The following is a 72089-nucleotide window of genomic DNA, read 5'->3' on the forward strand; positions in this document are numbered from 1 at the left end:
ACAATCTTGTATGATATAGACATTATTATATATATTGAATATATAACTAATTCACAAGAACACTTCTAATTCTTAAATCAAATAAGTATATAAGAATTAACAATTAAATTAGGAGAAGGATTTGAGAAAAAAAACATAGATTGGATTTAATCTCAAGTCCCGAAAACTGTCTCCTTAAAACAGTTTCGCCCCGCACCATGCATGTTTAGTGACCTGCTTCCCAGGATAAAACGAGATATTAGTATAATCGATAAATCGAAAATACTCTCAGCGAACTTGAACTGAGCCCGAGAACTATCACCGGAATATTTGGAAAATTTAAGACTAAAGAGACCGAGAATTAAAGAGTTGATTCTTATTTTTTCGACTTAATAAAACTGGTGCCCTAAGACTCTATATATAAAGAAAGGCTTGAAAGGACTTGTATTTATTTTCGATGTGGTATATGGTATTTATAAGAAAAACCAAGGAATAGGTTTGTGCTACTCTCGATGTGGTACAAAATTCACTTTTCACATTAAAATGTCACATTTTGGAACATCAGTTCTCATTCACCTTTTACTCATTTTGAGCGTGTAAATATGCGTTGGAATCCCCTCGAATTGGAGAATACGTTCCAATAAATACACACCACTAACACATAATGTGTCTCACTCATATAACTCATATAGAGTCTCAAAATGTATCATAATTTAGTGTAAATTACTAAGTTTGTCCAACAATTGTAAAACAGGAACATTGACAAAACAGAAAGTCATATGTCAAGAAAAGATTTTATTAGATGTAAGGTGAAGCGACTTACTCTGCTTGTGTAGTCCTTGGCCTGCAGATGATTCTCCATTCCTCCCAATAACTATTCTTATCTTTGTTGGGAGTCTATTTCAATCAGGGAACAAGTTCTTGTAAGTTATGCTCCTAAAATCAAGCAAATATAATAGGAAGAATTCGCTCTCAATATCTCCTGCAGCTAATTTTTTCTGAAACACAACCTTAACAAATAGCATGTGTTACCATGTGGCTCTAGGGAACAAGGTCTAATTTAGATGTATGGTAAACCATTTGGCCTAGTGCATGTCCTTTTAACAAGGCTTCTCTAGTTTGTTAAGCAACTAGCATGATATTATAAAATTCAGACAGAGAACAAACCAAGTGCAGCAGGACTTAATGCTGATAGTATTTGTCCTCTATGTGAAATCAATCATGAATCTACACTTCATCTCTCCTGTAAATGCTCTATTTCCCTACTTTCAAACTGAGTCTTCACCATAAAGTGAATGTAGACCACCAATGTCAAGGTAAGCATGAATACGGTGTAGAGGCAACTTCACATCAATATCGTATATTAAACTCCAGGATGCCTGAATTCCACCACCACGAAGACATGCCTTATCATCCAACGCCCACAAGTTAAGCTTGTATTCTCTATGTTTATGAATAGGAATACGATCACTACTATTATATCCAATCTTGTTAGATAATAACAGCAGTAGAATGTTAAAATTGGTTACTTTAGAATGAGCATCATCAATACCAAGGTACTAACAGATTGAAGAAAGAGAAGCTGAAATATTAATGATACTGTGATGCTTTTATTACACTTTACAACAGTGTTTTCCTATTGTATTTATACAAGTTTACAAACCTTAAGTTAAAGATAATTACAAAACTAAAACCAAGTAAATCTGATGAAAGACTTATCCACATCTGGTAGAGTTTTGATAATGTTGGTCGACACAACAAATGGGACAATGCTTCTGAGCTCATTAACAGCTAACTGATCTGTTACGCCCCGCAAGATGGAGGCGCCATTCGTGACTCCCAGCTTGGATCGGAGAAAAATATAACTCTGTTTTGGCAGCGGCTTGGTCAAGACATCAGCCCACTGATCCTTTTTGTGCACATGATGAACTTTGAATGTGCCATCAGCTACACGCTCACGTACAAAATGATAATCTAATGAGATGTGTTTCATTCTTGAGTGAAACACGGGATTTGATCTGAGACATTGAGCTCCAGTATTGTCACAATAAATGGCTGGAATTGAGGATAAAGGAATAGATAACTCATGCAACAGATTTTTAATCCACAACAATTCAGATGTTGCATTTGCCACAGCTTTGTATTCGGCTTCTGAGGAGGACCTGGAGACTGATTTTTGCTTGCTGGACTTCCAATATATAGGATTTGAACCAAGGTAGATGATGTAGCCAGTAGTTGAGCCGCCGGTGTCATGACCACCCCAATCAGAATCATTGAAGACAGAGAGATTGAACTTGACATTTCGTTTAAGAAACAGACCATGATGAATTGTACCTTTTAAATAGCGTAGCACTCGCTTAAAAGCAGACCAATGATTCTCTGATGGTGCGTGCATATACTGGGACAATCGATTAACAACGTAACATATATCAGGCCTGGTGATACAAAGATATTGAAGGCCACCAACGAGTTGTCTATATGGAGTTGGATCAATCTTCTTGCTGCCATCTTCTAAAATAAGTGATGTTGATGATGATAGAGGAGTTACAGTCTCTTTGGCACCATCTAATTTATGTTGAATGAGTAAATCAGAGATATGTTTTGCTTAGATAAAAAAAGACCAGAAGCTAAAGAAATCACTTCAACACCCAAAAAATGATACAGGCCCCCCAAGTCTTTCAGGGAGAAAGTTTTCCCTAGCTGAGATACAAATGTATTTATATATGACATAGAGTTTCCGTTTAGGACTATATCATCAACATAAACAAGAAATAGCATGATCACACCTTGGTGGTTGTAAATAAATAAAGAAGTATCTGCAGTAGAGTTTTTGAAACCAAATTGCAATAAGAATTTTTTGAGAGCCAAGTACCACGCTCGTGGAGCCTGTTTTAACCCATAAATGGCTTTCCGGAGCTTGCAAATATAGTCTGGATGGTTAGGATGTAAAAATCCTGGAGGTTGAACCATATAAACTTCGTCATCTAAGCTTCCATTTAGGAACGCATTATTTATGTCCAGTTGTCTTAGAGGCCAACCATGTGTGAGCACAAGACTTAAAATGATACGAATTGTGGCTGGTTTAGTTACAGGACTAAAGGATTCAAGAAAAGTCAATCTCGGGTCTTTGTTGAAAGCCTTTCGTAACAAGCCGGGCTTTATATTTATGGATGGAACCATCATGATTTCTTTTAATTCTAAAAACCCATTTACATGAGAGAACATTCTGATTAGTTTTTGGAACAAGATCCCATGTACCATTCCAAACTAAGGCATCAAATTCAGAGGACATAGCTTGCCTCCATTGAGGTTCTTTTAGGGCTTGAGTAACACAAGTGGGTTTAAGAGAAAAAGTTACAGGGTGTAAAGTTGTGTGATTTACAAACGAAGGATTATAATACTTGGGGTTGGGAAAACGGGTGCGAGTAGGACGATGATTTTTGGATATTTTGGGACTCAGGTGATGTGGAAGAAATTGTGTCAGCAGAAGATGCAGGCACAGGTGGACTAGTTGAGGTGGGGGAACTTGTGTTGGCTGATGATGCAGTCAACTGAGATGTTGAATCTGTAGCGGACGAATCTGGAGCAAGAGGTGAGTGATACGGAGATTGAACAAGTGAGTCACTATTATTTGTTGGAGATAAATGACTGTGGGGAGTGAGAGGAGTCAAAGCCGGTGCCTGAGACAAAATTGACATTTTAAAAGGTGAAGAAAACAATAAAGAGGGAGCATGATTACCTGGAGGATCCACATTTACAGGAGACGGGGAGTACTGCAGGGGGGAACCTGAATTGGAAATTGATTTTCCACAAAACGCACATTACGGGAGTAATATAATCGATTGGCAGAAAGGTCAAGACATCTATAGGCTGATTTTGAAATAGAATAACCCAAGAATATACATGGAGTAGAATTAGGATGTAATTTGGAGGTTGAGTACAGTCTTAGCCATGGATAGCAAGTACATCCAAAGATGTTAAGTTTATAATAATTGGGCTTTTTACGAAAAGGAAGTTCAAGTGGAGAGACCGGTGCCAATTTTGAGGGCATTCTATTTATTAAGTACACTGCTGTTTCAAAAGCACATGACCAATATTTTAAAGGAATATTTACATGATGTAAGAGTGTACAAGCAATTTGCACTATATGTCCGTGCCTTCTTTCAGCAAAACTATTATGCTCCGGAGTATGCGGAGGAGATGTGAAATGAGAAATTCCATTATCTCTTAGGATTGATTTTAAGGCAATATATTCGCATCCATTATCTGAATACAAAGAGCTGATTGGTAACTGGAAATACTTTTCAACAACGTTCTTGAATTGAATGAATGTAATTTTCACATCAGATTTATGTTTAATCGGATAGAGCCAAATATATCAAGTAAAGTAATCAATAAATATTACATAAAAGCGATACCCGTCAAAAGAAGTAATTGTTGGTCCCCAAACATCTGAAAAAATTAACTTAAGTGGTTTGGAACTTGACATAGATGAAATTCCAAAAGGGAGTTTTTTGCTTTTATTACAAAGACAAGAATTACAACTAAAGGAAAGTTGTGAAGGAACACTAGCAACAAGATTATTTGAATCTAAAATGAACCTAAGAGTCTTGCTATGAGGATGACTGAGACGGTGATGCCATGAAATAAGACTAGAGCATTTGGTAGCATGAATTTGGGAAATGGGCTGATGTGGTGCGTAGTACACATCATTTTTGTTCTCCCCGTGAAGTAGAGTCGCCCCCGTAGTGAGATCCTTGACCAGGAACTGAGATGGAAAGAATTCAACAGAAACATGATTAGTTTGACAAAATTTCGCTACAGAGACAAGATTTGTATTTAGAGAGGGAACACAAAACACATTAGAAAGACTGAGTGATTTTCCAAATGCATTTAAATGTGATGTACCTGTGTGTGTAATTGGCAAACCTGAACCATTTCCAAGAACAATTTCTTCTGGACCCCCGTAATCTGAGTATGTAGTCAAATTAGATGGATCATTGGTGATGTGATGAGAAGCTCCAGTGTCAAATAACCATTTCTGAGGATGAGAAGTGTGAGCCAGCGCATCATTAACTGTTGGCGAGGCATTTGATGCTTGTGATGCAGTCTGGATGCCATTGTCTCGAAGAAAATGAGATAGCTGCCGACACACTTTTGTATCACGTCCTGGGCGTTGACAGAAACGACAATAAGATCAATTTCCAGAGGCAACACCTTGTGAGGTCCCATGTTGGCGTTGAGAGGGCGCTTGTTGGTACCGATTTGAGAAACTGTGATGATATTTGCCTCGTCCTCGTTGCACAAAAGTTGTATTGCGATTAAAGGTTGAGGCTTTTTGAGTGTAATTAGCCGTGACAATAACTGGTTCTGGAGATTTTAATGTGATCCCCCTTTCATAATCTATCAATTGTTCATGCAAGGTATTAAATGTCATTGGGGTCTCACGAACAGATAAAACATCTTTAATATTTCGGAATTCATCTCCCAGACGAGATAAGTAAGGATAACAAGGTCATCATTAGGTACATGTTGTCCAGCTATTGCCAATTTATCCGTTGTAATGCGGATATCACGGAGGTAATCAGAAATGGTTCGAGAGTTGCACGGATTATTCATGAGATGAGTTTTGAGTGGCATAATGCGGGAACGAGACTTGTTTGCAAATAGAGTGACCAGTTGATCCCACATTTGTTTAGTTGTGTTAGCAGATTTAGAAATCAAGGGCTGTATAGTCTCATGACAGCTTCCCAGTAGAGCACTAAGTATGTATTTGTCCTGTCGATTCCAGGTTTTAAAGGCTGGATTTGGTTTGTCATCTTGCAGAGACGGTGGAGGTGCATATATGGTGCTATCAATATAATATAGAAGACCCAGACCGGTGAGAGACGAAATAACCTGTGTGCGCCATACCGCAAAGTTTTTTTGTGATAAGGTCGTCGGAAAATGTGTCGGGGCATTCACCAGAATAATTTCAGAAGAGGTTGTGACAATCACTGGAGTTTCATCAGTACGAGCCATAATTGTGAATGAGACAAGGAGAGAGGCAGAAAAATAAGAATAGTAATAAAAAAGAGAGAGAGAAAAAAAAGGAGAGAGGATCGACTGTAATTAAGTTTTACAGCTATGATACCATAACAGATTAAAGAAAGAGAAGTTGAAATATTAATGATAATGTGATGCTTTTGTTACACTTTACAACCGTGTTTTCCTGTTGTATTTATACTAGTTTACAAACCTTAAGTTAAAGATAATTACAAAACTAAAATCAAGTAAATATGATGAAAGACTTATCCACTTATGGTAGAGTTTTGATAACCCTGGTCGACACAACAAATGGGATAATGCTTCTGAGCGCATTGGCAGATCTGTTAGGTACATAGCAAGAATATTACAAAACACTTGTCAACTTTTTTTTTATAACTCAAATTAATTTTTAACGGCAATCCGAGAGAGTTTGAGTAAACTAAAAATTATGTACATTTTTTATTTATAATTTAGCGGGAAACAAACTGCGAGATAAACAAGTAAAGCATTTTTTTCCTTCTGTGTAAGTTTCAACTCTCAAGCATGGTGTTCTCAGATTCTAGTCAAATAATTTAAACAGGAGGCTGTGTGACTAATCAAATTGACAGGAGCAGCTACATTAGAAGTTCTGTTAACTGAGCTGATCAAAACAGCCCCCACCATAGGGTCTACCAATTTACAATAATCAGCATTCAGCATTGTTTTATGTCTGTAGAAGAAGAAAAATAAACAACATGGTATTTCGAAAAAAATGAAACACCAAATAATCCAAAAGAGGATGTGTTTAAAGGGATTACTAAATGTGTTTCATAAGCCTAGATTAATGGATTGTTGTGTCCTTGCGAAGACGCATTGCTTGCTGAAAAACTATAAGGATCACCAAACGGATTCGAAGATCCCATAAATGGTTGCATTTGTTGTTGCTGTTGAGGAAATTGAGATTGGAAAGGAACCATCATCATGTTGTTTTGTTGCTGCTGTTGTTGTTGAAGTATCATCTGTTGTTGTTGCAGCATTGCCATTTGAACATTTGTAGGTGGCGCGATACTGTTTGACATGGCGAATGGATCGTCTTGTTGCTCAAATGGATTATGTCCATTTGTCGCCATTCCATATCCGTGTGTGTTGTACCCTGCTTGTTGCATGTGTATTTGTCGTCTGGCAGCATCATCCTCGTACAAACTATCTAGTAATAGCTTGTCAAATCCACCACCCTTAAATGAATGACAAACCAAACTTAATTAATAATAGAATCAATTACAAACCAAGGAAACCAGATTATTAGTTTTAACTGGCTCTGTGTGAAAATATTTACTTGAATAGTTTTATCCCCACAGTGAGCCTTCCACAGAAAACCAAGGAAAACATACAGTGGGAAAAAGTACAAACCAGATTATAATTTTGGGTTGTGTTGCTGTTGGTGGTGTTGCTTGGTGTCGTAACTAGAGCAAGTTCCCAACCTGATGTATTACCAATTTCACTCAATGCATTACTTGTTGACTGAGGTTCACTACCTGCATGATATTATAATGTTTCAGACTGATATTTAATAATCTTTCAACTAGAAATTAACTGGAATTTTTCCACAGCATAATAAGACAATCTACAGAAGAGGAGATAAAAGTGTTCAATACAAGATTAATGCTCCAAAGGGAAAAATAACACTGATATTTTTCAGACCGAGAATTCTGGTTAGAATGATATAAAGATTAGATGGCCAAACTTCATATTACCAGCTACAAATGACAAAACAGTAAAATCTCTATATCCATTACCAGGTTGGATAATTGCAAGAGCTAATGCATTGCTTTCTTCTAGTTCTGCAACTCTTGGATTTACTTCTTCATTCAAGCCCTGCATATAAACACAATGAGATGGCATGATACCAATGTGTTGCTAAGTGAGACTCAGTAGTAGAACAATTTTAAAATCTTTCAAGTACCAGCAGGTCTCCCATTGCATCATGCGGTGGTGGAGCTTCTTCCTCTTCCTTTGTTTCAGGTTCATCTTGAGTCTCTTCCACTTCTTGTTCCTCTTCAACTTGCTCTTCCTCTTCCTCTGGTTCAGGTTCTTCAGGCTGCTCAGGTTCCGGCTCATACTCCTATTTTCAAAGTAATAGATTCAGTTCAAATAAGATCATTTAACAAGATCATGTGGAGTTACTTGGCATTTCAGTGCCTCTGCTATGACTCCGAGCAACCTAGATATTAACTTTTGAAACGTAATAACTATGAAAAACCTAGGCACAAATATGATCCTTGGAAATGTACAGAGCCCTAGATATGTCCTTCAGGAGTCCCAAAGCCAACCTAGAAACTCTAATTTACAAGAAATGCTGTATACTCACTTTGGTATATTTATAAAGCATACATGTGAATGTATGTGAAATTTTGTAAAAACTTTGCTTCTTCAAATGTTCATTGTACCGACTTATCAATCACATCACTAAAGAACATTTACCAAACACTTGCAACAACAACAATATTTTCTCCCCCGTTAGTTGGATCAGTCATTTGCAATCCTTCAGTTGATTTACCTGATGCAAAATGCAACTGACGGATGGATCATCCCGTAGGGAATTTAGTTACTTTTATGTTTTAGTTCCTTGGTGATTTTTTGAGGTTAGTGGATAATGGGCATATTCGAGTTATCTGTTATGTACTCTAAAAAAATGAAAACAAAATCAGGAAACTTGACACAAATAATTTACTAGTTGTGACCTGTGCTGTTATAAACTAGGCTCCATAATAGAGTATGAACTTTAATGCAAGAGGCATAAATAGTTTGCTTTTAGGCTTCAGATACCAAATGGACGTGAACGATTGCATGTTATTGATGTTTTACAAACTAAAATTACTAGCGGTGTTTACTGCTAAACTGTTGTACTTACTTACTCAAACAGTATACTTAAAAGCGATTTGTTGCAGGTTAGATATGCACAACGGCAGCATCACAATACCAGCACCTATCTAACAAATGTTCACGATGAGATAAATAGATTTTCTCACCAGTCTCTTGATTGAGTCATTACTGTTCCTGGGAGCTTCATTTATGTATTCCTCCATTGTTGCAAGGAAGGAAGAAGGTGGCTGTTGATATCATAAAGAACCATGTGTAAGAAACTGTTCTGAAGCTACAGGCCTACAGTACTTAAAAGACAAAAAATGGCCGAATAGGAGAACCTGTCTCAGAGTAGGGAACTGGAAATTTCTGGCAAGATGCAGACCTTTGCTTATGTCATAAAAGTCAGCAAGACTTTCCGCCTATATTAACGAAATTTATTATCAAACTTTTCTATAATCATAAGCTAATTAGAAAATAATTAAAAAAACCAAACATGTTAATCTAAAGCAACTAATAATATAGATGTAGACCTGCTGTGCAGCCTTTTTGTAAATATCAAGTGCTTTAACTGCCTCATATTTGTTCATTTCAAAGAACTGAATACAAAAATGTGTAGAAATCAGCCTAGCAGAAATAGAGCTAGAACTAGAATTTGATTTTAATATAGGCGAAGTACATGCATACCTGGTCCACGAGATTGATAATCCCATCATTGACAGCACAATATATTTTAAAACTCTCCTTTAGCACCTATCATCAGTCAAATAGAAAGTTTGGGTTAAAGTATAAAGAGAGAGATAGAGCAGTCACTGAAGTATAATATATGAGATCATTGAAAGAATTTTACATTGTCAGAATTAGGCCTGTAATATACTTCAGTGACTGCTCTAATTCATAGAATAAGGCCTTATATATGAGATCATAGAAGGTGATAATAATATAAGGCCTGTAAAATCGAAATGTGAGAAGGAACAATTATTTTCTGTTTTTCTTCTGACAGTTGAGGTAAATTGTGCATACCAAAGCCAAGGCATATTGTACTAGGTAATTGTGGTAAGCTGCTCCTTCGGGCTGTAAAAGTTGGAGCATATTACTTGGAGAATAATTTGTAGATTGACTAAGATAAAGAAATACCACAAGACACAGTTTTGTAAAGGAGCCAAGTACAGCTGTTGAAAGACAATAAAAATGAGGATTTTGTACTCCTGACAGACCATTACCTGGCAACAAACTAGGCGATGCAAAAGTTGCTGTAATGCTGGTAGTTGCTCCAATAGTTCTTCACCGTTTAAAAGCCGTGTTCTACTATGCGCCTATAATAACAATTATTACTTGGTTGCATGCTTATTGTTACATAAAAACTGATAATCTACTCAAAAAATAATTGTCCTCTTCAAATGCACAAATCACACACCTTGGATGTTCCTGGCATTGATTTAGTCAAACGTTCAGATTCAATGTCATATTTCAAAGTTCTGAAACACTCAAGCCGTTCTTCAAGAAATTGGGCATATGTTCGGACCCAGGCAGAACAATCCCAAGCTGTTCCATGTTAATAAATAAAATAAATATCATATCACATTATCAATTTCTATTTTCATGCTGGAAATGTAGCACATGAGATTATGAAGAGGTTTTGAAAGGTATATCTTACCAAGAGGGCTCGAATCATCCTTAAAATTGTATATCTGGAGAATCTGTCCCTTGTTTGAATAATGTAGTAATTCCTCACGGAAGGTAGGATCACCCTCCCTCAATGTCCTATGAATAACTATCAATGCCTTTATTGCAACCTGTTCATAATCACAATGTCTACTCAAAACTATGATTCGATTGCTAAGTTATACAGATAGAAATCTGAGAACAAGTTTATAACTATATAGGGGAAAACAAGTACGAAGACATTACAATCCAGTTACGAGTCTTTGACAATCTCCTAGAAAGTGCATGAATGCAGTATGCTACATCTGCACGAGGGCGAACCGCAGAAGTTGCCCAAAAGATTCCTACAACCATCCACAGGAAGAATGATAAAACATGTTAATGTCATCAATGCATGAACACCCCCTTCCCCTCTTCCTAAAAAAATTTTGCACACTTAATTAAAAACATTTATAGAATGCATAGTCTATCTAACATAATATAAACTCACTTCTAATATGACGTTCCTTTGGGGGACACTCTACATGATTTGTAGCCTTCACAATGGCGATATCCAAATCCTAAAATCCGAATGCAAACTCACAATCAGATTGTTAACATGATAATTTCATGCACATTCACAAATGTGTAGAAAATATTCATCCATGCATGTGATAGAAACATGCATTTCTACATAATTACGACAAACATGAGTACAGAAAATGTGCAGAAGACCTTAAAATCGCTGTTGAGCTTCACGAGTTGCACGGTGGTGGAATCCTTAATTGCACCAACAGCTTTTCGGAAACTATCGAAAGAACCCATAATAATCCCTTAATCCTAAATTACAAAAAGGATTATGTATTTAATCTAAATGTTTCAGAAACTAATAATCTTAATACATGTGCATAACAATGTGTACGTAGGATTGGAGCTTCTGATCATTGAAGAAGAGAGAGAAAGTGGTAGAGGAGAAAGAAGAAGTTGTGTAATCTTCTCCCCTGTTTATTCTTCTCTCCCTCAATTTTTTTAAAATTTCCTTTTTTAATGTTTCAGGATTATTTAAAATTGTCATTTTCGTTATGTCCCTTTAAATATAAGCAACTGATATTGAACAAACATAGGAAAGGCTTTCGGTCCATTCGTTTAGCAGTTATACAAGGTTTATTACTGATTTGCCCATGGTTAGTTTGTAAAGGGTTATTACTTATTTGCATTTCAAGATTGCATTTCGAGGATGATTTTGTCACTTAAATTAAGGTGCCGCCAAAACTTGTAGCTATGCTATTTCAAAGAAGAACAAAAATAAATATAATACTCTCTTATACGCCAAATTCGTTTTCAAAATATTTTGGGAATGATATGATACGGAAATTATCATATTTAATTTTTAAATGAGTTTGTCAACTCTGTAAGCATGGATACATGTTAAGCACTAAAATTAGGGGTAGTCATTAAACCGCATAAACCGACCGCACCACTCCACACCGCACCGTAAAATGCGGTTTTTAATTTTTGTGATGCGGTTGCGGTTTGAGTTTTTGACAAATCATGTGGTGCGGTGTGGTTTGCGGTTTGACATTTTAACAATGCAGTTCAAACCGCACTGCACCTCAATTTCATATGTATATAAATTTATTTATGATTTATTATATATAATATACATATAAATATATTTATATATTATATATTCAATTCTCGTTTACTATAGTTTTATGTAGCATATACTAGCTTACACATCGCAAATTATCAACATATTATTATTTTTAATCAAAAATATATTATGTTTTAATTTGTTATTAGCTAAACTTTAATTATATTTGTATATAAATATTAATTTTTTAAAATAAATAAACCGCACAAACCTCACCACACCGCACAGCATTTTCGTAGTGTGGTTTGTGTGGTTTTTGAATTTAAGTGGTGCATGGGCGGTTTGGTTTGCGGTTTGAGCGAAAAATCGCACCGCCCGCACCGCGATTAGCCCTAATTAAAACTTATAAAGTTTTGAGTGTTTTGATTTGTGGAGTTGTTGTAAATGTAAGGGGTCCATCATTATTAGGAAGTGTTGATCAATCAAAACAAGGTAAATTATAAAAAATTGTGCTTAGCGTGTACATATGGACACACCACATAAAAACCGTATATTTATATAAACTATTCACTAGAGTTAAACAAAAATATACCATTTTTCCGGTATTAAACAAAATTAAAACCAAACTCCAAATCTCTTTGTAGTAATAATTGGATTTCTGTCGGTATAATAAATCTTGAGATAAAAAAAAATAAAATTAAATTAAATGTGATTCGTATAATATTGACCCGGTTTAAAACTTATCGTATAAATTTAAAAATAGTTTTTTCATAAGCACACATAAAAATATCAATATTAATGTATATTTCAATTAATAATACTATTATTTTCATATGTAAATACCTCTAAATAAAAATATCAAATATATCTGTATTTGTATAATTATTATCAAATCATGTCATATAAAATTTTTGAATGAAAATCACATCTTAAAAAATCCAATTCAATTTATATTTTAAAAATTATATATGTTAGAAAATAACCGTACATGTTAGGTTTCAAGAGCATCTCGAATGGGTAAAAACCCTGCACTAAAAAATGTGTAAAAAGATATCATAAATAATTATTATAGAGATTGTGTAAAAAAATAAAAATTAATCCACTCCAACATTCCTATTAGCTAAAATTTATCAAACATTTACAGAGTTGTAATTAAATTACACATCATTTACTTATCATATCAAAATAATGCACTTTATTTATAACAACTTAAAATATTAAAAATATTCTATTTTTAAGATATATCTAATTATTATTATCAACTCTCTCTATCGGAATAAATCAGCTAACTTATTTAACAAATTTTACATAATCACTATTTTATATGATTTAAAATCAACTATTTTAGCGAGATACTCTAAGCTGGTATATAAAATAGTCAGAGGGCATCCCAACAATATCATATACCAACAATGACATTGAGAGCCTAGAGGAATCCAATTAAAAGAAAAACAATTCCGTATAACTGGCCAAAATGTTACACAACTAAATCAAAGGCCGAATCTTGTTAAAATTGTTTAATAATAACATAAAGCCTTGCCACACACATAAATCTCAATCATTATTCAAAAAAAAGTGCAATCCTTCAACTCTTATATCAAAACTCCAGTAATTTTACTTACTGGCTCATCTATACAATATACAGTGTAACCTCTTTTGATAACTGTAGCCTGTTGCACACATCAGCCATAGCTGAGAGAGTTCGACTGGGAGAAACCAACTATAAGATCGAAACAAGACAATCAAAACGTGTGAGTATTTCTCGCATCCTCGTCAGGGTCATCCGCATCCAGATTCTTACTACAATCCAGTTTACGCTTTCTAGCAGCTAGCCGAGGCTTCAACTGCATCATATTATAAGATGATTCAGTTTCATATAAAGTGAATATGTGCAGAAAGGTCTCATATCTGAGAGAATATGTCATTGTAAAATTATATATTTATGTATTTTTGCCATCTATAATCATTAACAAATGCTTAAAAAAGGATTAAAGGCAAAATTGCTGATCTCTAAAAATGCACTTAGCTTATGCTGATTTTCACGAAATATAATGGAAAGACGTACCATTTCTAAATACTTTAAATCTTTGAGAACTCGATCTGTATCCACCTCCTGAAATGGAAAACAGACTGAATAATGAACAGAAGATGAAGACTTGCAGGCATAGTGGGTTATCAATCAATTACAATCAATTAAACAATATGTTCAAGAATTTAAAGTAAACCAAAAATTATATACATTGCCAAGAAAGATTGGGGAAATTTCGACAAAGGGAAAAAAGAGAAATAATGTAAAATCAAGCATAGTCGAGCTGCTTCTATCAAATCAAAGGTATGTGATGTTATCACTGTCCAGGATCAGCTAGCTCGAGGGAATGGAACCGCAAAGTAATGACATGAAAAATTGTGAAGAAACTTAAGAAAAGAGAAAGGGTGCAAGAGGGAAAAACAAAGAGATGAAATTATGCAAATATTCTATACGATGAGGTCTGTGAAAAAACTGTGTAGAGGTAGGAATGAGGCATTCATCCCCAAATTTATAGGAATAAGCTTTAGTTTAATTCTATGTGAATGGAAAAAAGGGAGGAATGAAATTATTACTATTTACCCCACATAGTGCAAATTTCATTCCATTCCTACTTAATTTTATCCGTTCCTACCTATTTTCATTCCTTCCGACCAAACAAAGTGCAATGGTAAAGCTAGAATGCACTCCAAAACCCTTTACAGGGTTTTCTAATGACAGTCCCCTCTAAAAGTATTATTTTAATTTAGGCCCAGGTCCTCGCAGAAGCTTAGTCCAGTTCTATCCTCTAAATTATACTCTTCTAATTGTACAACCTCAAGAGGATAATTAAAATATGTGCAGCTTGTGGAGTGCAGCTAGACTGAACTATATTATAACCTTTTCCTTGTTTGATTGTCTTCTAATTTATTTGATTTCATTATCTTCATGACATTACTTTTGATATCCAAGACATCAAGCATTTTCTTAAAGCTTATTCTACTGAAATAAGAAGCCATACAAGCAAAGGAAGTTAGGTCCTCTTTTGACGCAAGTTAAAACAAGAAAACCCCTGCTATAATTAGAGTAGTTCATCTCTCTAGTCTAGGCATCCTGCACCATATACTAGAAACCCTCCATGGCAATGGACTAACTAAAAACTATAAAACCTAATAAAATATTTTCTCCAGGGACCCGATAACAACGTAGAATGGCATCCTTTGACTCTAATGAATTATTTAATGGTGCATAAGTGTTTAAATATTCTTTACTCTGAAGAATGACATGCACACATAACATATTATAGATCACAAACAGATAAAAATGTTGGATGAATCTACTGCATTTATATTATACAGGAACACCAATTAGTACCTGTGGCACTGCACAATCAGCATGAGCTGGATCCCATAGCACAGAGTGAAAACACTCCCACTTCTTACTTTGAACTTCAAAAAGAGGTGCCCTGTCATGTAACAGATATTAACTTCTTGAGGCATCGAATAGGATTTTAGAATTATTCTAGAGGCTGAAACCACATTAAGGCACATACTTCCTATTCTTTGTCCTCATTGCAGAATTTGAAATATATTTCCTAAAGATCATTATTTTCTGTAAGAACTTATTGTCACCTCTTTCAGATACATGAACAGCATGCCCTATTCATATAAAAGGATTCTATAGGGCAGAGAGTCTAAAGAGCTCATTCTATAGATACTTCAATACTTAAACTTTAATACTTAGCTTGCATCTGGTTTATCCTATAGGACCTAATTCTATAGCTCATTCTATGTAGGATAGAGTGCTATTATATGAAACTTAATGCACCCTTCTCCGTTCCAGTTCATATGCTTGAATTTGTTCCCCTACTATTAGTAAGTAAACGAATACCAGAAATCTACTTGATACAAGTAAAAAAGATAGGGTAAAAAACTTCGTAGATTTATGGTCAAGTAAAGAGGTGCAGAGAGTACGGTAGTTAACTGTTTAGTTAGCCTAAATTTTTTTATGTAATATATGTAATGCAGTTCTAATTTACATTGTTCATTTTCCAACCGATTGTTAATAAACAGTGGTTTAGCTACCATATTGTCCAGAAAACCCCCAATCTTTTTACACTAAAAGTCGGTTAGCCAATCTGGCCAGTCTGACTGCCTATCTTATAGACTTATACCCTTTGTTAAATATAACGATGTTTCATTCACATTTTTTTCCACCAAGAAGTTCATTTTTAAGTTATCTGAGAGAAACAATACTCTTAACAATCTAAGAAATTAAAGTGAAAAAGGAAGTCTTGCCATCTCCAATGGTTTCTTTATGTATTAAAAAAAGGACCATGCTTAAACACAGATCTAAGGAATAAAAACTAAAAAGATAAGCTTGGAATATCCAAAAAACTAAATTAATAAGCTTGACTGAATTAACAGCAGAGATAAATTTGTATGGGTCGCTTCTATCAGCTTCTCAGATATGTAGGGGGGATACATTACTTGAATAAAAAAAGAACTAACTTATCTTAAATTAAGAGAACTAAATATACCCTAGACTATTTAGCAAAAAAAAATATACCCTAGACTAATCCTCAAATAATAAATCATATTTAAACCACATAATACTTTCCTAAATTCCCACAATTGCTGAAAATCAACTATTTTCTTATATCTTCCTCATAATAAAAAAATCTTTCTTGAGTTCTGTTTGTGTTTTCGATGAAGACACTTCGTGCTAGCAAATACCGAGACCAGTATAACACTCTAATTTATTTGCAATCCTAATTTAGCTGGAACTTTAAATGTAGAAATTACAGACCAAAACCAAGAATTGTACATTACAAAACTGGCTGTCCAATGTGGGAAATTTAGTTGGTTATATTATATACTTTGTTGGTGATGTCAGTTCAATTTATGTAAAAGAAAATGCTTAGCTTTCGTATGTATTATATCAGCAAAAATCCATGCCCATCGTATGTACTGTGTACAGTCATGATATCTCTATGTTACATGTATAACAGACAAACGCCAAATATTACGTAATAAGACCAGTTTATCACATAAAATACATCTCAGTCTTTATTTTAATGGAACTATTAAGTTGGCATGTAACACAGAGATGCCATGCTGCATTACAAATTGGAAAAGAGAAGAGGTTGCATACCTGCGCCACTTTCCACAAACAGTCCCATCAACGCCCTCCCCAGTACCAGATATGATACCACGGCATTGAAGCCAATTACAGACGGAACTGACTTTAGAGGGCTTCCATAAATTTCCTTCCTAACAAATTTAAAACAGGATTTATCTTCATCATAACTATCTAAGCTGCAAAAAGTGAACAAAGTCTTTCTACTGTACAAAAAAATTGGTTACCTGAAAGCTATCAGTAAGACTCATTTCAAGTGGTTCATTGAAATTATCATCCTCCCTGAACCAAAATAACGAAATGACAAAAGAATGATCTTCACAAGTAATTTTAATGCTTGTATGACGTGCATAAAGTAAATTGAGGATACAGCAATCTTGCTTGCAAATGTAAAGGAAATATTGATTAAAACAGTAGCAAATCTTCAGGTAAATTTATAGTTTAAAGGAATGAATTTTATGAACAAAAAGGACACAAGGCAAGTTTGAAGTGGTTAAACATGTACTAGCAGGCAGCAGCAAAAGGACAGTAAGGATAACAGGAGAAGTGTTTAGGCTGAACTATTGATATCAAGTATCCAAACAGTAATTTGAAATCGTTCAGGGACTTAAATATAGGTACATATACTAAACTATTTAGCTACAAGTATAATTCAGAGTAGATGATCAAACAGATAATTGATCATTCAAACAATACTCATGTCTCACGTATAAAAGAACATGTCATTACTACTTCGCACACCGCAAATGGAAGTTCATCAAAATATCCTAAAATAAAAAGAGTTTGAAGCTACTGATTGGACATACTTGGCGAGTGGACCAGACCACTTGGGAACCTCTGCTTGAAATTCCAGGCCGATTCGCACACTGGTGGTGTAAGGTCCCGTGTCTTCCAACATAGCTGCTATAGGGCCTAAGGCATTTCTGGAAATTGCAGTTCTACCTTTTCCCACCTCACTGCTATTACTCAGTGATCCTTTGGCAGGCAAATCGGGTTTTTTATGCTTCTTTTTTAAACAAGAGTGACAAAACCACTCGCTCCGAGGTAATTTTCTCCGCCGAAGGTAACAGCAAGAGATATGATATGCCTCTTCGCACTGATCACAAATTAGCATCTTCAGTGTTGTTTCTTGCTGATCACAAACTTTGCATGGCCGCATACAACTGCACTCGCTATTAGAACCTGGAACTTTAGGAGAAACACTAGTCCCAATACAGCAAACTCCTTTATGTAGCCCCAAGTTTTTAATAACAAGATTGCGTATATCATTTTCAGATAAATCTTCAAACAAGGATTTCTTAATAAATGCTTCAGATGACGAGCACTCGCCAGTGTCATCTCCTTCAGTCTTCATGGTAGGTGCACAGAGATCCCTATATGATTTTGATGAGGAACAGCTCTCGTTTACAAGGCAGTCATCTACGTTTCTGACCATAGCACATGTTAAGTCTACTACCAAATCAAGTTCTTTACTGAGATAACATCCACTAGATGCTAACCCTTTTGTGCATTTAGAAAGATGAATTACAGGATTTCTGGCAGAATCGGCATCAACATCCTCCTTGTTAGAGGTAGCCAATGATGATGCTTCGGAACTGATGACCAAAACAGAGCCACTACTTCGACTTGTGCTCGCAGATGTTTGGAAAGGGAATACAGTATCAGCATGTCTTGGATATTTCCTTCGCTGGAACGAACTAGTTGGTGTAGAATTCTTGTGCATATTACCCACGATTGAATGTTGGGAAGCATTGGCGAAATTCATTGGGCATGTGTTATAGTCATTTTTCCTCTCCATGCCTAGAAAGGCTCGAAGAATTCCTTTGCGGATTTCTAATCACTCGTATCTGTACTCAGCCACTGACAGATAAAATCGAGTCAGCAGCTTGAATGGAAGCTAGGAAAAATCTGTCTTTCAAAATAATTAACACATCCAAGTTAACTTCCTTTACACTTGGATCAAAACAACAAAGAAAATAAGCTCAAGACTTTCAACTTCCAAGTGCAACCGCATAACCAAAAGATCATCACGTGAAGATCCATCTCTAAGAAACAAACCTTAAGTTGCTCTATATTAACTAAACGGAAAATCCTATAATTTATCACTAAAGCTAAAAAGAATCTCTTACCCAGTGACCATCACCTCTTCACACTTCTATAACTCATGATATTTTGATGTTCGTTTTGATTTCCATAGGGTCGAATTTAATGTGTAAAGCTACCTTAAACCTGTAACCTAATACTTAAAAGAAATACCGACAAATTAATCTAATAAAACATGCTTAACTTTGTGTACATAATCTACTTAAAACTACAGCTATCACGAAGAATCACGAAGAAGGCCCAAGCCCAATAAATAAATGGTCATTAGTCCGGTAAGCATATAGTGGTCAACTAAAGAAGGGTAAAAGAGTATTTTCTGAAACAAAAGTATGTAGATTGTTTGTCGAGGTAAGATGGATGGGTACATGAAAATTATTACATGTTTATATTGAGAATTGTTTTGTCTCCATGTAGAGGGAGAGACTCACTTCTCGAAGAGTGATGAGTTGTAATCACAACTATCATTCTTAATTAAAAAATCAAATCTTATTTTGGCATCTGTTTTCAATAATATAGAGGTCTTGCTTTAATTTCTAACAAGTTGGTATCAGAGCGGTGAAATATACAAAAAGAACAAGTGCACCTCCTTCAAATCAACATTGTATAGAGATGTTTGAGATGGTTGTTTGAGCATGGTTTGGGCGATCTTTGTGCTACGGTGGTTGGATATATCGCACTGGTAGTCCCTGCTATTACTCGAAACATGCAAAACACTTTAGTAGAGTATCTCTTTGGTTTGATGGATCAAACAATGCGGCGACTTGAAGCCCGAATTTCTATGCAAAGGACCAACAAGAAACAATGGTTAAAAAGTGGAGGAGCAAAGGTGTTCTATAAGATGTGATCATCCATTTCAACCCTCAAGGTCAAGGTCGCGAAGGCGAGCCTAGGAGAGGTGTTAAACTAGTCTACAGAAATGACGAGGGGAATACAGTTTGAGTATCGGGTAAAGAGGAGATCTGGACCGACCTGAGGGTTCATGTTTTGCTTCCGTCAAATTGGGCGAAATGAAGGAGGATTCAACAAATCTAGGTAAGGGTTGATAATTGAAGGATGTAGAAGTTGAACTTGCTGGTGTTTGAACGGAACCAACCCAAATGGTTGGATACTCTATTACAGTTCAACATGAATCATCATCATCCCCTCCTAAGCTTTTTCAATAAAAACTCGGATCAATTATCAATTGCCAGACCATTGGGAGGTCACGAAGTTGAGTAATAAGGAGTTACAATCAGAAGAGGCAAAGGATGAATGTTTCATTGTGACTAGAAATGGTCATAGTGAATTGAGTGTAATATTCATGAATGGGGAAGTTGGGAGGAGGATGAATATGGACAACTATAGTCAAACTCGAACTCGAGTAACAATGTCAACTTCTTAAACTGTTGTCCATTTGGAGATATCATTAAAATCGGTAGCAAGAATTATGAGTCCATGAACCCTGAAGTTGTTGTTGGTAGAAGTATTGGGTGAGGAGGTGATTTTGGTGATTGATCCAAGCACAACACATAATTTCATATCAACGGAGACAATACAAACATTAGGGTCATTGATGACCGATACAAAAAAAAATTCGACATATCCTTGGCGACCGTGGAGATGGTGCAAGGGCAAGGGGAATGTAAGACGGTGATGTTAAACCTGCGAATGGTAACAAAAGTAGAAGATTTTTTGCCCTTGTCATTGGATACCTCTAGATTATTAAGAAAAGTAGCCAAAATAAGGCTCAATTCTTTAATTAAGAATGATATTTGTGATTACAGCTCATCACTCTTCCATAGGCGATTCTCTCCTTCTCACGAACTATTCTCACTAACTAGAGACAAAACAATTCTCGGCATATATCCGAAATCATTTTCTTGTACCTATTTATCCTTATTCATAATAACATTTTACACCCTTCTATTTTGGAAAAGACTCTTTAAACTTTATCTAAATAACAATTATATGCTTACTGGACTAATGAACATTACTGTTGTGGAATAAAACTAGGGTTCGTTAGTATTTATGTTAGGGTTTGTGAGTTTCGAGCTTTAATGGTTGTTCACGCGGTGGGGACCGACTGTCCTCGCAAGATGCCTACGTATCTCTGTATTGTAGATAATCAAGCCAAAAACGTAGTTCTAGGTTGAGGGGTAGATCCCTTTATATAGAGGTAAGTCTAGGGTTAGACTTGTGTTGGGAGACTTGGTGGACAAGTCTCCAGCTTAGATGGTAATTAGGACTCCAGTAAGACAAGGGATTCTAGATCCTTCCTTCTAGGAGTTAGTGTTCATGTTGGACGTCATGACTCTGTTCTTTCAGCCGTATTGGGCCAAGTCCGTGAACAGCTTTTGTTCGTGGACCTTGACGACCTTGGCTCGTGGGACTTGACGATTTGGACCGTCTTTAGTCTGTAACAGGCCTTGATCAACCTGGTTTATATTGGGATTTGGACAAGAATTCCAAGCGTAATTAATGCGACATTTAATGTGTCTTTAGGTTGTATCTTATATCCATATCAATTACTTTATTGGGTCTTCTAGCGTAAGTCGTGTAGTTTTTAAGTGGGTTCCTTGCACAAAGTTAGGCAGTTTTTATTAGATTAATTTGTCAATTTTTTTCTTTACAATTTATTAGATATCAATTTAAAAGGTGAGGGACCTGGCGGCACTGCAACAAAGTGTAGTGGAGGTAAAGAAGGATGAGAGTGATCATTGAAGAAGGTGAGGTGGAGAGATGAGGCAGGCCCGAAGGTGACAATAGGCGGTGGAGGAGAAGCGGTAAGGAGAGGAGAGGGGTAGAATTTATGTGGTTATTATTAGCTCCATTAGTGGCCTCCAATCTCCAAATAACCACCAGCGATGTACTCCTTCATCATCTATGATCTCCAACTTCATCATGACCTCCAACCTCTTCCCACCGATGATGTCCTCCTTCATCAGCTCTGATCTTCAGCTACATAATCTCCAACTTCTTCCCACCGATCTACTCCTTCATAAGCTCCAATCGTCGACACTTATCATTGTCTCTGATCTCTTTCTTTATAACTTTTGCATCATTCTTCTCTATCTTCCCATAGTAATTTTCCCTTATCTCCATCATCACAACCCTCCCAATACTACCACCACTTGCCATCATCACAACCCTCCCAATACTACCACCACTTGCAATCATCACAATGGTGTATCCAAGTATTTACATATTTGTTCAAATTATTAACTATTTTAGTTTTGGACTCTTGTTTGTAAAATATTTATAGTTTGGTGTAATTTTTTGGTGAAATTTCATTTTAATTTTTGATACTTTTGGAATTTTTCTAACATGATATTTGTTCATTCCGTTCTAACTTCTCATCCAAACATTTTCATTAGAGTAAGCCTTTATGTTAAACGATCAATATCCTGCAAAATTCACCATGTCATTCAATTCTTAAAAGGTCTTTAACATTAGGACGTGATGTTTGAATAGATAATTTAGATCTTAATTGAATACAAACGGTTCATAGCAAAAGCATAAATCCTAATTGAATACTACTAGATTTTAAATGACCTTTTATTATGATCAAATACCTATTGACTTTTAAAATTTAGAACAATCGAGGCAAAACTTCTTCTCCGGTTGCCAAGACAACCCATCTGCCTATGTGTTTTGAATTTCTCATCAACTATTCATCTTACCAGCTTATTAAACATGATCATGTATCTAATCAAGATCCTCGACTAATCTTAACACAATTAACAAAGGCCTAGATATCATATTTCAAATCTAGATCAACAATCAAGTACAGAAATATCAACATATATAATTCTATGTATGAACCGAAAACATTAAATAATCAAAAAAATATACACACACAGATATACATATATACAAACAAACAGAGAAAGATATAATACCTGAGCGATGTTGCAAGAAGGTAGAATCTGGGTGTTGAAGAAAAATGAAGAGTTGTGACCCTTAAAGCCTACTTTGAAGCCTGACAAGGCAAACACAACACAAGCAATGAACCTCTTATGTTAAAGCCCAAAACAACATAAATCTTATTTATATTTTTCTTTTAACTCTTGGAAAATCTATCATCATGTATCATTTTTGTTAACAACAATCTTGGTTCCTGCGACCTTTGAGAAAAGTTGTGCATAAAATTTGGAGATGCGGAGAATTTATAATATTAATTGTATAGGGTTAAGTTGTACGAACAATTTTTTTTTAAGACCACTTATGTTCCGTAAGTTAAATATTGCATAAAAACATTACAAAACATATTATTTGTGAATCATGCTCTAGAAAGATCTTTATTTTATTTAAAATCTTGAATATCATATATGTACTGCATGTAAAACATTACAAAAATATTTTATTCTGCAAAATATGTTAAGTTTGCAGAATATTTGTTCAGCTTGCAGAACATACACATTCTACTTATTAAACTTAAATGATCTTCAATAATTTTAATGAATTAGTAATACTCGTAGAACATACTTCACAAAATAATATATTTTATAGTGTTTTAATTGCAGAACATATGTGGCCTACAAGATCTCCGATAAAAAAATGGTCTTCATATAATTTTTCTCTAATTGTATATAGTGTACTCAAAATAAATGTGTATGTACTTGACAAAAATATGTATATTTATTTTATCTATAATATTAACTTGCCTATAGTGTACTCAAAAGAAATATGTATATACTTAACAAAAATATGTATATTTGCTTTATCTATTTTGCAAGATGTGCATAATAAGATTAATATATATTTAGTTGTTTGTTATATTTAGAATATCTACCGAATAATTATTAGACGGGGTTTCCTAAATATTGCAAATATATTAAAAATAATAATATATGTCAGTATTTCTAATAGGGATGCTTGTAAAGATGTGTAACATATAGATGGCAGATATCTAATAGGGTTTCCTAAATATTGCAAATATATTAAAATAATAATATATGCCAGCATTTTAATAGGGATGCTTATAAAGGTATGTAACACATAAATAACAGGTATCTTCAGTGTCATCGTCAAAGAGATGAGAATACTCAAAAATGTCAAAAAAGTTGTCAATTTTTGACATCATCCTTAAATAATAAACTTGTATTATGTGTATATATTATATTTTTCTTTTTTATTGTATCATATTCATTTATTTATAGAATATGGGAATAACTTAAAAAGGTGTTAAATATTATAGATTAAAATTGTTATAATTGACAAGGAAAGAAGAGAATAAAAAATAATTATTTTTAGCTAGTTAACAAATTTTGATGTCCCTAAAAGTTACCTACCGAAGATGCTACGAAACCCTCTTAACATTGGGAACGAGGTGTTTATGAGAAAAAACATTACAAACATTACAAACAAGGTACTTAAACGATCACTACATAAATAAATTCAATGCTAACATTACAAACAAGATACTTAAATTATCTTCACATAAATTAAATTATATTTACACTATTACTAACTTACTAATATGTGACAAATTAATTAAGGAAAACTTTTATTAAACGTAGTAGATACGAACAGTGTTACGGATTTTAGAAATCGGAACTATTCGGTTGAGATGCCGATTTGCAATTTATCATAAGATTTTAAAATAATCTAATAATTTATCGGAAATTTATCGAATTTGTCAAATATTTTTGGCCAAATATTGGCGATTTTTAAAAAGTTGACCGATTTCTATGATCCCGTGGACTATACTGGGAGTGTAAACGAGTCAAATCGTTCATGAGCTACTCGAACTAGACTCTTAAAATATTCAAATTCGGCTCGGTATTAATTTAGCCAAACTCGACCCCTAACTATTTGATATTTTATAGAGCCGAACCAGAGTTTTAAATTACTCGGCTCGTAAGATTACGTGGCTTATCGAGTCTCTATTATTTTTATTTCTTTATCATAGTATTTTTATATAAATATCTAATATTTTCTTTAGAATTAATATATTTATTCAAATTAAATTCGAGCCAAACGATCGTATTTTGAGTTTTCATTTATATTTTATGGAAATCGATTTTATCTTTCAAGCCGAATTCGAGCCTATCAATTTTTTTATGAGCCAAATGTTTAGCTTAATATTAAAGCTTAGATCGAACTCGAGCTCAAACCCGAACTTTAGAATCGAGTTCGAGCCGCGCCTAACAGTTGATATATGAAATATTTATTAAACGAAAAATAAATTATGAATTATATGAATCAGAAGAATAAAATCAATATTATTATCTATAACAATCAAAACTCCTTAACACATGGTGATTTAAAGACTTATATAAAGAAATTAAACTTTAATAAAATAACCTAATAGACTAAAACTCATAATAATGGAGCTTTGTTATATATCAACTACTTAACTAATAAATTTCGAAGTAGATAAATAGTCCTATTAATAAATATAAAACAATTATTATCTAATAGATTAATTCTTTATTTTTCGATTCTCATCAATTGGAAAAGGGATCATTATTTTATAGGAGATAACATTATTTTTGGGGATTCTTTTCTTATTTTTGGAATGATTTTCTCATCGTTTATTATAATACCAGGTTCTGACACAATACTTAATCAAATCACAATATGCTATTGAAGGGTTTCGAACATCAAAACCCGCGAAAAAAACGCAAAAAATAAATTAACATAGAATCCTTCACAAGATCTATGCGAAAAGAAAAGATTTAATTCATAGATTAAGAATTAATACCTTAAGAAGTTTCAACGGTCTGATTATGATGCGGATATGGAGGTCTAAAGTAATAGTAATCACCACGGGATCGCGACAAATAACAATAATTACGTAGATTGAGCGATCTACGTTTGGCGATATCCACACGAACGTTTATTCTTTCGCTGACGAATGTACTAAATCCGAAAATTATTATTTAGTCTATCCACTCTTGTGTAAGGGAGGCTAGGGCTCTAATAAAAGGATAGAATTTTGATAAATATATGAAAAATATTAAATAAACTCCTTTTGGATGCTAGGGTTTTAATAAGAGGCCAGAATATGATAAACATATGGCATATATTGAACTAGCTACTCTTTTTCTCCAAAGTAGGCTATGGTTTTAACCAGAGACTAGAATATTATATGACATAAAGAGCTATTCATATAGAAGAATGAATATTGTGGCCCATAAAAATATAGAGAAGAATAAGTGTTCTTATTCTGTTCCAATTAGAATTAGTTATAATTATCTATAAAGATATAGAGAATAATAAGTATTCTGATTCTATTTCAATTAGAATTAATTATAATTCTAGCTAAAATTAACTTAAACAATTATTTATATCATGAATTCTATATAATCTGGAACACAGATTTATAATTGGCCTTTAAGAATTCTATTCCATCTAGAAAATTCATGCATATTTGATTTAAACTATTATAATAAATCTTTTAGTAATTGATTATAATTCTACTTCCATCAAATATACTTCTTAATAGTATATCCAACGGTGATTATAATCTACTTTAAAATTTAACAGTTCTTATAATATTGGTCGTCACGTAAAAATATTTTGAAAATATTTAACTAGATTTATGGACAATAAGAAGTATTTTAATAATTCTCAAGAAAAAGTATTTTAATAATACATTATTGTTATTCAAATAAAAACAACCATATCAATAAGTGTTGGCATACATTATAATAATTTCAAAAAAATATCTTTAAGATACACATTGGGCCATGTTTCGACTTAAAAAAATAAATACTTTGGCTTGCAAAACAAGTTTGCTTTTTGTCTTAAACGGTTAATATAAAAACAATTTTTTTTTGAAGATAATTAATATCCAGTAGCTGCGACAAAGTCTAGGGCTGTAAGGATAGTTTTATACTCATCTGCTTCTGGAAATAAAAAGTCATTTTTTAATTTTTAGTTAAAGTTACATGTGTAGAAAAAAGGCCCCAAATAATACTATTGGGTGAAATGACCCTCAATATTACTTTTTGAATAATTGGCCCAAATGTCACTAAAAAACGGAGTTTCACTTGAAATTTTTTATTTTAATGAAAAAGGGAGTTACGTATTCTATTTTCAATTATTTTTAAAAAAAAAATTGAAACGCAACTTCAATTCATGTTTAAGGTGGACAAAAAGCAAACTCAAAATTATTTTTTAATATTAACTCATTTTAAATTTGCGTCACAATGCAGTTCCGTTTTAATTTTTCCTAGCTCCAGTGCGTGACATCCAAGAATACTTGCATAAGTTTCACAAATAAATAATTGACTTATCTGAAAGAAAATACACACGGAACACGTACACGTGGCCCAGTGGCCGCCTCCACTTCCCACGTTGTATGAGTATATTTCTGGAAACAGACACACTGAGAGATGAACACAAAGTAACTGCCAATCTCAAAAGTTTTGGTTTTTTGATTGCTGTTCCTGCTTCTGTAGCTTTACTCACAGTCACAGCTCAACTCTTCATTTTCTTAACACAGGTATGTTATTTATTTATTTATCTTCTATTTTTTTTGCTAACGAGCTATGTTATTTTTTATTTTTAACTAGGCACACAATATATACGTCAAATATTTTAATTTCAAGCTTGAGTTCGAACACACAAACATGCAACTCTGTTAAATTGTAGTGTGTTCTCGATAAACAAGCAATTTCTTGCTTTTTATAAACGAAAGGGTATATATTAAGTAACCAATTTCTCTTAAATCGTAACAAACCTAATAACTATATCATCACTATAACTTCTATTAGTATATTCTAACAATGAGCTTTGTCAAATTTACAACTTGCATTGATTATATTTCATTTAAACATGAGTCTTTTTATGTATGAGAATTTGGTTCTAATGGTACGAGGTCTTTGTAATTTTATAAATATAAGTGTTGTGAAATTTGATATTCGGTGAAACTTTAACAGAAGGGGGAGATGGAATCATTGGCAAGATTATCAGGAAAGCAAACTCATGTTGTTTGCATTGCTTACCCAGCTCAAAGCCACATCAAGTCATTGCTGAAGCTAGCAAAGCTCCTTCACATCAAAGGCATTTTCATTACATTTGTTAACACGGAGTTCAACCACAAACGTTTACTCAACTCTGGAGCACTTCAATCTCTTGACAACCTTCCTGGATTCAGATTTGACACCATTCCGGACGGTCTCCCTCCGTCGGATTACAACTCCAACCAAGACATACTTGCCCTCTCCGCGTCCCTCTTGAGCAAGAAATTGTTACCTCCATTACAAAGCCTTATTGAGAGATTAAGTGCAGAAGTCCTTCCAGTCACTTCCATACTGTCTGATGCTTTTATGCCATTCCCAACTGATGCGGCGCATTCACTTGGAATTCCTATCTTTTCAGTCTGGACTGTTTCTGCCTGTGGATTGATGGGATTTTATCAGGTTCAAAATTTCATTGAAAAGGGTCTTGCACCAATGAAAGGTATGGTTTTCTAGTACACTTAAACCTCGATAAAGTAATAACCTCGCTAAAATAATATTTTTCTCCGGTCACAACATAATGGACACAGTATATTTTTACTCCCAGTAAAGTAATAAACTCGCTAAAGTGATATTTTTTCTTGGTACCGACCCTATTACTTTTACGAGGTTTAACTGTATTGGTTCAGCATAATCAACAGAGTGGCAGTAACACAACTGTTTTTCATGTCATGCAGATGAGAACTATCTAACAAACGGGGTTTTGAATACGATCATAGACTGGATCCCTGGAATGAAAGACATTCGTCTAAGGGATATTCCAACCTTTTTCCGGACTACAGATCCAGATGATTTCATGCTCAAGTACATAAAGGAAGCTATGGCAAATGCAAGTAGAAGTACAGGACATGTAATTCATACGTTTGACGATTTGGAACAAGAAGTTCTAAATGCCATCTCATCTATGTTTCCTAATGTCTACACAATAGGCCCTCAACAATTGCTTCTTAACCTACTAGAATCAGATCATGAAGATTTTAAGGGCGTAGGATATAATCTATGGGAAGAGGAAAAAACTTGTCTGCAATGGCTAGACTCTAAAGAAGCTGACTCTGTTCTCTATGTAAACTTCGGAAGCTTAGCAGTCTTGTCACAGGAGAAGTTAGTGGAGTTTGGTTGGGGTCTTGCCAATAGCAACCAGAACTTCTTATGGATAATAAAACCTTACTTTATTGTTGGCGAATCCAAAACTACTTTAGGACTTGAATTTATGGAATGCATCAAGGGGAGAGGATTCATTTCGAGCTGGTGTCCTCAAGAGCAAGTCCTTGACCACAAATCAGTGGGAGGGTTCTTGACACATGGAGGTTGGAACTCGACAATTGAGAGCTTATCAGCTGGAGTGCCAATGCTGTGTTTGCCATTTTTCGGAGATCAAATGACAAACTGTAAGTACATGTGTACAGAATGGGAGTGTGGAATGGAGGTCGATAATAATGTTAGGAGAAATGATGTAGAGAAGCTTGTGAGAGTCTTCATGGAGGGATTGGAGGGTAAAAATGTGAAGAGGAAGGCAAAAGAGTGGAAACAGATGGCAGAGAAGGCATGTGGTCCTGATGGCTCCTCATCTCGCAACTTAAACAAATTGATTCATCTTTTGACAAGCTAGAATACACTTGTATCTTCATTCCCATGTGTGCAAGGACTATAATCCTTTAACTACAATTTTTGTACTCATTTTACAATTTTTGATCCCCTGAAATAATCACAATAAAGAACTACAGTATCTTTCACTATCTATGATTTGGGCTAAAAAGTTTGTACTACTCTTGTTTCCAATTCCAAGTACTGGCATGCATAACAAAATGAATGCATGATAAACCTAGTCTATAGGTCAACATGGATACATCATACATCTTCCTCCTGCACCGCAATTTCAGGTTTGAAAATTCTTTTTAAGGCACAACATTAATAGTTGAATAGTTGATAATGTAATTCACTCATTTCAAATATAAAGTTCTGCCTCTAAAAGCAAATACATATATTCTAGTAGGTTGCAGACCTTACATCTGCTGAAAACAACATGAAAATCAGGCTCCGGCTTATGTACCCCAAGCAAATTGACAACTGCACACAAGCGACACTATGAACATCTAAATAAGTCACAAAACATATTCTGTACAAAAATAGCAATTTGGAATCAGCAATCACAAATTACAAACCAATAACAAAGACAATAATGAAAATTTCCGATATCTACTTCAATTAATGCTTTAAAAAAGATACAAATGGATGCTGCAGAACTAAGCAGTGACTTTGGTGTTTGTTTCTTCTTACTAGATGCTTAAACAGTAACTTATTGATTTAAACCATTCATGCGGCCTGAAGGTAAAGTATGACGATCTCAAGAATTTAAGAGAATTAACTAGTTTTATGGGGGGACTATTATAAGAAGAGAGATCTCAATTCTCAACAGGGCAACTCATCAACAGTCTGAAAAAAAATAAGAACAAATATAATAGGCTGAGGTAACCTGAAAAGTTTCCAAGCACTCTCAACAACCAAAAAATAAATCAGCCTACTCAACACTTGAAGACCATCTGACTATTTAAAGATATGACAAGTTATAATTTAACCAAAATAATAAAAATACATCACTTTTTTCTGGTTAAACAAAGTATCTATAACAATTAAAGATTGTTTTAGAAGTTGCAAATTATCCTTGCAAAAGTCACTTGCATATCAAGAAGTTTGTCCACTCCTTCCACTTCAAATAACAAATTTGCCTAAAAGCCAATTATATGGTCTCCCTGCATGGAACCCCCCCCCCCCCCGGTCCCCCATAACTTGTCCTTGACAATCAGCTGCAAAGCAACAATAAAGTAAAAAAAATGACATGGTTCATCATAATATCAAACTTATAAATACTTTATGAAAACAGGAGAATTCTGGGAACTATTAAAATAGTACTAAAAAAAATCTAACCTAAAAAATTGCAGAAAGCTAACCTGTTCACCGCAATAGCAATGTTACAAAAGAATAAATTTATCTTCAACTGCTCTGGGCAGGTGGCCTGTGAGGCTTTGGAGCTGAAATACACAATGCATAGCAGCTATAACAATCAGTAATCTTCAATGTATGTTAGCAGAGAAATTTTATGAGATATAAATATTACAAAACCTGGTTACATTACATATGAACCTTGATTTTATTGTTTAATCAATTTTATCCATGTTTCTCATTTTGAGGCAGACTACACACTTACACAGAATGCCATCAGTTTCTATATAATTAATTATGATGCAATTGAAATACCATTAGGATTTCCTTGTTCGTAGAAACTTCGAAACATGGAAATTGCTTCTGAAGCCATTATTCCTCCTGTGCATTTAAAACCCGTTCCTCGCAACACTTCATCCCTGACATTAAAAGTCAAATCAGGAAATGAGAATCAAACCATTCATTAACAAAATAAGTAGTGCAATATGACGAGTTGATTCTAATTGATTTAAGTGTCCATTTTAAACCTCAAGGACGTTTGTATTAATTCGAAATATTCAAGACATGTAGCAAGTGGCTGAAGCAAACTTATAATCATATTCCTCTTTTGTTGTCATCTTTTCCTGGTTGTCAAATACAGCATAACGGAATCTAATTATCTGTCAAGACAGAAGAAACAACGTTGGCTTTTTGTTACTTAGCAAAAGAAAAAAAGTCAACTTTTTTAATGACTGATTACAAGTTTTTCGAAAGTTAGGTATTTGTTTATGAATCTCTTGTTCACTGATTGCATAACTTGTTAGTATGAATGTAGAGGTATTCCATTTTAGGTCCTATTTCGACAAGACTAGTTTGCTAATAAGAAAATCTCAATATCCGGTGAGTGGAAAATAATACAATTTCAAAGAAGGATATAAAATCTAAAAGTTCCAACAAATAAAGAGGATGCTCGAAACTAAACCTAGTTGACCTCCCACATTCACTTGTATGCAAAGCCAATATTGATCCACACCCACCAAACTTATCATTGGCGCAGCCATAATACACCTCTTTCATACCTATGTAAGGAAGAAAGTGATAACGAAGAGAAAGATATAACAAGCAAGCACTACCAATATATATCATACTAAAAAGCTCTACTATAGTGCAAACGAATTGCATACCAAGAATTGACAAAGCTGCTGCACACATTATACAAGGTTCACATGTAACATAAAGAGTGCATTTTGAAAATCTTTTAGCGATATCTGCATTAGACAGACCAATTCTCTGCCACTGCTCTAGCAAAATATCTATAGCCTCCATCTCTGCATGTCTTGTAGCCTGCACCAATGCAAACACAAGTCATATATGGTCATTATTCTCCAACGGTATACATACGGACAGATAACTGCAGATGCCAAATATCAGAACTTTTATTTACTAAAACTTTCAGGTTGCTCAACTGTACAATCTGCTCGAAGATCGGATCATTTGCAAAAAAATAAGGTAAAGAATGACAATGAAGAGAATACTGGAAAGACACAATAAAAATTCATACATTTCTTGTCTCATTTGTCCGATTTCTTCCAGCCGCAATGACCTTTTCATCCTCAATGATGACACAGCTAGTTATTTGCAAATCAAACTTGAGTTGGCCAGATATCCACAAGATCCAATGTCATCATACTCCAATATCATGTAATATATATTATTAAATCAAACCCTTAAGCAACCAAATAAATTTGATCCAAATTTGGTACATATCGATCAAATTTAAATCAACTTTTAAATACACTGGAATATGCAACACATCAGGTCTCAGGGCATGCTTCTCCTAGTAATAGAACTATTTTAGACTGTAGACACTGTAAATCCATTGATGTTAATACAATGACTTAAGACCAAAGGATGAAGGAAGCTTAAGGTGTCAACAGGCAAGAATGGAGCCCAGTATCAAGCATAGGGCAGGCAACAAAACAGTGAAATGACAATAAAAAGTTTTATATGTAAAAAATTATGGTGCACAAACATCTTACATTATCGATAAAGTTTTTCTAACTATGCAATTATTGACAAAAAAGAGTAATCTTATCCCAACAAATTATGAAGAAATTACGAGCCATAGTATTTTTATATTTAAATAAAATAATTATAAAAATGAAATTGAAAATTTATATTTAGCAAACAAAAAATTCATCATTTACAATTTAATACCTACATCCATAAAACATTCCGACTTACGGGGGAGTTTGGGGGATGGAAACTGCAGAAACCCCCTCCTTCCCAACTATCAGTGAATATTTATTCTCGAGGAATAGAGCATTATATGCTGCATATGTGAAAATCAACTAAAATACAAGTTGTAAGGCCCAAGGAAGTTCGACTTCTAACGTTTCAATTTTACAAAAACCAAAAAGTGAACACTACATGATATCCATAATTAAATGATCCTGATAGAACAAACCACCAATCCGTATGTAAATCAGAAGTGTACAGTCCTATAATAAGTAGGAAATTATCAAGGTGTCTATCCTATAGCAAATACAAAATAAATCCGCAAACTAGATGACTACAAGAACTATGTAAATTAATGTTCCATCTGTTTTCAAAGCCTTTTCCTGTAACAGAATTGTATTCTCCTTGTGCTTTTTTCACAATGAAAACAAATAAACAAGAAGTTCCTTAATTGAATTTGGGCACACTGCTTACCCAATTTCTTCTTAAAATAAGTAATAAACTCCAAATTTGTCAATGTCATACCACTCACAATTTTTTTAGAAATATCTAGACTGCTTAAATTACTAAGACCGGAAATAAAGAATCATGCATAAATTCTTGTCTTGCAAAAGCATACAGCACAGACTAAAGTAAATAAGGATGTACAAAAAGATTTAATTTACTACCAAACTGTAGAGAGAGATAAAAGTTGTGCAACTTGAATTCATCAGTACTTGGAAAGAACACTTACCCGACTGGAACTTCAAGGTTATTCAAGGCAAGTTTTGCCTGCAACAGGGTACAGGGGAGTAAATTATAATGATATATGCACAGGCTCCAAATTTCAAGGGAAGTTTCATACTAAACGAATTAAGATATTACAGGAATGAAACCTCCTCTATACTGATAATGGAACCTACTAATTTTAGACAAAAGCGACAAAAAAGTAGAAAAATTCTCAGTTCTAAAGCCGTCCTAGATCCTTTACATTTGGTTGATAGATTTCTGGTTTAGATACCTGTTCTATTGCAAGCTTCATGCATGCATCAGTAATTGTCACGTCCTCAATCTCACAAGCTTCCATCTAAAGGAAAAAAATCATAAAGAGATGGAAAAAGCAGCACACATATAATCTTTATAGATATTACAACGTCAATTTCCAAAAACTGCAAAATAATATAAACACAGCCAGAGATGGAAGAAGCAGCACCCGTAAAACTAAAAAGTTGTCTCAGTAACATATGCGCCCGTATAAATTAAAAAGTTGTCTCAATAACATATACAATAAGTTGTATATATTTGTAACAACTTAAAGGTCTCATTCACATTTGTAACCGCTTAATAGTTAATGTATCTGTTGAAAATTTATACTTAAGTTGCTGCAACAACCATGCTGGAATTCATATATTATCTATAATTTCTTAGTTATTATGAATGTTTAAATAAATAACTTAGTAGCAGTTGTAGGATTGTAACTATCTAGTAGTTATGGTTGATTTTAGGAGGAAGTTATAGGCAGTTCCTTATCTTTAGATTAGCAGTTAGCATAGTTATTGTATAAAAGTTCAGTTCTGCAGATTTATAATTATGAAGTCTATTCATAGAAATGTGTTTCTCTTCTCTCCTACATTAACTAGTTTCTTATTTTCTACATAAAACTCCATCAAAATGGTATCAGAGCCCTCTTCTTGAGGGACCTGTGATTGAAAATTTTAGTTTTATTTTTTTTTCTTCTTCCATGGATTCAGAAACCCCATTTACTTCATTAGCACCACCGGTTTTCAATGGTGAAGGTTACCATGTTTGGGCAGCAAGAATGGAGGCTCATCTAGAAGCCAATGATTTATGGGAAGCAGTGGAGGAGGACTACGAAGTTCCTCAATTAACAGATAATCCAACCGTGGCGCAGATCAGGTTGCATAAAGATAGGAAATCCAGAAAATCGAAGGCAAGAGCAACGTTATTTTCTGCAGTCTCCGCTGAGATCTTTGTCAGAATTATGACTATGAAATCGGCTTTTGAGATATGGAATTTTCTAAAAAAAGAGTACGAGGGAGATGAGAAAATGAAGGGAATGAAAATCCTAAATCTAATCAGAGAGTTTGAACTCCAGAAGATGAAAGATTCTGAGACCGTGAAAGAGTATTGTGACAAACTACTTGGTATCGCGAACAAAGTAAGATTACTTGGTACCGAATTTTCAGATTCGAGATTAGTCCAAAAAATTCTTGTCACTCTTCCAGAAAGATTTGAAGCTACTATTTCTTCGTTGGAAAATACAAAGGACCTGTCAAAAATTAGTCTGGCAGAATTGATGTATGCTTTGCAGGCTCAAGAACAACGCAGGCTTATGAGATCTGAAGGGTTTGTTGAAGGTGCGTTACCGGCCAGTGTTCAATCAAACCAAGGAAGACAATGGACAAGAAATGATAAGAACAGGAATGGAATTGCATTTTTTGATTTTTCCAACACAAGTAAGGGACCAAAATATGATTTCCCTCCTTGTAAACATTGTGGCAGAAAGGGTCATCCACCTTTTAAATGTTGGCGAAATCCTGACCAACAATGTGAAAATTGTAAGAGAAAGGGACACCATCAAAGAATTTGCAGGAGTAACACAATGTCACAAGTGGATATAAAGCAAAAGAACGTTGCTCAAGTTGCTGATGTGGCTGATGAGGAAGAAGAGGAACAACTTTTTGTAGCATCTTGCTTTGCAACTAGTCATTCAAGTGGCAAGTGGTTAATTGACAGTGGTTGTACCAATCATATGACGTTTAATCGTGAGCTTTTTAAGGATTTGGATACTTCAGTGACTTCAAAAGTGAAGATTGGAAATGGAGAATATATTGCAGTCGAAGGAAAAGGCACAGTGGCACTTGAAAGCACTTCAGGTACAAAATATATTAAAGATGTGCTATTTGTGCCTAACATCAGTCAGAATTTGTTAAGTGTTGTTCAATTGACTCAAAAAGGTTTCAAAATTATTTTTGAAACAAATCAATGTGTAATTAGAGATGCAAAGAATAACGATGTCTTCAAAGTGAAAATGAAAGCGAAGAGTTTTGCACTTGATCCTTTAGAGGAGGAGCAGGCAGCATTTCCTGCAACACAAGTCAATACAGAAATTTGGCATAAACGACTTGGCCATTTTAATCATAAAGCTGTGGTAAATCTGCAAAGGAACGAATTAGCTCAAGGTTTGCCTTGTCTTGCATCTGAAATTTCTAATTGTAGAGCTTGTCAGCAAGGAAAACAAGTTAGACTTCCTTTCAAGCAATCAACTTGGAGAGCCATTGAAAAGCTGCAGTTGGTACACACTGATGTTGCTGGACCTCGCAGAACTCTATCACTAAATGGGAGTAGGTATTATCTGATTTTCATTGATGATTATACCAGAATGTGCTGGATATATTTTCTTAAATTCAAGTCAGAAGTGGCTGGTGTGTTCTGGAAATTCAAGCAATGGATTGAAAAACAAAGTGGGAAAAACATCCAAGTATTAAGATCTGATAATGGAAAAGAATATACATCGGACCAGTTTAATTTTTTCTGTGAGGAGACAGGAATCGATCATCAACTCACAGCTCCGTATACTCCGCAACAAAATGGAGTCAGCGAGAGAAAGAATCGTACCATAACAGAAATGTCAAGATGTTTGTTGTTTGAAAAGAACTTGCCAAGGGAATATTGGGCAGAAGCTACACACACTGCAGTTTACCTCCTCAACAGGCTTCCTACAAAAGCTGTTTCCGGAAAAACTCCATATGAAATCTGGTATGGTTACAAACCTTCTTTAGAAAATTTAAAAGTATTTGGATGTTTATGCTTTGTGTATATTCCTCAAATAAAAAGGGACAAGCTTGATAAAAAGGCCGAGGCAGGAGTATTTATTGGCTATAGCACACATTCTAAATCTGCTTATAGAATCTTCCAACCAAATACCAAGAAGATTTTGATAAGCAGAGATGTTCATTTCATGGAAAATGATGAATGGGACTGGAAGGATAAACAAGCAGTTCAGTTTCCAAACCAAGTTTCAAAATTACAGCTTAATGAAGATGAAATGGTTGATGACATTCCTGTTCGAGGTATGAGATCTCTTTCTGATATTTATCAAAAATGCAATGTTGCAATACTTGAACCTGCAAGTTTTTGGGAAGCTAAGAAGAATCTTGAATGGATTAATGCTATGCATGAAGAGATCAAGATGATCAAAAAAAATGAAACTTGGACCTTGGTGAAAAGACCAACTAACCGGAAAGTGATTGGAGTGAAATGGGTATTCCGAACAAAGTTAAATCCAGATGGCTCGATCAATAAACATAAAGCTAGACTCGTTGTTAAAGGGTATGCTCAAATATTTGGAGTTGATTTTTCTGACACTTTCGCTCCTGTTGCGAGATTAGATACCATAAGGCTGTTACTTGCTATGGCTGCACAAAAGGGCTGGAAAATCTATCATCTTGATGTTAAATCAGCATTCTTGAATGGCGTTCTAGAGGAGGAGATATATGTCGAGCAGCCCGAGGGATTTGTTGTAAAAGGAAAAGAAGATTATGTGTACTTGCTTAAGAAAGCCTTGTATGGCCTTAAACAGGCCCCTCGAAGTTGGAACAGCAGAATCGATGAATACTTGATGAAACTCGGTTTTAAGAGAAGTTTAAATGAAGCTACTCTTTACGTTAAAGGTGATGAAATTGATTTTGTCGTTGTTTCATTGTATGTGGATGATTTATTGATTACAGGAAGCAACGAAGAACTTGTAAAGATGTTCAAAGAGGATATAAAACACACCTTTGAGATGACAGATTTGGGAGAGATGGCTTATTTTTTGGGAATGGAAATAAAGCAGAAAAAAGGAGAAGTGTTTATTTCTCAGCGAAAGTATGCTAAGGAAATTCTCAACAAATTCAGAATGGATGATTGCAAGAGTGTGGATACTCCAATGTCCCAAAAAGAGAAGTTGATGAAAGAAGATGAAGCCGAGAAAATTGATGAAAGTTTTTACAGAAGTCTAATTGGTTGTTTGATGTATCTAACGTCTACGAGACCTGATATATTGCATGCTGTAAGTCTCTTATCTAGATTTACAAATTGTGCAACTGAAACACATCTTAAAACTGCTAAACGAGTCCTTCGATATGTGAGAGGGACGCTGGATTATGGAATCAAATTTCGAGCAGATCAAGACTGCATTTTGCAGGTCTATTCGGATAGTGATTGGGCAGGTTCACTTGATGACATGAAAAGTACCACTGGTTATTGTTCAAAGTTGGGTTCAAATGTGTTCTCATGGTGTTGCAAGAAGCAGAATACTGTAGCACAGTCAACAGCAGAAGCCGAATTCATTGCTGCTGGTGCTGCTGTAAATGAGGCTTTGTGGTTACGAAAAGTGTTACTGGATTTAAATATGAAACAAGAAGGAAGGACAGAAGTGTTTGTTGATAATCAAGCAGCAATTGCTATCTCTCACAATCCTGTTTTTCATGATAAAACTAAGCACTTCAACATTAAGTTATTCTTTCTTAGAGAAGTGCAGAAAGAAGGGTTAGTTGATTTAAAATATTGCAAGTCTGATCTTCAGCTAGCTGACATATTTACAAAGGCTCTGCCAAGAAGTAAGTTTGAGTTTCTTAGAAAGAAACTTGGAGTTTGCAGCAACCAAAGTAAGGAGGAGTGTTGAAAATTTATACTTAAGTTGCTGCAACAACCATGCTGGAATTCATATATTATCTATAATTTCTTAGTTATTATGAATGTTTAAATAAATAACTTAGTAGCAGTTGTAGGATTGTAACTATCTAGTAGTTATGGTTGATTTTAGGAGGAAGTTATAGGCAGTTCCTTATCTTTAGATTAGCAGTTAGCATAGTTATTGTATAAAAGTTCAGTTCTGCAGATTTATAATTATGAAGTCTATTCATAGAAATGTGTTTCTCTTCTCTCCTACATTAACTAGTTTCTTATTTTCTACATAAAACTCCATCAGTATCTGCCCCTCCATTCGATAACTTCTAAGAACATAGATAAATAGTAGAAGTCTATATACATCAGCGACTATTATCATATCAAATGCTCAGGTGAACTATTTCCGCGACTTCCATAAATTTTATCATTCTTAGTCTCGAAAGTCTATAGTATGCACAATTATCTCTATTTACATAATTACTTCACATTATTCCCTTCCACATTCCCCCCATCTGCCCTCTCTACATGTTTCTATTGCATAGGCTTTTTGTTCAAAATGTAATGTTTATTAATGAGCTTGTGCGCTATGAATTTCTGATAAGTGAATATGAAAAAAATAAAGAAAAGGATTAGTTGAAGTCACTTGGCTTCCACGTATTACAATTGTTATACACAAGCGAAAGTTGTGAAACGATGGTCCGGGGACCAACTATCCCTAATGTTCACAATGGTTTTAAATAAGTAAAGAGAAACATAAATAATATTGTGAACTTAATTGTACTAGCTTAAAGTTTAGTTAGTGAATGAAGCTCAAGTGGTGTTACAGAGAGGAAATGTGTTAATGTGTCACTTGCTGAATGGTGAATGCTGGTATAGATACCGGATTCCAGTGTCAGTGTAAGGGTGAAGGACCGATAAATAAGTGTATTGTTGACGACGCAGAACGAGTTGACCCGAGGTTGAAGGACCCGATGAAGCAGGAAAAGGATCATGACCCGGAAAGAGTTGACCAGAGGAAGCTTGACGACCCGGAACGAGTTGACCCGAGGTTAAAGGGTATTGTTGACGACCCGAAGAAGGACCCGATGAAGAAGAAGGAATATTTTGACCATATATATAAAAAAAAAGCGAAATGATAATGCTAAACTTTGTAGATAAATGTAGGGTTTGGTGAGATCCCCGTTTTGGAGGTCGAACTAAGATTGGATAAGAATGTGAAAATGATTGATTGATTGATGGTTGGTAGAGATAAAGACTAAAGTCTGCGGGGTCACCAAAAAATTTGCCCCAACCATCTGCCCTATTAAAATATCTGCCCCAAACGTGTGACAACTCGGGTCAAATCCCGAGTCTATTCCGAAAATCGGATCAAGTCCCGATTTCGAGTCTGAAATAAGCCGAAGCTTATTGGCCCAAATGCAACCAAATTGGGTAAACGACTAGACCACCACAGGCCCTCAAAAAATATTTGCCCTAAACGTGTGACAACTCGGGTCAAATCCCGAGTCTTTTCCGAAAATCAGATCAAGTCCCGATTTCGAGTCTGAAATAAGCCGAAGCTTACTGGACCAAATGCAACCAAATTGGGTAAACAACTAGCCCACCACAACTAGCCCACCACAGGCCCTCAAAAGATTATGGTTCGCCTGCTTTACTTAGGAAAGATAACGAGAAAGCCTTTTGGTAGACGGATTCCCGACTCGTAAATGCTATTCTTTGTTGATGCAAGTAGTTGTAGTACTTTGACTTATAAAAACTGAACAGAAGTCTCAAATCTTATCGATGTGGGACTAGGGTGTTACAAAACGTATTTATTTTTTCGTTTTAAATGTCTAATACTTCGTATGAGGTTTGAAATGGATTGTGCTATTTTTTTAACAACGATTTTTGAGAACTAGTACAAACTATAAAAAATGTATATAAAATGTGTTTCTTAGATGTTCAATCTCTAGTTTCTGTAATCCCTAACTTTTAAGTAAAGCCAGATTAGAGGGGATGTGAACATTAGATATAACATGTGCTCTTATCTATTTAATTTAATGTCTAGTTACTCTAATCGCTAACTTTTAAGTAAAGACAGATTACACGGGATGTGAACATTCATTATCACAAGTGCTTTGTCTCGGACAAGAGGTAGCTGGCTATCATTTTGAAGGCTTGTAACACTAGGTAAACTGCTAAACACTAAGTAAACTAATATCGAACAAATGTACCTAGTCTAGGTAATGCTTATTATCGAACAAAACACATTAGATACAGTGTGATCGTGATCAAGGCTGAAGAATTTCAACAGTTAGGACTGTAAGTCCTAAAGCTGCATCGTAATTAACGCAAACAATTTCACCTAGGGGGCTAACTCCTCTAGTAATTTTATCAAACAGTTGGGGAGCATAATATCACCAAGGTAAACACTATGTAAATAATATAACATTGACAATATAAGTATTCAAAGCTGATGAATTACAAAAAGATCAGACGGTTCTTACTCTCTAAAGAGCGGTGAATGAGCTTGATTTCCCCGAGTTATCTTCCCCTGATTGAAACGAGTTAAGCTTGTGATGTGGGCTTTTTTTAGATTATCTTGTGTCACGTTTTTGGGCTTTGCACTACTCAGTTTTGAAGATCCTTGTGCAGTTCGTTTTTAAAAGTCTGTTACTTCCGAATTCCTCTTACTATTTGAGTTGATTTTTTTCCGGATAAATTATTTCTTTGAAACGTATTTTTTTATGATTTTTTTCCGGATAAATTATTTCTTTGAAACGTATTTTTTTATATAATATATTGTGTTTTTTTCTAAAATATAAAGTATGACGGGTCAAAATTTCAAATTCTTTTCAAAAATCGGGTCAAGTCCCGATTCCGAAAACCGAGGGCTACAGGCCTAAAGACAACTAATTTCGTAAACAACTCCACACCTGCCCCAAAAATCATGATTTGTTGGTGGATGAAATTGTATGAAAGAATACCTAAAATACACCACTTTTCAGCTTCAAGTGCTCAAACTACCCACCGGCGGGAAAACTGCCCAAAATACCGATGAAATGCGTATTTTACAGATGCGTATTCCATTCTTTTAAAAATTTACAATGCTTATTCATTGATTACTGTAGCAGTGAATACGCACAATGGTAATGCATATTCAGGGTAAAAAGGGCAGTTTCTCCCTCCAAATGGTATTTTATTTTGGTTTTTCACCCTTCCTATTTTTTAATATTCGTTGTTTTGACTTTTTTGACTGTATAGTTAAAATTAATATTTTTATTTTTTTTGAATAAAAGTATAAAATCAAAATTATAATTTATAAAAAAATTAAAAAAATATTAATTTTAGCTATTTGGTCAAAACTCATAAATATATGTGTCAAAAATCAAAACATAAAATAAAAAAAAAAAACAGAAAGAATAGTACCCTTATGTTTAAAACACAATGGTACTGCGTGCTCAACACTACGCATTGCATTGTATCAATATCGTGTATGTCTCCCCAAAATAGCTACCAAAAGCATCTTACAAACACTAAACAACAAGCATAATAGTTTAGAAACAAAAACAAATAGACTTAGAAACAAAAATAAAATGTAATAGTAAAATAAGCACATATATGAGAAACCAAAATTGTTTATAAATATGGACAACTACTTAACTTCATCCACATTCCTCCTCTTAACTAACTACTCTCATGCTACCTTCTCCTCCTCAGTACTAATAATGTAGGCAGCCCAGCCAAGCATACTTATTGTACAAAACAAGTTTTACAAAAATGATGAAATTATATGACCAAATGCTTCCTTCACAATTACTTATTTTTTATCCATACATTTAGCTTTCTTCATCCATGTCTGAATTGGACCTTCTCACAAATCTCCCCTGCAACATTGCAAACATAGGGGCTCACTTCAATCTAAAATCTCGCTACGATAGAAAAAATTACTTATAAACATCTTAAACAACTCTTTATTAGCTCCGCTAGAATAAAAATATCAAAAAACATATGCATTGATTATATATATATATATATTCACATTTATAATTTTATGACTCTGCTGCTGAGAATATATAAGTACATTTAGACTTTGGTAAGTGAAAACTTGGTGTTAAAAAATTTTGTATACCGATGAAAAATATCAAATGAAGTTTATGAGAAGTCGAATAAAGTTTACGAGAAATCATGAGTTTAAATTCTGGTGTATGCGTGTGTGATTAATGAACAGATAAATAAATAAATTAAATGGTTAAATATAAAGAGTCAAGATGAAAGCAAACAAAAACAGGGGAGCTGGGCGGAGACTCCCATTTCTAGTCTGGTGAGCCATACAAATAAGTGGAACGGCTTAAATAAATTTTGTAATTTTTGTTTTCGACAGTAGAGAAAAGACGAAAAATTACGAGATTAAAAATGGTAGTACCTTCATTCTGGGGCGTCGATCAGCGTTGAGTTTTCTGACTTGGTACCTGATTTTCTTGGAGAAGAGACGGTTACGCCTTTTTTCCTTGTAACGTTGTACACTCGCTTCTCTCACTCCTCCCAGCTCTGAGAACAAGTCTATTTGAGCCAGCCTTGCCTGTTTCAAGTTCAACCAACACTCAACATTTTAGATTTTTCACATCTAATAATTTACTCCATTTCTACTTATTTACACCACATTATGCATATGTTAATCATTGTTTACCATTTCATTTCTCATTTTCTTGTTTGGTGTCATAATTACCCGTCTCATTAGTCTAGTTCAGTAGATCTCGCTCGTAACACAAAGATTTTTTTATTTACCGTATTATACATTTTTTAACCGAAAAAGAATGTTATTTTTCCGAAAGGGGTTTAAGTATCAACATCAAAATTGGAGCACGATAAAAATTTGGAATGAAAAACTGACCAACCGTTTTATTAAAATTTGATTGTAACTGACCTACACAGCCACCCTATTTGAAAACTCAAAAGAGCTATAACTTCTAAAATAACAGACTCGAACATAAGTGTATTTGAGATGGTTGGTTTTAAACTTTGTTCCTGGACCTAGATTTCCTGGCAGGAATGGCAGAGAAACGTACATAAATATCATTTCCCGATGACTCCGACCCTGATATCTCATCCGGGAATGGCGAACCGCGGTCCGACCACGCTTCCATAACTTTGTCGTAATTTAATTTCAGGCGCGGCCCTGCACTCAGCTCCGGAAGAGTTGTGGTTTCTTCAGCAGCATTAGCAAGTACTAAATTTTTGTTGTCTTTAGGACAATTCAGAGACTTGAGTTCCACTATTTTCTCGACCTTCTTTTTCTTCTTTTGTGTTGCAGGAGGTGAAATGTTCTTGAATTTAGGCGTAATATTTGCAACATCGACTGTGGGGAAACTCCACCAGTTGGACTCATCAACATTTCGCAATGCCCTTACTCCCCTTCTCATTCCGAAACCAAAATCAAAATTAGCACTAAATCCCAACCCCAATGGATAACCAATGCAAGTATTATTAGTGGCTTCCTCGACTATATTATCGTTGTTCACGCTTAAATTCCCCATGATGCTATCAATCCCTTCTTCCATTTCTTCATCGAGAATTGACTCTGCATCAAAATCTTCTTGCTGACCGTCGCAAAATTCAGCTGAATTCCCATAGAAATCACTCCCCGGGGGACTCTGACACGCCTTTTGGCAAGAATTCACAACTTTAGGCTCAATGGCAACAATGGGCTTTTCTAGTATTGGCTGATGGAGTAAAAACCCCGAATTGTCTATGGTTCGGAAAGGAAGAAGCAACTCAGGAGGCTCATCCAAGAAAGTATTGCATAATTTGGTTGATTTGCAAGGCTTAGTGAGGTGTTTGGTGGAAAATATTTTCGGGTATGCAGTGGAAAGAAGCACTGCTGCCTCATTGTAAGTCTGGTTTGGTCTTTTTCGAGGAGTTCTAGGCTTTCGATGAGAAATTGCAATCGGAGAATTGCTTGATTCAGATAGAGTTGAAGACGGAGAAGATGAATGCGAAGTTCTACTACAAGTAGAAGTCGATTTAACAATGTCAAGATCGAAACCATAAGTCCTACCACCTCCACTTATACAAGAAGACATTTTCAACAACACAAGTACTAACTCATACAAAATAAAGAAACAAACTTCAAGTGCAAAACAATTAAGTAAGGCTCAGAAGAGTGCTCAGAATCAGAATAAGTACACAGCTCACAGAATTTTATGCATCAGAAGATTCTGAACATAAATTAAGTACAAACTGGAATCAGAGAGAACTGGCCCACCAAATGGCAATTATATCAAACTGATGACAACAACAAAGGCTAAGTATTGGCTCAATTTTGAACAACCAATCAGGCAAGGCTTGTGTTGAAATGGTAAAGCAGCCTATAAGGAAAAATAGCACAAAACCCTAAACCCCAGAAAGTACTTAAACTATAAAAAAGAAAAAGTTGGTATCATATATCATATCATATAAGTAAGTAATAATGAAAAGAAGAGACAAAAGGACCAAGATATTAAATTAGTTAAAAAGATACCAGAACCCTATAAAAACCCAAAAAGGTACAACAAGTTCAGAAACTTAAACCTAAAAAAATCAATCTTGAATTCATCAAAACATGCAGGATAAATAAGGAAAGTATACTACTTATGCTCTGGTTATATATGTAATGTGAGAGTAGGAATAAATGAAGAGAAAGAAGAGGAAGACAAATGAAACAGAGAGAGAGCAGAGGTTTAAGGAGGAAGAATTTATAATAAGTGATGCACAATCCCCAAGATTTAAAGTTTTTCAAGAGATGGGGGGTTTATTTTATCCAGCAAGAATGTAAAAATATCTAAGGAAAAATAAGAGAATTATCCAATAGTGAGAATCCAAGACTCCAGTGGATTACTGAAAGAAAAGGCTAGAAACAGGGGAGAGACAGAGGAGGGAGGAGTATATTTTTGTAGCAGGAGTCACGGGGAGAAGATAAAAAAGAGAAAGATACGTTAAGGGGTATCTGTAAAAACTGCAGAGCCCACCACACACACATCTCTCTCTCTCTCTCAAAAATCTCTCTCTCTCTCTCTCAGAATTATGGAGGTGTTCTCTCTCTAAGATGGACGGACAGAGATGATAACAGAGGATGAGACGAAGCTTGTTTGGCTTCTATATTTGGACCACACTGTGCATTTCTCAACTCCTCCATTCGTTTCTTTCATTTACCCACTTTACTCTTTAGTAAATCCAATTATTTCATCACTTCCATTTACTACTTTACCCTTCATTTTCTCCTAATTACTTTGTGCATTTCCATTAAGGTTGAAAAATCATGATTTATACTCTCGAAAATAATACATGTGTCTGCATCAATCATATACGTATATATCAATCTTTATCGGGGCTAGTATATATTAATCTTTATCGGTACTGGCTAGTAATTTAGGTTAATCGAAAAATACTCGAAACTGTATATATCTAATTGATACAAAAAAGGATCGAAGATGTAGATAATTATAATTTTCATGTATTCTCATGTTATTATTTTCGTAAAATTATACTATATTGCCGTTATGTGGAAAAAGATCAAATGTGCGAAAAATAATAATTTTCACATATTTTTATGTTGTCGTTTCCGTAAATTTTTAAGAAATCATGATATCGCATTATGATTAGAGATTGAATTTGCCATCTAAAATTACACAACTGTAATAATAAGGGCAGTGTGGTGGTGACTAGTAGAATCTAATCTCCAATTCATGGGGCATGGATGGACGTCCCAGTTGATCTTGTTCCAAGTATGTCATCCCTGCAAAGGATTATGGGGAAGGAGACTTTCTTATCTACTGACGTGTCACTCACCAATTGGGCAACAAAGATTTTCTAGGGCTAACGTGGACAATCCTTTACTGGTAGACGGATTTTCACGTGTACCAAAGAAGTAGATGAAGCTGCAGATGAGGTTTAGTGGATACTACAACGAGCTAGACCCAATGATTTTAAGGTTTTTGGTTGCTTGTGATGTGATTTGTGTGGCATTTAGGAGTCGTACGTTTGGCTATTTAACATCAATGGCTTCTCAGTATTATAACCAAATTAAGATTTGATTTTTATGGTGTTTTGCCCCCACACATCTACTTTAAATTACTTTCTAAATAAAAGCTTTTTGAATTGTGCAAACAGTTCAACTGTCTTGTCTCACCACTCATGAATTTGATAAGGGAACACTGAAGTCAGGTCACACAGCCTATAATACTGGTAGCATAATACAGTTATCTTCATGTCAGTAAAAGTTCACTCATGATTTTTCATTAGTCAAAAAATTATGATTTCTTATAGAAACAAAGTTTATGCTCTTTTATTTGTCTGACTAATCATACATGCTACGAGTCAAATTCTTGACTTTACGTAACACGAACAAGAAACCAATATATTATTCTCTCCGTCCCGTTGAATTGTATATATTTGGTTTGGGGATGTATGTTAAAAAAAGTGGAATATTATAAGAAAAATGGCACTATGTTATAATTGGGTCATTGTAATGCCTAAATGGTGTTAAAATAGGCCCGGAAAACGTTACATTAAGTTTATTGTAACACCAAGGGGTGTTACGTTTACGAGTATTACAATAGATATTCAAATGTAACACTTCAGTGATCTATTGTAACAGTAAAAGATTTTTTTACTTTGGCTTGTGACATCTTACAAATCCACTAGATATGTGACAAAGAAGGCCATCTGCAAACTAGATGATCGTAAATTACATCTTGACGATACCACATACGATCATTACAATCTTTGCAGTGGCACTTCATTTCATCAACTAAGGAAAAAAAGGGAAATGCCTTTTCCACAAACAATTGCATCCCTTTTTTATACTCTCTGTGCTGGATCTTGGAAGTCCTATGCAGTTGTTCAAATCATTATCAGGTTCCATTTTTAAAACCTAGGCCGTTTCCAAGATTGCACCTATAAAGCCAAATTAATTAAATATATACATCATATCGATATACATAGTAAAATATGAATACAAACATAACAAAAAATTCATATATTCAATAAAAAAATGTTGTATTCCTCTTCTTCATGATACATGACAGGGCATGATATAAGTACTTTAGGAGCAGGACATATTAACATAAATTTAACTGTTGTTCTACATATTAACATAAATTTAACTAGGTTCCATTACATGGTGGTGGTTGTTAAACTTGGACTCCAAGTAGAAATATATAAACATTATTAAAATACACTTATACTAATATATATATCCATAATTATTTACACTATATTTTCGATTTAATTCAATAAATACTATCACCGATTAAAATATCAGTTTTAAGGTTAGAATTGTTATTTAATTTTCTGATTTAGTTAACAATATAATTCTCTACACAAAATATATATAATTGTTATTCCTAATGAACTAACAATGAGATTTACAGAAGGGGGGTTGAATGTAAATCTCAAAACTTTTTCAAGTTTTGAGCAGTTTCAAAGGCTATGTGTTTAAGATAAACAAGTGTATGAATTGCTTTAAGCTAATACTGACAGATATATATTCAAACACTTATGTAAAGAACACAACAGACCTTAAAAACTTTTCTGGTGGATTGTTGTTCCACCAGAGATGGTATTTCAGAAAATCTGTGATTCAAGAAGTTGATCACAGCTGCGTCCTAGTACAAACTAGATAATTTTTCTCTCAAGATTTTTCTAAACAGCTCTGGAAAAATTCTATTCTAATTACTAGCTGCTACTTGGTTTATATATCACCAAGTTTACAAGTGAAGACAAAGATAAAAAGTACAATAATAAAATAAGTTCTCCACTTGTTTCTTCTCCATTTTACTCCAGTGCATTGTTGACTATTGCCTCTTTATACTAGAGTAGAACGGCTGCTTTTTCTGATGTTCCTGAAATAGGCTACCACATCTCAGTTGTCTCTGTCAACCCATGTGCCTCTGTTTGTAGGTACAACTACCACTTGTCAACTGCTATTTAACAGAACATCCGTTGAAGCCTTCATCCGTTGATGGCTTTATCCGTTGATGTGTTAGCAGTTGAAGCTCTATCCGTTGATGCACTCATCCGTTGAAGGATGTTATCCGTTGAAGCTTTAGAGACATCCGTTGAAGCTTTGTTTCTCATCCGTTGAAGGTCTTTAAGTTATCCGTTGACACCATTTCATTTATACAAAATTATAAGGCATGAAATACTTACAATTGGCCTTCCTATCTGTATATCCTCTAGTAGTCAACATGACTTATAATTTCCATCAACATTTAAGAGTTATATCTCAAATTCAGAGACTGAAATGTGCTACAACACTAGACTTATTTCTAAGTAAAGCTACACCATCAACGGATAGCCAAAATGGTCTTATCCGTTGAGGCTACAAACACTAGATTTCTACTTAAGTGTTTTGTTAAACATATCATCAAACTAATGTACATATATTCCTAACAATCTCCCCCTATTTATGTCTATAAGAATTGTAGACATAAATTCAAGGTTAACTTGATGATAACAAAACACTTAACAATTATATGAACTTAAACTAAGTAGAAATTCAAAAGTGCTGCAAAAGTGTATGTACTAGAAGGTAATTGAAGATTTACAGTATTTCCAAGGATGCTCCTCTAGCCTGAGCAAATCATCTTTTTCTTCTTTGATCCCTGGTTTTCTTTCCTAGCCCTTTGTCATTTTCCTCAATTTGGAGTTGGAGTTGTCTGAAGAATTCAGCTTCATCTTCATCACTGATATCCAACTTAGATTGCATTTCTTTGAGAGTTTCATTGCTGGCAATCTTGAGTTGGTCTTCAAGTCTGAAAAATCTTCTGACTCCTTTATCATCTCTGAATTCCATCAACCAATGAGGTGATTTGTGAATTGTAGTTCCCCTTTCTTGAATGAGTAAGGTTCTGGGCAAGGCATTGGGCTCCCTCCAAGTTTTCCTTATGTTGGCAATCTTGTTGAGAATTTCAGTCTTGGCAGTCCTGGTAAAGCCAGAATCCTTTTGTATGGCTGAAAAGACTCTGATCAAGGTAGAGTAGCCTTCATTCAGAATCCTGTAGAGAGGCCATGTTCTTTCCCCAGCTCCTTTGTATCTGAACACCAATCTCTCTGGTAGCTGTCTGTAAGCAGCAATTCCCCTTACATCCTCCAGCTCATCCAGATAGAGTTCAATGTCTGAAATTTCTTTTATGTCACAGATGTGAACATAATCATCTTTAGAAATGGGTGGCTTAGGGTTAGGTTTATGTTTTTGAGTGAATTTCTTAGAGTTTAGGGGAGGTGTAGATTTGGATTTTCTTTTCTGTTTCTTTGGTAGTGGAAGAGTGGTTAAAAAGGTAGGCAAATTGATGGTGTCCCAATCAATAGGTTCCTCTTTTGGGATGATTGGTTCACCATGGATGTTTATAGTGGGATCAGCAACAAAGGGTTCAGGTATGGAAGGTAGAGATTTAGTTTCTTCAGTGTTGCCTTCACTCCTTCTATGTGCCTTGGCCTTTCTTCTGTTTCCCTTCTGCCATTCCTCTTTTTCCTCCATACTTTCACCAAATATACTCCCAAAAACCTCATCTAAGTTTGCAATCTTGTCTTCACCCCTGACTTCAATTCCTTTCTCATTTTCAACTAGACTTGACTTTAGCTTTTGTTCAAGCTTTGCTTGTGCTCTTTTGTCAGCCTTGAGTTTTTCAGCTTCTTTCTTTAACCTTTTGGTTTCTTCCCTCTTGGCTATTGAGAATTTGGGATGTCCTTGCATCACACATATGCTCTTTCCCTCTCTAAAGATAATAGCCATGTTTCTCCTTACTGCCTCATCCATGGTCTCCTTGTGTTTTATGTTGCTAGTACCCAAAACTTTGTCTTCATCAGGCTTTGGAAGAGGAAAGTCCACTTCTTTCATCTGAGCAAAGTCTAGAGGGTTCTTTGTGGAGTCCTTGTTGGATCTAGTGTTGGGCTTGAGAACCATAGATTTTAGATTCTTGAAAGAAGTCTCTCCAACCTTATTTCTTCTTTCTGGCTTGTGCTCCATATTGATTGGTTCAACCTTTGTGCTATGTTTCACAGATATTGATTTATCTTGTGTAGAGCCAAACAGCTGTTGCATCCTTTCATCAATTCTCCTCCTTTGCTCTTTCACTTGAATTTCAGCTGCTGCTAGCTGGATTAAATCAATTCCATCAGGCTTTCCTTTGATTTGAATGATTGGAGAAGTAGTGATGGCAGGAACTAGCACTTTAGATATTTGGATTTTTGTAGATGGCTCTCCTTCCCCTTCCCTTTTACTCTCCCCCTTTTTGTTATCATCAAGGAGAGGGGTCAAGCCCTGTGCTTTTGTCAGCTGCATAAGTAGATTTGTTTGAGATTGTTGGTTGTGAAGAATGGTGGCCACAGAATCTTCAATAACTTGAACTCTGTCTTCCAATTTGGTCAGCCTCTTTTCAGTATGTGATTCCTTTTTCAATCTCAACAAAATGTCCTGCATTGTACCATAGGGCATGACTGAATCCAATTTTTCAGAATTGTAGGATTTCAAGTCAGCAATATCCTTTCTGAGTTCATCCACACTCAGATTTTGTCTTACTTGCTGCAACTTCATGAGATGCAGTGAGTCCAAGTGAGCTGTAAGGATAGCCTTTGTACCAGCATGAGAAGTTTTCTGAATGGCCTGTTTGATAGTACTGATTTGTTTGACTAAGGAGACATTGAATTGCCCTGTTGTAGACTCCTTTGTGAAGGCCCATTCAGGTAGATTTGGAATAGAACTAGGGCCTTCATCTCCCCCTAAGTTCATGCTTCCATCAGAAGAAACAAAGTCATCATCATCAGAATTTACTCCAAATTCTTCAAATGACTCACCAGCTGTTGAAGGCATCTTGTTAATAGCAGCTTTGTCCCTTTGAAGAGATGTTGTTGTATGTACTAGATATAATGTCTTTTCTGCCTCCACATTGCCCTGTGCAGCCAATAATTGATAGGCTGAAACAGGATGAGTAAAAGTGTCAGCATCCAAGGAAATGTTATCAATAACAGCTTTGTAATGTTGCTGAAATTGTCTTTCCTTTTCAGCATCATTCATAATCATTGACTCACTAGCAATGGTTGGATCCATCCTTATTTCTGCTGTACCTGCCTTTCTCTCATTTTCTCTATGTTCTTGCATCAGGGGCTCCCCCTGGCTCACACAACTCACTCCCTCACCTTCACCTACTAAGGTGGTACTCCTCTCACTTACTTTTGCTATGCTGGAAAAAATAGCATGCATGTTTGAGCTCTCAATCTCTCCTTTTGCCTGGGAGCTACCCAGCCTCTCACTCAAATTGTCACTCCCTTCCCTCAGTCCTAGAAGTGATTGTACAGTAATCAAGTCTTCTACACTTGGAATTGTTTCAGTTGTGTGTGTGGAGACTATCAACGGATGAGGAATAGCCGTTGAAGGTGAAACTGATGGTATCAACGGATAACTGTTGTTAAGCTTATCCGTTGAAGAACAACCACTTGTCAACGGATGAGTGATATCCGTTGAAGAAGGAAAAGAAGTAGAAATTGAAAGTGATATAACTATTGAATCTGTGTAGATTGATATGAGTTTTGGTGACACAGATCCTTCAATTACATCTGAAAGAATTTGCGGGTGATCCAACATATCATCTAAAAGATGATGATCACCTGTATTTGAGTGGGGCTCCTCCCTGAGTTGTAAAGAGGGAGAATCAGGAATTGATGGGAATAACATATCCACATCTAGAGATGGTGAAGAAGTGTGTGGTGATTGATGTGTGTTAATTATGAGAGAATGGGGCTGTGACTCCACATTTGTTGGAGCCACATCAAACTGAGTTTGAGAAGGCATAGATACAGATGGATGTATCTGTGCAGTGTGTGCACCCTGTGTAGAAGATTGGGTTCTTGCTCTCTTTCTTCTAATAAAGGCTTTTGTTGGTGAGTGTTTGGCTTTAGTGTCCCTCCCTCGTTTGTTCTGTGTTCCTGGTTGGGAACTATTTTCAATAGTTACATCCTTTTGGGAGGATGCAGCTAGGGATATGCTAGTAACCCTTTCAACCACCACAGCTTTTTGAGAAACTGTGGCTTGGCTAGCTTGGGAAGCACTTAACTCTCCTTCCTTATCCTGGGGGTTTCTTTGATGTTCACCCCTCCCCTCACCACTCACACCCTGTTCACTCCCTTCAAGGTTAATGGTAGATGTTACAACTGTTGTCTTTTGAGAAACAACAGAGGTAGTTTTCTTTGTCTTTGATTTTGAAAGTTTAGTTTTGGTGACCTTGGTAGGAATCTGTTGGGGCATTGTCACAGATTCCATGGCCACACTAGAAGATAAAGAAATAGAGGGGTTGGAAGAAGTAGGAGTTGTAGAAGCAATTACCTCACTTACCTGAGGTGCATTCATGATTGGTAAATATACCAATGGCACACTGCTGTTGAGATCCATTCTCAATAAATCTGCAAGAACTCTTTTCTCTTGTGCCCAGCACTTGAGTTTATTATTCTCATTGATTATGACCAAACCTTCAGCAACATGGTTAGCCAATAACATAAAGAATCTAGCATAATAGATGTTATTAGATCTATTAGCTTTGTTACCTAATCTAGTACCCAATTCTAGCATAACATAGTTGCTAAAATTAAAATACCTATCAGAAACAAGCATATAGAGCATATTAACAAGAGATGAAGTTATGACATCAAAATTGCTAATTTTCCCAGAGAAAACCTTGATAAAGGCATCCCCAAGAAAACTCCATTCTTTCCTAAGGCCTTTTCTTTTAATACTCCCTAAACTAGCAGAGTTAAGAGAATAACCTATGGAATCTAACATGCTGGATACATCATTATCAGTGTGTGGTGTCATGGCATTGTTCTCAGGTAATTTAAAACATGCTAGTAAATCATCACAGTTAACACAGTGATTTTTACCTTTGAGAGTGAAGGAGATAGTCATATCTATTGAGTTGAACTCAGCAGTTGTCCAAATCTCCTCAACTACTTCACAGTAAATCGTTGGGGCTTCCAGCATTGCATAGCTAAGTTTACAGTTTTTGATGAAGTCCATCATTTTGTGATAATCGGAGTGGGCTTCATTCTTTTCTACCAAAGCTATGAAATTGTTCTTCTCATAGATGAATCCGGATTGAGACATAATCTTTACTACTGGTGCCATTGTTGTGAGTAGAATTTGCAGAGAATAACTTGAAGGTTTTGCAGAGAGAAAATGGTAAAAGCTTTGAAATTTCAAGTAAGCGTAAAGTAAAAAATGAAAAATCAGAAGGGCTTATATACTTTCTCAAATTAAAAAGCATAAATAAGAGATTAAACAATAAATATATGTAAGTGAATTTCAGCCGTTTAAGAATAAATAGTAAGTATTCTAAAAACTACCTTTAAAACAAATACATACAGCTGTATGTATGAGTATCAACGGTTAAGACAATAGAATCAACGGCTGTGAAACACCTGAATCGACTGATGTGATATTTCAACGGATAAGGTAAACTGTCATCCGTTGAAGAGCACTTCAGTTTTATCCGTTGACGGATAAAAATTCCAGAAATGTATATGACTTTCAACGGATAATGAACATCCGTTGACAGAACAATTTTGACTTTCAACGGATAGGGAATATCCGTTGATGGAATAATCTGTGTTAAAAATCAAATTTGTTCTTGCAGCTAATACATTTCAGGCTTCAATTCAAATTGCAATAAGGACATGAATTTTAAGAGTAATTAAGCATACATAGCTCACTTACCAATCTTGTGAATGTTGATTCATCAAGTGGCTTGGTAAATATGTCTGCAATTTGTTGTTCACTTGGAACAAAATGAAGTTCCACTGTACCTTTCATCACATGTTCCCTAATGAAGTGGTACTTGATATCAACGTGCTTGGTTCTTGAGTGCTGCACTGGATTTTCAGTAATGGCAATGGCACTTGTGTTGTCACAAAATATTGGAATTTTGTCAACAGTCATACCATAGTCAAATAACTGGTTCCTCATCCATAGTATTTGTGCACAACAACTACCAGCTGCAATGTACTCAGCTTCAACTGTTGATGTGGAAACAGAATTCTGCTTCTTGCTGAACCATGATACAAGCTTGTTCCCTAGAAATTGACAGGTGCCTGTTGTGCTTTTCCTGTCTATTTTGCAACCTGCATAATCTACATCTGAGTAGCCAATTAGATCAAAACCAGACTCTCTAGGGTACCAAATTCCTAGATTTGGAGTCCCCTTGAGATATCTGAAAATTCTTTTAATGGCCACTAAGTGAGATTCTTTAGGGTCAGCTTGAAATCTAGCACAGAGACATGTAGAAAACATTATATCAGGTCTACTAGCAGTTAAATATAAAAGTGAGCCAACCATGCCTCTATAACTTGTAATATCCACAGACTTTTCAGCCTTGTTTAATTCAAGCTTAGTGGCAGTGGCCATGGGAGTTTTTGCAGGTGAACAATCCATTAAGTCAAACTTCTTTAAAAGATCATAAATATATTTAGTTTGACTAATGAAAATTCCACTACTTACTTGTTTTACTTGTAACCCAAGAAAGTAAGTCAGCTCTCCCATCATGCTCATTTCATATTTACTTTGCATTAATTTAGCAAATTTTTTACAAAGCTTATCAACTGTAGATCCAAATATAATATCATCTACATAAATTTGTACAAGTATCTTAGAGCCATTAACATTTCTAAAGAAGAGAGTTTTGTCAACAGTACCTCTTGTGAAATGATTATCTAGAAGGAACTTTGACAAAGTCTCATACCAGGCTCTAGGTGCTTGCTTTAGTCCATAGAGTGCTTTCAACAGATAATACACATGGTCTGGAAAATTTTGATCTTCAAAACCTGGAGGTTGGCTTACATAAACTTCTTCCTCCAATTCCCCATTTAGAAATGCACTCTTGACATCCATCTGATAGACTTTGAAATTGGCATTAGCTGCATAGGCTAGAAAGATTCTGATGGCTTCAAGTCTTGCAACTGGAGCAAATGTTTCATCAAAATCTATTCCCTCTTGTTGAGAATAGCCTTTAGCAACCAATCTGGCTTTATTCCTTATGACAATGCCATTTTCATCCATCTTGTTTCTGAATACCCATTTTGTGTCAATGGAACTCTTGTTCTTTGGCTTGGGTACCAGCTTCCAAACTTTGTTTCTCTCAAATTGGTTCAGCTCTTCCTGCATAGCTAATATCCAATCTGGATCCATTAAGGCTTCTTCCACTTTCTTAGGTTCCTCCTGAGATAGAAAACTACTGTACAGACATTCATTTTGAGTAGCTTTTCTTGTTTGCACTTTAGATGATGCATCACCAATGATCAGTTCAAAGGGATGATTCTTGGTCCATTTCCTTTGAGGTGGAAGATGTGCTCTAGATGAGGTGGCCTCAGTATTGTCGTGATGTGAGACAGAGTGTTGATCAGTTGAAACTCCCCCTGAGTTGTTGGTCCTTTGCAGGAAACTTGGAGTTCTATCAACTGATGATGTAAATCGATTATCCGTTGATGAACTATGATCAACGGATGCTTCATTATGTACTTCAACGGATGATGCACTATGTCTTTCAACGGATACTGCATTGCCTCTTTCAACGGATGCAGAATTCTGTGCATTATCCAAGGACATATCTTGAATCTTTTTTGAAGTGTCATCTCCATCAATCTCCTCTTCACTGTCATCACAATATATCTCAATGTTGTCAAATTTGAGTCTTTCATGGTGTCCCTCATCTGTTAGTCCATCAATCTTTTTATCATCAAACACAACATGCACAGATTCCATAACAATGTTGGTTCTTAGATTGTAGACCCTATAAGATTTTCCAGCTGAGTAAACAACAAATATCCCTTCATCAGCCTTGGCATCAAACTTCCCTTTATGGTCAGATTGATTTCTCAGTATAAAGCATTTACATCCAAAGACATGAAGAAAGTTTAGAGTTGGTTTTCTTCTCTTGAACAACTGATAAGGAGTCATGCCTTTAGCTTGATTGATCAAAGAAATATTCTGAGTGTAGCAGGCACAATTAACAGCTTCAGCCCAGAAATATGTTGGTAACTTTGATTCTTCAAGCATTGTTCTAGCAGCCTCAATTAAAGATCTGTTCTTTCTTTCAACTATCCCATTTTGCTGAGGTGTTCTTGGAGCTGAGAACTCATGCACGATTCCATTTTCTTCACAGAACAGCCTCATTGTCAAATTCTTGAACTCAGTTCCATTGTCACTCCTGATATTTCTAACCTTCAAGTCAGGATGATTATTGACTTGCCTGATGTGATTGATAATGATTTCACTTGCTTCATCCTTTGATCAGGTGTGTAATTGTTATGTTTGTTAACCCCTACCTTCCCAATTCTATTAGATTTCCTTTTAGTTTCCTTTTTATCCTCAACCACTTTAAGCCTATTCTTTAACTGTTCTAAGGTCATGTGTCCTATATTCACCTTACTGAAATCTTTGGATGTGCTTGCTTCTTCTTTGACAAAGTTCTTGGAAGTTGAACCAAACTTTTTGTTGAGTTTCTTTAGATTTTCACTTTTAGAAACATCTGCCTGTTTTAATTGAGGAACCTTCAACGGATGCTCCTCTTCTTCCTTCAACGGATAATTTTCATCATCCGTTGATTCCACATCCGTTGACAGCCCATCAATTAATTCCATTTTCTTTTTGTTTTTATCCCAGGCAGTCTCGCAAAATGATTCAATTCCTTGGACCTTGACAATTTGAGCACTAACATCCCTAGATGTCTTCCAGGCTTTAATCACCTCTTGCTCTCTCTCTAATTGATTAGAAAGCATTTCTACTTTCTTAACAGATTCAGCTAGTTCATTTTCAACAGATATACAATGTAGCTTAGTTTTCTCTAGGTCAATCAACTTATCTTCTAACACAACATTTCTATTACTTAAAAACAAATTGTTCTCTTTAATCCTACTATTTTCTTTAGCAAGAGATTTAAGAGACACACGCAAATGATACAGTTCAGTAGACATGTCATTAAAAGAATCATTGCACTCTTCTTTAGTAAGCTGTGTTAAATCAGTAGTGATTACCTGATTGCTTGATGAACTAACTTCATTTTCCTCAGAATCAGCCATGAGAGCCAAGTTGACATATTCCACATCTTTATCTTCTTCTTCTCCATCAGCTGCCCAGTCTTTTTTTTTAGTAATGAAAGCCCTCTCCTTTTGCTTGAGCAGATCAAAATATTTCTTTTTGTAATCTACTTGGTCAATTTTCTTCTTTTCAAAAGTTAGCTTTCTGCACTCACTTGCAAAGTGTCCACTTATACCACAATTGAAACACTTGAACTTGGATTTGTCCACCATGTTCTTATGAGGTTTAGTGGCTCTAGTGTTTTTCCTAAATTTCATCTTTGCAAATCTCCTGGACAGAAATGCAAGATGCTCATCAATACCATCAGAGTCATCTTGGCTGGAGTTGTCTTCATTCTCAGCAACTTGCTCCTTACCCTTGCTTGATTCTGATTTGCTTGTGCCATCTTTGGAGTTTGATGTAGATCTCACAGTTTCTTGTCTGCATTCTTTCTCATTTTCAGCTACCAAGGCAACTGAACCTCCTTTCTTTCTTCCCTTCTCCAATACCTCATCATGTTCCAGCTCTAGTTCATAAGTCTTCAAGATACCATATAATCTTTCAAGAGTGAAGTCCTTATAGTCTTGAGAGTTTCTCAAGGAGACAGTCATGGGTTTCCATTCCTTTGGCAAGGATCTTAAAAATTTAAGATTTGAATCCTTCACCTGGTACACTCTACCATACAGCTTCAGTCCATTCAACAGCTTTTGGAATCTATTGAATGTGTCATTTAAAGATTCATTTTCTTCAAAATGAAAATACTCATACTGTTGAATGAGAAGTTGCATTTTGTTTTCTTTTACTTGTTCTGTACCTTCACACAGTAGCTGAACTGTGTCCCAAACCTCTTTGGCAGTTGTGCAATTTATCACATTATCAAACATATCCTTGTCAAGACCATTAAACAAAATGTTCATAGCCTTCTTATCCTTGTGGACTTCTTCTGTGTCTTCCATTGTCCATTCTGCTCTAGGTTTTGGAATGGATTGACCAACAGCAATTGTGGCCGTAGCAACTGTGGCTACTTTGTGGGGAATGTGAGGACCATTCTCAATGCAGTTTACATAACCTTCATCTTGGGAGAGTAGATGAAGGTGCATTTTCACCTTCCAATGGTGATAACTGTCTTTGTCAAGAACTGGGATTTTTACTCCAATATCCTTCTTACTCATCTTTATTAGTTTCCAAGATCTTTAAACTCTTTGTGTGTCAAGAGCTTGCTCTGATACCAATTGTTATTCCTAATGAACTAACAATGAGATTTACAGAAGGGGGGTTGAATGTAAATCTCAAAATTTTTTCAAGTTTTGAGCAGTTTCAAAGGCTATGTGTTTAAGATAAACAAGTGTATGAATTGCTTTAAGCTAATACTGACAGATATATATTCAAACACTAATGTAAAGAACACAACAGACCTTAAAAACTTTTCTGGTGGATTGTTGTTCCACCAGAGATGGTATTTCAGAAAATCTGTGATTCAAGAAGTTGATCACAGCTGCGTCCTAGTACAAACTAGATAATTTTTCTCTCAAGATTTTTCTAAACAGCTCTGGAAAAATTCTATTCTAATTACTAGCTGCTACTTGGTTTATATATCACCAAGTTTACAAGTGAAGACAAAGATAAAAAGTACAATAATAAAATAAGTTCTCCACTTGTTTCTTCTCCATTTTACTCCAGTGCATTGTTGACTATTGCCTCTTTATACTAGAGTAGAACGGCTGCTTTTTCTGATGTTCCTGAAATAGGCTACCACATCTCAGTTGTCTCTGTCAACCCATGTGCCTCTGTTTATAGGTACAACTACCACTTGTCAACTGCTATTTAACAGAACATCCGTTGAAGCCTTCATCCGTTGATGGCTTTATCCGTTGATGTGTTAGCAGTTGAAGCTCTATCCGTTGATGCACTCATCCGTTGAAGGATGTTATCCGTTGAAGCTTTAGAGACATCCGTTGAAGCTTTGTTTCTCATCCATTGAAGGTCTTTAAGTTATCCGTTGACACCATTTCATTTATACAAAATTACAAGGCATGAAATACTTACAATTGGCCTTCCTATCTGCATATCCTCTAGTAGTCAACATGACTTATAATTTCCCTCAACATTTAAGAGTTATATCTCAAATTCAGAGACTGAAATGTGCTACAACACTAGACTTATTTCTAAGTAAAGCTACACCATCAACGGATAGCCAAAATGGTCTTATCCGTTGAGGCTACAAACACTAGATTTCTACTTAAGTGTTTTGTTAAACATATCATCAAACTAATGCACATATATTCCTAACAATAATTAAGTATGGCTATTGCCCATAATAAAAAAACAGAAAAAAATTATTAGCTAGAGAGAATTGGAAAGAAAAGAGTAAATCAGGGCCATCGAATTTAATCTATCTGAAATCAGACAACACACATACAAGGGTCATCAGATGACCCAGTCTGGTAGGGGTAAACAATAAACGAGAATACATAAACAGTACACTAACCACTCGCAATGTCGTCATCAAGATACCATATCGTCAACTTGACAATACTATAAAAGAATCACTCGCAATCCATCAAGTACACTAACCACTATTAAACCAGTTGGTAATTGAACCAAATGGTCGAGGTACCTTATAAGAAACTTATGTGCTTCTAAATTGAGTTAGCATAATTCATTCAACACAAATATCAAACGAGCTATTCAATCAACACAAATATAAAACAAAGTAAGACTTAACCAGTTAACATATCAAAACACTATACTTCCCAAAATAACAGACAATGCATAATCTCCATAAAATAAATCCACCATGTTCAAAAGTGTTGCGATAATTAGATATAAGTGCTAACAGATTATAACTTACATAAAATATACTAAATATCATTTAAACAACAAATAACAAATAAATTAAGTACACAAATAAATCAAAACACACACATGTATACAATATTTAGTAAAGACCCAAGTGAGTATAAGGACATACCTTACTGAAAGTTTTAACTCCCAACTCTAAATGAGAAAAAGCCCCAATGAAAAAACCCTAATCGCCTGAAATTTCACAAAGAAAAAGAAAAGACATTTGTACGGTTAAGTAAATATGTTTAAATCAGAGCAAGTATGTTAACATTTACTGGTTAATCAGAGCAAACATACAAAAGCCCCAATTTGAAGACCTGCAAAATATTTCAAGAAATTAGTAGGGCCTTTAAATTAGAGCCATATGTGACGCACTCAAACTCGGGGTTAGAAATGAAGACGCACAACACTAATAAACTAATATAATATAACAGCAGAAATATAATAAATCCTGAAAACTACTAGGATCTAAATATGATAAAGTGTGAGACAAGATTACAACTACCAATCAGAATATTATGAATACAACCCTTATTATAAATAAATCCAAATTATTCGATTCCTAATTGGAATCGACAAATAACGCAAAAGTATCTGAGCCGGCTATTACAGTTTCCACCAACTATCGACGCTTCCTCACACAACATCTACTTGATCTGGCACCTGATATTCGACGGTATGATAGGGACCGCCAAGAACACTCTTATGAGCAGTGTGCCTAAGTCTGGTCATCTTCTTGCTTAATTGTTAAGGTTAGATCAACACAAATAAATGAGCTAAACGGCGCAACAAGTAACTATTATACAGATCTAATATCAAAATAATAACGACCTTCACAATCTCAATAACTAGGTGGCAGTATTACAATATATCTAGGTTAGGATCTCCAGATAAGGATTCAAGGAATTTGAGGTTCATGTGATAATTAATCAGATTCAGGATAAAATAATTGGGTTCTCAATGGATTTCAACAATTCCAAGATGTTTGATTCAATAAACGACTGTTTCAAATCATTATGAGTCAAATTCAAATTAAAATTCAAGAGATAGTACTTATTGCACAATAAAAACCTTTTTCATCATTTTAAACAACGAAGAACCTTTTTTTGATTGGACTTATCCATTTTTAATTATAATACGGGTGATCAACCCGTACTGACCTCCATTCGGTCATTATGGAACCTATGGCATTATTTTAGACTTTTCAGCCTATATACTGGACTAGCCCCACTAGCCTCCTAAGTGACTGGACTAGTCTCACTAGCCTCTCACGTCTCTATCCAATCTTTAGGAATTCATTAGAAAAACCTTTATATTGGAAAATACAGAAGTGTTAACTACACTCTTTTTAACATTACCAGTATTTGAAATCATTTGGACTCTTTCAAGTCGAAAATCATTCTTAGGTTCAATTCAAAGATTCAAAGGGAAATAAGCAATTGAATCGAGGAAACGTAAGTTGAGGAAATTAGCAATCTCTAAACATATGTATTATCAAAGTCATTAACAAGATCATTCTCAATAAAACAATACGTTGACAAGCGTAAAGTTTTCAGTTATAAAGATCTAGGTAAACAAGGTATTAAACAACAAGGCTTAACAAAATATTGAAGATCGAGTATAACAATCCCTAATTATGTATTAAATAATTAAATAATATATAATAGTTATGACATTATATGTTAAGAGTGAGAATTATGTGTTATGTGACCTTAAAATATTACTCGTTATGTGTTTATGTGTATAGATGCGTTAGTAGTAGTTTTCTTAATTGTTTAGTAATTATTTATGTTTTTTTTTGAAATTTGATATTTTAGTAAATGAATTATGAAAAATATAAAACAAGTAGCAAATATTCGTTTTAAGATTTTCTAGTGATAATAATTAAATTTAGGACATTTAAAAAATTATAAAATATTTTTTTAATAAAAAATAGATTTTTCGTGAAATGTATTTGTATTAAACTTTCAAAATTCTTTAAAAATCCAAAAATGATTTAAAAATTCTTAAAATTTATTTATAAGCTTTTTATAATATTACCTAAATATGGTAAAGTTTGCATAATTTTTAGAGAATTCTTTGAATTAGATTATATCATGTTTTATTTTAGCATTAAGTTGATACAATATTTGATTAAGTAATGAGGGTGACACTTGGCACCACCTGGGCAGTTAAATTTGCATGCATAGCCACTTGTCTTCAGCTGGAAAAATCTAGCATATGACTAACTTTCTTCAATCTTGCATGGTGGACATGTGTCTACTTAAAAAAAAGAAAAAGAAATGTACACAAAAGCCATTCCACCATACTCACTCACCTTACCATTTCTCTCTTTCTGCACTCTCGGTTCCGTCTGCTCCCGAATCTCTCTTCCCCTTTTCTTCATCACATTTTCACCATTTAATTATCAAAAATCATTTCGTTAGTCAAGGTGGTTAAGGATCTCGCAACTTTTGGGTTAAGAATATTCAAGACTCTAGGAACACTCTCTCTTCCTCTCACATTCCTCATCATCACATGTGATTAGTAAGTATTAAGTAATGCATGCATGAGATAAATTATTTACTTGAGATTTCACTTCCGTTAAAATGATTACTTGTATTAAGTGTTTAGATGCTTGTATTAAGGATGAGTTGGTTCAAGTTTTTAAAATGGCACCATAAGGAGGTGTATTGATTTTAAAGTGTTGTTGAATTCAAATTTTGATTAATTTCTCTAGGGGAGCACTCAAATTTTTGGAAATATTAAGAAGAATTGATTTTAAAATTTTGGTGTTAACTTGGAACTAGTTAGTTGGTTATAAAGTGATACTTTACAGATAATTTGTAAACTAGTTAGTACTTCTTGATTGGCATTGGATGCTTGTATTGGATTGGATTTGGTTAGTATTTATTCTTGGGATATTCCTGGTTATAAGAGAAATGCTGCCTAAATTTTATTAAAATCCTAGCATAGAACTATTTGCTATGTGATCAAATTTGGTATTACGTGCTAATCTAAAACTATTATGTTGCAAAGGGTAGCCTATTAGTTGAGGATATTGAAAATAAGACTTTCGATTGAGTTATATTCTTTTAAATTCTGTAGGTTCCCGACAGTAGTAGTATTCCACACCTTGTGCCTTTTGCTCAGCTCAGGCAAGTGTACTTTTCTTTAAACTATTATTTATTGCAAATGCATGACTGAAGTATGATTTTGTTTTAAAAAGTTGACTTACCAGTTGGTACTTATGATTTCAAGATTTATAAATGATTTTCATAATTCAGTTTAGCTCCTCTGTTTGTAAAGCTTATTTGTTATAAGTATACTTCTGATGGAATAAACCTTTTCTTAAAAATATAAAGCTGGGAAAATACTCGAACTTTGTGAGGCATTTGGTACGGTTAATAAGTGGTTGAGGCACCAGTCCCAAGTTTTAACAGATCTGGCTATATATGTGTGAATTCATGGATATTATCTTTTAACATTATCTAATGTGTTTAGGTATTGTTGGGGCCTGTGAAGGACTGATCATCTTTCGCAGACCATTGCGTCTTATTTAAATCCAATATTTGAACAGGTTCAAGGTTTTTGGCTGAAAGGAAGCGTAGGCTTCAATTTGATTTAAGAAGCAGATAGTTGTTAATCTAGATTATTTACGAGTTGATATACCTTAGAAGATTTTGCTATACTATTTTTGCTCTAGTTTAATTGTAAAACTTTACATATTGAACTGTTTTACAGTACATTTTATTACTGTTATCATGCATTTGATTATTTTAGCACTTGCTAAGCATCCCCAAGCTCACCCTTACTTTGTTTATCATTAACCCTTTTTTGATGTATCGAAATCGCCCTCATTGCCGTAGGAGTAGTCCAGGACGTTCCTCTAGTTCCTCGTTCAGTCTTGGTAGCTCTCAGGTAGTTCCAGACAGTTTGAGTTAGGTCTAAACTAGGTTTCTGGCTTGAGCCAGATGTATCTATAGGTAGGTTTTGAGGGATATGGTCCCGTATCTTGGTTGTTTTTGTTTTAAGTTGTAAACCTGTGACATACTTAAATTGATAAGGATCATGTTGATGGGGTTGTTGTATAAACTTAGTAATAAATGTTAGTAGAATTTCATATTTGTGCTTTATCTTATTTAGTGGCTCCAAAACTCTAACCCCAAGTTCGGGATGTCACATTGAGGGTCTTTGTGGAACACAAGGTATAAAGAAAGTAGGGTAAGGTGTTTGAAATGAAATAGGTCAACAACAAGGTTTACCAATTCATATTCATCAACTGTATCAATGCGATCATCTATTCTATCAATGTATATCATATCAATTCTCTGTGATCGAATCACAACTATTAAGAAATAAGAGTTATTTGCCTCACAAACTTTCCTGTGTCACTGAAACTGAGCTACTTCCACCTAGACCTTTTTTGCCTTTCCTAGAACAAATGCCTTCAGTTTATTAATCTACAATACAAAATGAACCCTAATTAAAAACCTTATCAATTCCCGACGTTTCTCAGAACGTCTAACTTTCTACCCCAATCGTATTATTCACTTTTCTTATTATACTTATACCACGCATTGTTAGTGTGTGTGCCCTATAGACAACATTATTATGTTCATGTTATGAGACATTTGGATTATTAATTATGATTCTATGGATTATTCTTTAGTAATTTATTATATCTTTATTTTCTTTGATAAAATGTTAGATTAATAAATGTCCTTGGAATATGATATGTAAATCTATATCTCCAAGTACGTGACTTAGAAATGAGATTATAATAATAGTATTGATATTTCTAAAGGTCCACAGTCAAGTATTATTGTTAAGGGACGATAATAAATACATTGAGACTAGTGTGTTTGTTGACTGATGATCACATCTCATTGATTATAGGTATGGTGATACTAAAGTCAAAACACAGACACATGTATTAGATACATGGTGTTGGATTGACCCGTTGTGAGATACTACATGTTTATAGTGTCATAAGTTTATCTCATATTGATAATGATGTATTGGTCCTTAGACCTGAAGTCATTATATTTATATACGAGAATTAATATACTTTGATACTATTGAAAGTTATTTTTGACCGGCTAATAATAAAAGTAGACATTGGGTATATTATGAATCGTATGATAAATATGAATGCTCTAGATAGGATTTAGCCCTCCTATATTAAGGGAGTGATATGATTGGCCTCTTGATTGAGTAAGACTATAACACGCATGACAGTGCTCAAATATTGATTTGTTTAATAGTTTATTCATTGATCAAGGAAAAAAGGATTAAACGTTAACAAAGGATGACACAATGCATTCCCCGAGTTTGATCTATAATATAAGGCTAAAGGGATTATATTACATTGTACATTATTCAGGAAAGGTTTAATTGAATCACCAATTATTATTATTACTTAGTTAGCAATGATGTATTACTAGATGCCACTTATTGTTTATAATTTTATTATTAAAAAATAAAATTATTGCCAACGTAATAATAACCTAAAGGGTCACATACAAAGAACGTTTAAAATGGAGTGTTATTTAAATTATGAATTTACATATTTTATTATTATTAATTCAGATTTAAATATTAAATTAATTAAGTGAGACTTGATTAATTATATTAGAATTCGAATTTAATAATAATAAATAAAACCCGAAATCAGAATGGGTTGTTTTCAGAAGTCCATTAGGTTTAGGGTAAGGCCTTAATCCTCTCTCCCCTATATATACATTAAGATGTATATTTTTAGGGTTACTAGTCACATCACATTTGTGAGAAAAACCCTAGCAGCTCTACATCTTAGAGAGGCTAGAGAGAGAGAGAGAGGAAGAGGCAGCCAAATCGGCTAGTACCGGCTCTGGTGCTCGTTGGACGATCGGACGTTCGTGTGGATACCTTGGAGAGCAAATCTTCGCAAGGAGGGCTGCTGCGGTTCATCAAGATCAGAACTTCCATTACAATCAGAAGGAAAGCTTTATTTAAGGTAAACATCTAATCTCCGAATTAAATGTCTTGTTTCACATGGATCCTACATTTGCAGTTTCATTTTTCATATTTATTTTTTATTTTTACACTGCGTTTGTGCCATGAATCCCAACAATGGAATCAGATCTACTTGAGAAAAGTTTTTTATTTAGGCTGTATGTTTACAATTTTGATATATGTGAGCATGTATATGATTTTTGGTGCGTGTATATGCCTGTATATATGATTTTGAATATATATTTATAAATATATATGTGATATTCATGATGTACTTTATAATCATGTGATGGTTGTGTTTATTGATGTGTGTGTGTATATATGATATACTTTATTTTTATTATGGAGATTCTATACGTTACGATTTCCGAAAAAGCTGAACAGATTTGATGAAATCTGTGTCCATTGTCCGATTTTTACAAACAATATGGGTTTCCCGAATGGAATCGGGTCACTGAGCAAGACAGACAAAGTCATGTTCGTGTCTGTAGCCATTGGATGTCGTTACATTCCTCGAAACAACGATATTTAGTTTTGAGAAAGCTGATTTTAATTTTCTGAATTTTGGTAAATATGTTATGTTTGATTATATAATTTGAATTGTGATATGTGATACCATGTTATTATTTATGGTTATGGCCTTAAGACCCTTTAGTTAATGGTTTTTTTATGGTTTTGGTTTCTAAATACGGCTTGCATGTCATTTATTCTTTATAATTAATATATCTCGAATGTAACTCGAGTTATTCCTGTAATTTTATTAGATTTTTTTTATTATTATATGTAATTATTAATGGAGACTTGCAAGGAAGAAGGTGGTCCAAAAGAGAAGGAGCAACTATGAAAGAAAGAAATATGAAGACTTGTAATTGTATTTATACTATTCACCATAGATTGACCTTGATCCTTTCATTAGCTTGAAAATGATCACATAGGATAAAGGCCATAACCAAGCACATTCACATATCGCACTTTACATATTGATGTATGAATGTATGTGTAAAATAGTTAATGATGCATGATTTAATTAGATTAATCATGCATGAATGAATGTGTGTTAGATAAGGCACCCATGTCATGCCTGCTTAAACAAGATTAAATCTATAACGACTCAAGATTTTAAAATTTACAAACGATTATAAGATTCTCATATTTATGAAACACGGAATAAAATACGAATCTTCTTTATTTCCGACATGGGGCGATTTTTTCAAAAACGGGTTCATTGAGCTTGTAAGGTTGTGGGTTTTAAGTGACACCGATGTGACTCCCCCACTACCTAGAAATAAAACCATTGACGAGTATTGATTTGAAGTATTTTATTTAAGGAAAAATTTGGAATCTCTTTATGATGAGATCATGATCGTTTTAATACTAACAAAACCTGAATGTTAATATTAAGTTGTTTAGATGCCTTCCAATATTTCCAACGCGTTAACCCCTAGATCGATAAGGAGTGGGTTCGCCAGAGCGAAGTACTCCCATCTAACGTGGGATGATGTGTTGAAGTATATGATATTTTTTAGACCTTTAGGTTTAACTTAACTAAGTTACCACAATAGGATTGTGAACTTAGAGGCATAGAGTTTGGTGAAATTTATTGGATAAATACGAATAAATGTTGTTTCACTAAATTATTCAAGAGTTATATAGTTGATATAATTGACAAATGTTGTCTACCTAAATAATCTTATTTTGGGAGAAAAACCAAAGATGACATAAGATATGATGAAATATGGATCCTGGCTCACTAGAAAGTATATCGAAGATATTCTTTTCGAATTAATAGTTAGGGCTATTAATTTGATAAAAATAGTGGGGGATATATATTTTGAATATATATATGTATATGAATAATCACTTGAACATAATTTAATAATCATCTATTGACTTATTTATCTTATGCATCTTAAACATTGTAGATATCAAAAGACAAACAATTCAAACAACTTCTCTGTGCGATCAGTCTTTGAGAAAGACAAGCTGACAGGAACAAACTTCCTTGACTGGTAGAGGAACTTGAGTATTGTCCTAAAATAAGAGCGCAAACTTTATGCAATAGATATTTCTCGCCATGCACCTCTCCCTGAAGGAGTATCCTGTGCTCTACATACTGTTTATCAAAAACATATCATGATGACACGGATGTTCAATGTCTCATGTTAGCGACCATGAGTGTTGAACTTCAGAAATAACATGAGAATATGGATTCTTATAATATGATTGAGCACCTTAAATGTATGTTTAAAGGAAAGGCTCGTCAGGAGAGGTTTGATACTTTCAAGTTGTTGAACGCATGTAAGGAGGGAGAACGTGATCCGGTTGGACCGCATGTTCCTAAGGATGATAGGGTATACTGGGTATATTGTTAAATTGGGTTCCCCGGTTGCTATGGAGCACCAGATTGATTTGATTTTGCAATCTTTAAACAACAAATATTCTCAATTTATGATGAATTACAATATGAATGAGATAGACAAAAACCCGTTGAATTATTAGCAATGTTGAAAACTGCTGAGACCAACATTCAGAAGACGTCCCATGTTCCCATGTTGATGGTGAATAAGGGGAAGGCCAAAAGAAAGGGTAAATGGAAAGGTAAGAGGAAGATGTGTTATTCCTAATGAACTAACAATGAGATTTACAGAAGGGGGGTTGAATGTAAATCTCAAAACTTTTTCAAGTTTTGAGCAGTTTCAAAGGCTATGTGTTTAAGATAAATAAGTGTATGAATTGCTTTAAGCTAATACTGACAGATATATATTCAAACACTAATGTAAAGAACACAACAGACCTTAAAAACTTTTTTGGTGGATTGTTGTTCCACCAGAGATGGTATTTCAGAAAATCTGTGATTCAAGAAGTTGATCACAGCTGCGTCCTAGTACAAACTAGATAATTTTTCTCTCAAGATTTTTCTAAACAGCTCTGGAAAAATTCTATTCTAATTACTAGCTGCTACTTGGTTTATATATCACCAAGTTTACAAGTAAAGACAAAGATAAAAAGTACAATAATAAAATAAGTTCTCCACTTGTTTCTTCTCCATTTTACTCCAGTGCATTGTTGACTATTGCCTCTTTATACTAGAGTAGAACGGCTGCTTTTTCTGATGTTCCTGAAATAGGCTACCACATCTCAGTTGTCTCTGTCAACCCATGTGCCTCTGTTTGTAGGTACAACTACCACTTGTCAACTGCTATTTAACAGAACATCCGTTGAAGCCTTCATCCGTTGATGGCTTTATCCGTTGATGTATTAGCAGTTGAAGCTCTATCCGTTTATGCACTCATCCGTTGAAGGATGTTATCCGTTGAAGCTTTAGAGACATCCGTTGAAGCTTTGTTTCTCATCCGTTGAAGGTCTTTAAGTTATCCGTTGACACCATTTCATTTATATAAAATTACAAGGCATGAAATACTTACAATTGGCCTTCCTATCTGCATATCCTCTAGTAGTCAACATGACTTATAATTTCCCTCAACATTTAAGAGTTATATCTCAAATTCAGAGACTGAAATGTGCTACAACACTAGACTTATTTCTAAGTAAAGCTACACCATCAACGGATAGCCAAAATGGTCTTATCCGTTGAGGCTACAAACACTAGATTTCTACTTAAGTGTTTTGTTAAACATATCATCAAACTAATGCACATATATTCCTAACAAGATGGGATATAAATCTAATGCCAATCCAAAACCTGATCCGAACAAGGCCTTGAAGCCTAAAGGTGGTATTCCTAAGGTTGGTGCGCAAGAAATCATGTCATTGGAAGAGGAACTATCATGGTTATTTGGAGGATCTGAAGAAGAAAAAGTTATTGTTGCCGCTTCAGATTCAGGTATTTATGTTATAGAAGTCAATTTTTCTACTTCTACATCTTGGGTATTAGATACTGAATGTGGTTCTCATATTTGTATAAATGTGCAGGAACTGCAGGGAAGTAGGATACTGGCGAAGGGAGAAGTCGACCTACGAGTTGGCAATGGAGCAAAGGTTGTTGCTTTAGCTGTAGGGACTTATCATTTATCGTTGCCCACTGGGCTTGTTTTAGAACTAGATAGCTATTTTTTCGTGCCTGTGATTTGCAGAAATATTAACTCGATTTCTTGTTTGGACAAGAAAGGTTTTTATTTTTTTATTCAGAACAATAGTTGTTCCTTTTCATTGAATAATGTTACCTATGGGGTTGCATGTTTGTTTGATGGTCTATATGTTCTTAATTTAAATACTCATGTCTATAAAATAAATAATGATAATAAATGAATTAAAATGAAAGACTCAAATCAAACATACCTTTGGCATTGTCGTTTAGGTTACATAAATGAGAAATGAGTTTCCAAATTATATCAAGATGGTTACTTGGATAAATTTGATTTTGAATCATATGAAGAATGCAAATCTTTGTCTCATTGGCAAAATGGCTAAAGCTCCTTTTATCGGACAATATAAAAGGGCCACCGAACGATTAGGACTTATACATAGTGATGTACGTGGTCCAGTGCGTACGATGGCAAGAGGTGTCTTTTAATACTTCATTACATTTACTGACGATTTCAGTATATATTGATATATGTGTCTTTTGAAGAACAAATTCGATTCTTTTGAAAAGTTCAAAGAATACGAGGTCGAAGTGGAAAAACAAACAGGGGAAAGTATAAAAGTTGTACGATCAGATTATGGAGGAGAATACTGAAGCCTCGAGTTTAAAGGTTTCTTGAAGGAGTGTGGTATTGTATCATAACTTACTCCTCCTGAAATGCCTCTATGGAATGGAGATTATGAGATGAGAAATCGTACCTTATTGGACATAGTGCGATCGATGATGAGTCTAGCATATCTTCCAATAAGTTTCGGGGGTTATGCTCGAGAAACGGCTGCATATACACTAAACCGAGTTCCAACTAAATTGGTTCAAAAGACTTCATATGAGATATGGACTGAGAAACGTCACAACATGTCATTTATGAAAGTATGGGGATGCGAAGCATTTGTGAAACACTTGGTGTCTGGTAAGCTAGGAACAAAATCGGATAAATGTTATTTTGTGGGATATTCTGAAGAAACTAAATGGTATAGTTT

At 34.7% G+C, this 72089-nt stretch overlaps 5 protein-coding genes across 7 annotated transcripts; 1 reads left to right on the forward strand and 4 right to left on the reverse strand.

Moving 5' to 3' along the window:
- Nucleotides 1–6599: 6599 nt before the first annotated feature.
- Nucleotides 6600–11539, reverse strand: LOC141706389 (putative clathrin assembly protein At5g57200). Its single transcript, XM_074509158.1, has 15 exons — nt 11227–11539; nt 11003–11072; nt 10759–10856; nt 10505–10643; nt 10265–10392; nt 10071–10163; nt 9871–9921; nt 9535–9600; nt 9381–9446; nt 9189–9269; nt 9015–9095; nt 7949–8107; nt 7782–7860; nt 7396–7520; nt 6600–7220 (listed from the first exon to the last, which is right to left on the reverse strand). Exons 1-15 carry the CDS (start codon nt 11314–11316, stop codon nt 6822–6824), a joined length of 1725 nt encoding a protein of 574 aa, XP_074365259.1. The 5' UTR covers nt 11317–11539; the 3' UTR covers nt 6600–6821.
- A 1986-nt stretch (nt 11540–13525) lies between these two features.
- LOC141708733 (uncharacterized) lies at nt 13526–23453 on the reverse strand. Of its 2 annotated transcripts, none has more exons than XM_074512494.1 (7): nt 23210–23453; nt 18035–19088; nt 17456–17510; nt 17244–17362; nt 15465–15555; nt 14151–14198; nt 13526–13929 (listed from the first exon to the last, which is right to left on the reverse strand). In XM_074512494.1, the coding sequence occupies exons 2-7, from the start codon at nt 19024–19026 to the stop codon at nt 13828–13830; spliced, it is 1407 nt and encodes a 468-aa protein (XP_074368595.1). In that variant the 5' UTR covers nt 19027–19088; nt 23210–23453; the 3' UTR covers nt 13526–13827. The 2 variants fall into 2 exon arrangements, with proteins under 2 accessions (XP_074368595.1, XP_074368596.1); XM_074512495.1 differs by having other exon boundaries at nt 18035–19136.
- Nucleotides 23454–27575: 4122 nt separating this feature from the next.
- On the forward strand, nt 27576–30017 carry LOC141708734 (7-deoxyloganetin glucosyltransferase-like). Its single transcript, XM_074512496.1, has 3 exons — nt 27576–27762; nt 28199–28721; nt 28957–30017. Exons 1-3 carry the CDS (start codon nt 27619–27621, stop codon nt 29886–29888), a joined length of 1599 nt encoding a protein of 532 aa, XP_074368597.1. The 5' UTR covers nt 27576–27618; the 3' UTR covers nt 29889–30017.
- Nucleotides 30018–30281: 264 nt separating this feature from the next.
- LOC141708735 (tRNA-specific adenosine deaminase TAD2-like) lies at nt 30282–41751 on the reverse strand. Of its 2 annotated transcripts, none has more exons than XM_074512498.1 (9): nt 41596–41751; nt 34437–34502; nt 34170–34207; nt 32760–32826; nt 32383–32542; nt 32181–32277; nt 31535–31638; nt 31228–31308; nt 30282–30346 (listed from the first exon to the last, which is right to left on the reverse strand). In XM_074512498.1, exons 2-8 carry the CDS (start codon nt 34500–34502, stop codon nt 31271–31273), a joined length of 570 nt encoding a protein of 189 aa, XP_074368599.1. In that variant the 5' UTR covers nt 41596–41751; the 3' UTR covers nt 30282–30346; nt 31228–31270. The 2 variants fall into 2 exon arrangements, with proteins under 2 accessions (XP_074368599.1, XP_074368598.1); XM_074512497.1 differs by lacking the exon at nt 30282–30346 and adding an exon at nt 30789–31083.
- Nucleotides 41752–42706: 955 nt separating this feature from the next.
- LOC141708736 (protein CHLOROPLAST IMPORT APPARATUS 2-like) lies at nt 42707–46151 on the reverse strand. The gene is made up of 3 exons (XM_074512499.1): nt 44158–46151; nt 43515–43670; nt 42707–42975 (listed from the first exon to the last, which is right to left on the reverse strand). The coding sequence occupies exons 1-3, from the start codon at nt 45169–45171 to the stop codon at nt 42928–42930; spliced, it is 1218 nt and encodes a 405-aa protein (XP_074368600.1). The 5' UTR covers nt 45172–46151; the 3' UTR covers nt 42707–42927.
- Nucleotides 46152–72089: the final 25938 nt, after the last annotated feature.

This window comes from Apium graveolens, chromosome 2, assembly GCF_009905375.1.
Source record: "Apium graveolens cultivar Ventura chromosome 2, ASM990537v1, whole genome shotgun sequence".
Lineage (NCBI taxonomy): Eukaryota > Viridiplantae > Streptophyta > Magnoliopsida > Apiales > Apiaceae > Apium > Apium graveolens.

Coding starts and splice junctions, on each gene's coding strand:
- LOC141706389 (XM_074509158.1), bottom strand. CDS start 11,316: ATGGGTTCTTTCGATAGTTTCCGAAAAGCTGTTGGTGCAATTAAGGAT. Junction 11,073..11,226: donor AGCTCAACAGCGATTTTAAG/GTCTTCTGCACA, acceptor TTCGGATTTTAG/GATTTGGATATCGCCATTGT. Junction 9,601..9,870: donor TACAATATGCCTTGGCTTTG/GTATGCACAATT, acceptor GACTGATGATAG/GTGCTAAAGGAGAGTTTTAA.
- LOC141708733 (XM_074512494.1), bottom strand. CDS start 19,026: ATGGAGAGGAAAAATGACTATAACACATGCCCAATGAATTTCGCCAAT. Junction 17,363..17,455: donor GTCTTACTGATAGCTTTCAG/GTAACCAATTTT, acceptor TAAATTTGTTAG/GAAGGAAATTTATGGAAGCC. Junction 15,556..17,243: donor GTTTGTGGAAAGTGGCGCAG/GTATGCAACCTC, acceptor GTTACATGACAG/GGCACCTCTTTTTGAAGTTC.
- LOC141708734 (XM_074512496.1), top strand. CDS start 27,619: ATGAGTATATTTCTGGAAACAGACACACTGAGAGATGAACACAAAGTA. Junction 27,763..28,198: donor TCTTCATTTTCTTAACACAG/GTATGTTATTTA, acceptor AAACTTTAACAG/AAGGGGGAGATGGAATCATT. Junction 28,722..28,956: donor GGGTCTTGCACCAATGAAAG/GTATGGTTTTCT, acceptor CATGTCATGCAG/ATGAGAACTATCTAACAAAC.
- LOC141708735 (XM_074512498.1), bottom strand. CDS start 34,502: ATGGAAGCTTGTGAGATTGAGGACGTGACAATTACTGATGCATGCATG. Junction 34,208..34,436: donor TGAAGCTTGCAATAGAACAG/GTATCTAAACCA, acceptor ACCCTGTTGCAG/GCAAAACTTGCCTTGAATAA. Junction 31,309..31,534: donor CGAACAAGGAAATCCTAATG/GTATTTCAATTG, acceptor TGTGTATTTCAG/CTCCAAAGCCTCACAGGCCA.
- LOC141708736 (XM_074512499.1), bottom strand. CDS start 45,171: ATGTCTTCTTGTATAAGTGGAGGTGGTAGGACTTATGGTTTCGATCTT. Junction 43,671..44,157: donor CATCGGGAAATGATATTTAT/GTACGTTTCTCT, acceptor AACTTGAAACAG/GCAAGGCTGGCTCAAATAGA. Junction 42,976..43,514: donor ATCGACGCCCCAGAATGAAG/GTACTACCATTT, acceptor GCAATGTTGCAG/GGGAGATTTGTGAGAAGGTC.